Source organism: Populus nigra, chromosome 3, assembly GCF_951802175.1.
Source record: "Populus nigra chromosome 3, ddPopNigr1.1, whole genome shotgun sequence".
Lineage (NCBI taxonomy): Eukaryota > Viridiplantae > Streptophyta > Magnoliopsida > Malpighiales > Salicaceae > Populus > Populus nigra.
Genome location: NC_084854.1, coordinates 3279705 through 3348941, shown reverse-complemented (window position 1 = coordinate 3348941; position 69237 = coordinate 3279705). Strand labels below are relative to the sequence as shown.

The 69237-nt window shown below is 34.3% G+C and overlaps 10 protein-coding genes across 14 annotated transcripts; 5 read left to right on the top strand and 5 right to left on the bottom strand.

Annotated features, from left to right (window-relative positions):
• Positions 1-8546: 8546 nt before the first annotated feature.
• On the bottom strand, positions 8547-12232 carry LOC133688495 (uncharacterized). Its single transcript, XM_062107992.1, has 10 exons — positions 11886-12232; positions 11732-11776; positions 11563-11619; positions 10920-10989; positions 10537-10578; positions 10337-10410; positions 9642-9712; positions 9402-9487; positions 9193-9302; positions 8547-8773 (listed from the first exon to the last, which is right to left on the bottom strand). The coding sequence occupies exons 1-10, from the start codon at positions 12012-12014 to the stop codon at positions 8714-8716; spliced, it is 744 nt and encodes a 247-aa protein (XP_061963976.1). The 5' UTR covers positions 12015-12232; the 3' UTR covers positions 8547-8713.
• Positions 12233-18960: 6728 nt separating this feature from the next.
• Positions 18961-20739, top strand: LOC133688575 (GATA transcription factor 12-like). Its single transcript, XM_062108097.1, has 2 exons — positions 18961-19588; positions 19734-20739. Exons 1-2 carry the CDS (start codon positions 19226-19228, stop codon positions 20490-20492), a joined length of 1122 nt encoding a protein of 373 aa, XP_061964081.1. The 5' UTR covers positions 18961-19225; the 3' UTR covers positions 20493-20739.
• Positions 20740-25823: 5084 nt separating this feature from the next.
• LOC133688974 (protein NONRESPONDING TO OXYLIPINS 2, mitochondrial) lies at positions 25824-28425 on the bottom strand. 2 transcript variants are annotated; one of them, XM_062108655.1, is made up of 3 exons: positions 28165-28425; positions 27763-27943; positions 25824-26055 (listed from the first exon to the last, which is right to left on the bottom strand). In XM_062108655.1, the coding sequence occupies exons 1-2, from the start codon at positions 28293-28295 to the stop codon at positions 27793-27795; spliced, it is 282 nt and encodes a 93-aa protein (XP_061964639.1). In that variant the 5' UTR covers positions 28296-28425; the 3' UTR covers positions 25824-26055; positions 27763-27792. The 2 variants fall into 2 exon arrangements, with proteins under 2 accessions (XP_061964639.1, XP_061964640.1); XM_062108656.1 differs by having other exon boundaries at positions 27825-27943; positions 28165-28424.
• A 762-nt stretch (positions 28426-29187) lies between these two features.
• Positions 29188-32831, bottom strand: LOC133689352 (uncharacterized). Of its 2 annotated transcripts, XM_062109185.1 has the most exons (9): positions 32717-32811; positions 32127-32318; positions 31354-31414; positions 31196-31232; positions 30758-30835; positions 30567-30639; positions 30147-30186; positions 29619-29711; positions 29188-29421 (listed from the first exon to the last, which is right to left on the bottom strand). In XM_062109185.1, exons 1-8 carry the CDS (start codon positions 32756-32758, stop codon positions 29662-29664), a joined length of 573 nt encoding a protein of 190 aa, XP_061965169.1. In that variant the 5' UTR covers positions 32759-32811; the 3' UTR covers positions 29188-29421; positions 29619-29661. The 2 variants fall into 2 exon arrangements, with proteins under 2 accessions (XP_061965169.1, XP_061965168.1); XM_062109184.1 differs by having other exon boundaries at positions 29188-29711; positions 32717-32831.
• A 753-nt stretch (positions 32832-33584) lies between these two features.
• On the top strand, positions 33585-34560 carry LOC133687832 (uncharacterized). Its single transcript, XM_062107165.1, has one exon. It carries the CDS (start codon positions 33653-33655, stop codon positions 34376-34378), a length of 726 nt encoding a protein of 241 aa, XP_061963149.1. The 5' UTR covers positions 33585-33652; the 3' UTR covers positions 34379-34560.
• A 3051-nt stretch (positions 34561-37611) lies between these two features.
• Positions 37612-40587, top strand: LOC133689076 (nuclear pore complex protein NUP85-like). 3 transcript variants are annotated; one of them, XM_062108797.1, is made up of 7 exons: positions 37612-38085; positions 38159-38261; positions 38356-38457; positions 38559-38642; positions 39080-39151; positions 39249-39309; positions 40048-40587. In XM_062108797.1, the coding sequence occupies exons 1-7, from the start codon at positions 38036-38038 to the stop codon at positions 40098-40100; spliced, it is 525 nt and encodes a 174-aa protein (XP_061964781.1). In that variant the 5' UTR covers positions 37612-38035; the 3' UTR covers positions 40101-40587. The 3 variants fall into 3 exon arrangements, with proteins under 3 accessions (XP_061964781.1, XP_061964780.1, XP_061964782.1); XM_062108796.1 differs by having other exon boundaries at positions 37615-38085; positions 38347-38457; XM_062108798.1 differs by having other exon boundaries at positions 37617-38060; positions 38347-38457.
• Positions 40588-42805: 2218 nt separating this feature from the next.
• LOC133688604 (protein unc-13 homolog) lies at positions 42806-48234 on the bottom strand. The gene is made up of 5 exons (XM_062108144.1): positions 47640-48234; positions 46136-47002; positions 45033-45488; positions 44317-44506; positions 42806-44229 (listed from the first exon to the last, which is right to left on the bottom strand). Exons 1-5 carry the CDS (start codon positions 48180-48182, stop codon positions 43301-43303), a joined length of 2985 nt encoding a protein of 994 aa, XP_061964128.1. The 5' UTR covers positions 48183-48234; the 3' UTR covers positions 42806-43300.
• A 7930-nt stretch (positions 48235-56164) lies between these two features.
• On the top strand, positions 56165-58791 carry LOC133688736 (F-box/LRR-repeat protein 4-like). The gene is given in 3 exon segments (XM_062108332.1): positions 56165-56352; positions 56355-57372; positions 57650-58791. Coding segments are annotated over 2 exon segments (1068 nt in total). The 5' UTR covers positions 56165-56244; the 3' UTR covers positions 57315-57372; positions 57650-58791.
• Positions 58792-59270: 479 nt separating this feature from the next.
• On the top strand, positions 59271-63181 carry LOC133690352 (probable transcriptional regulatory protein At2g25830). The gene is made up of 7 exons (XM_062110617.1): positions 59271-59478; positions 59587-59774; positions 60129-60190; positions 60388-60544; positions 60678-60955; positions 62110-62230; positions 62506-63181. Exons 1-7 carry the CDS (start codon positions 59397-59399, stop codon positions 62596-62598), a joined length of 981 nt encoding a protein of 326 aa, XP_061966601.1. The 5' UTR covers positions 59271-59396; the 3' UTR covers positions 62599-63181.
• A 139-nt stretch (positions 63182-63320) lies between these two features.
• On the bottom strand, positions 63321-67512 carry LOC133690351 (carotenoid cleavage dioxygenase 8 homolog B, chloroplastic-like). Its single transcript, XM_062110616.1, has 6 exons — positions 67076-67512; positions 65492-66235; positions 65172-65365; positions 64669-64858; positions 64376-64478; positions 63321-63773 (listed from the first exon to the last, which is right to left on the bottom strand). Exons 1-6 carry the CDS (start codon positions 67370-67372, stop codon positions 63628-63630), a joined length of 1674 nt encoding a protein of 557 aa, XP_061966600.1. The 5' UTR covers positions 67373-67512; the 3' UTR covers positions 63321-63627.
• Between the last annotated feature and the right edge of the window lie 1725 nt (positions 67513-69237).

Sequence of the window (69237 nt, the reverse complement as noted above, 5' to 3'; positions counted from 1 at the left end):
AAACTGATTAGGAAGTACATGCACACATAATTCTCTTGACAAGAGCATGAATAATGAATTTGCTGGGCCATGCTACCCTCCCAATTGTAAATTAATGAGATATCATTAATTCACGTTAAATCACCTCATATAAACCTAATTATAATTTCACCACACAGGGATTTTCTTTCTTAGAAACTAGTAAAATAATATCTAGAATTAATTCGACAAATGAAATTTAGGGTTTCGGGATGGCAAGAGAGATGGGTTCGAAATCTTGAAGAATAAAGAGGATAGCTAGGTTCCGTGGACAGATTAATGAGGGTTATTCCATGCTGCCTTGACATTTCTAGTGCCATCCATCACCACCTTTCCTCTCTCATCATCATCATCAATTCTGATCTCTTGTATACATTTATCCAAACAGCATGTCCGCATGACACCCAAGATGCCTCGACTTTCTTTCGCATTTATTTCAATTATAGAGACATCCCCATTATATATATTTTTCGAAGAACAATACAGTGATTCAACTGTATATCTATTCTTGAATTAATTTATGTATTAGTTTAGATTAAATTCCTCTCAGAATGATATTGGAAACACACTTCCACCATCGATCTATCTATTTATCTAGACTATTTAATAGATTAGTTCAGGCTGGTCGATTCATTAATTACGTATTATTTGAGATCCTTGGAAATTAATTTGTTGAATGCAATATTGAGGTTGATTGGATGTACTAATTGTTTCCCAGCAAATAAATTTCAGAATTCAAAGGATGCGAAGAATACAAATAGGAAGAGGGCAGTATACATGAACCGTACGTCTGAAAGTAGAATAGCAATAGTGCATGGTGCAGAAGTATTTGTTGTAGAGAAGAAGAAAACCCTTTAAAAGGTGGAAGAGTGCTGCATGAGATGTTAGAATTTTGGGTTAAATACTTGACTTTTGATTTTTTCCAAGTCTTGCAGGATAGACAGTCAGCAAAAGATAACAGCATGACTAGAACTTGATGAATAATCCAATCTCTCAAGTCCTCCATTTCTGTGTATCTGGTCCATAGTATTGATTATCGATCGAGGTGGCAATTTCACTTCAAACTATTCCGGTCTAAATGACCTAACATGATTGGTTAAGTTGACCGTTTTTCTTGCTCCTAGTTAATCCAATTTTCAGACAAGACAACAGATCCTACTGTACATCGTGGGATCTAGAAAAGTATTATAACCTAGTTAATAGTTGATTCGAGTTAAAAGGGTTTGTCTTTGAGCTTGTTGGGGTGGTGATTTCTTATTTTAATTTAGTGTCCAAGAAGTTGTGGGATTTTTCTTTCTTCTTTATTAATATTTATAGGGTAAATAGCAAGTAAAGTTAAATTGATCTATAGCCAGACGTTTGGCTAGAATTGGTGGAGCCAAGTTTATCTATCGAGTGCATGCCTAGCGAGCGAGGACATAGAAGATAGGATTTTACAAGGTAAAAGTCGGCAATACCGTCTTTAGCATGACTGGACTGGCTAATCATAACGCATCTTGGCTTCCTGGTAAAGGAAAACACCTTTCTCTCTTTTGCCGTTCCTTTTTTAAAATCTGAACAAGTCAATACTATTTACCATGATACAAGCAAGTCAATCCAAGGTCGTCCCTTCCAATCCCACTACAAAACCAGCCTCAAATTTGGCAAACTTGAAAAAAACGAAAATCAAACTTTATCTACAAAGCAGATTGATTGGTTTAAAACCTAGCAATGGCAGACCAAGAGTAGTGGGGTTATTTTTCATCCTTCAATGTTCCGCATCCAAAGATGGACTCTAAAATAAATTCTTTCCCCTTCAAAGTAAAAGACTAGGCATACGCGTGTTTACCATCACATTAAACCAATGATCTTCTATATTTTTTTCTTATTTTGCGCCGACGTTGGCAAATTTTGCATCACGAATTAATTAGATAAATTCACTCAAACTGATCTGGATGGATTGAATGAATTTTCTTAAAAAATCAAAATAATCTAGTTTTGAAAAAAAAATTAAAAAATATCAACCAAGTCTGACTCGATTAACCTTAAATTTTTGTATCGACTTACATCACATCAATTATCTTTAATTTTTTTTTTATTGAAATTAAGCTCCGTCAAGCTCCAAACCACCAGAATCCCCAGTCAACTAGTAGGGTTAGATCTAATTTTAAAACAATGTTGTTAATGGCCTGATTAGATACTTACCGGTCATAATCCAGAGTTTAAAAGATAAGGGTGGACATCAAACTACAACATCAATTGTCTATCTCTAAAACGAAGAAAGTTAATTTGTGTCTAATTATTTATTTATTTATTTTCAATTAACAACATGTCAACGGCTGTGACGGTGGCCGAGGGCTGGTAAAAGTGGGAACATACCCCGCCACTCCCGCTAGGACCATGGAAATATGTGCCATTCATGAGAAGATATGTTATGTTGGAAATTTTTTAATTTTCAATTTGAGATAGATTTAAAATTAGTGTCTAATCTATATTGAAACTAACAAATCAGTCTACAACCTTCAATATTTTGCATTTCTCTCCCTGACCTTTCCAGGTTGTAACACATTCATCCCCTGTGGCATGGCTCGTTAGTAGAAAACTAAAATGTTTGATCGAAAATATTATAAATTAAAATTTAGCTATGGATACTTAAATTGATTTCTAAGAGGGTTGGTTTCTCCTGCAACCTCTCCAAGTTATGATTATAAAACAAGATATAGAAAAAAAATTATAAATACATCTATTCAAGATCTAATTCAAAGAAAAAAAATTGATGCGTAAACGACAATTTAAAAATAAGCATGTACATCATTAAATCCAAAAATAAATTTAAAACTCCAACTTTAATTGGTATGATTTGCATGCAAAACATGTTCTATCTTGGGATAGTATAAAAAACCCTAATTATAATTTTAAAAGAGAAATAATTTCATTTTAAAATTTCAAAATCCAAGGTTTTCTTCCTTTATTGTTAATTCATTTTATGTCTTTGTCTTAGTGAATTTTTAATTTTAATTTTATTTTATGATATACTCTTATATATAGCCGGTTTTATATGTTAGCATATATATATTATACATGCAACAACAATTCATTTTTGCACTTTAATTTGATGAGAAATTGGATTCCTTTTGATACACAAGTGGTAAGATTTATTATGAAAAAATAAAATTATTTTTCTATATGGAGCACGTAGCTTGGCAAGTGAATTGTTATTGATTTATGCTAGTGAAATATAGGCTGGACAGAAATTTGAAATGTTTTAAAGATTGGAGACTATTACGTAATTCCGATAAATCAGCAGGGACTGGTTTTAGCTGTCTCTTTCATCTGTATAGTTTTTGTACTGTTAGCCTATGAAGTTATGACATATGTCCACGTTGGTTGTAGCCTGTACTTGACGCCAGCAGACCGTATCTATGCTGTGGTGGTCCACACGTGTGGCCCCCGCACGCGTGATGACTCTCTCTTTAACTTTACAACGTGCTCCTCGCCAGCAGCCACCTCACTTCTGCGAGTATCATTTTGTTTTTCTTTTAATATAGGATTTTTATTTTGTAGATCTTTTCACTTTTTCTCCAAAAAATAATTCTTTGGATTCTTTTTCATTATTTCTTAAGTTAAAATTTAAATCGCATGCACTTGAAGCTATATATTTAAATTTTGTAGTTAAAAAGGTGTATGTTTGGTATTGTAGTGTAGAGTGTTTTTTTAAAAAAATTATATAAAAGTATTCTTTTAATATTTTTAAAAATATATAGAATATAATTTTAAAATGTATCCCAAAACAAAAATTAATATACTCATACACACACCGAGAAAATGCTCATATACGACTACATAGATATGGTCTGCTGGCGTCTAAGATTACAATCACATACGGTATTCACGAGATCGAGTTAATTATTAAATAGAGCCTATATATTTGTGTATAATTAATTTAAATTCTTGGTTTTTTATTTTTTGAAACTGGGTTTAATGGCAATTTTTCCTCCAAAATTGTTAGAGTTGTGACGTGTTAAAGCATGCATGCATTGCCAATTTAATCGATAATAATATTTGAGTAAATATTATCTCTCCGTTTGATTAATTTACCAGTTATTATTGAACAAAAAATCCCTTTAAGCAAAATTTCAACTTTTGATATTTTAAGCTGAGAATTTTCACTCACGGTAATGAAAATTCAATCTATTTTCAATTCAATTATAGAATAATAAAATATAGTTTTTTTTAATAATTTCGGGCAATTAAAACAAATGGAAAACAATATTTATCCAAACTATAATAATTTAACAACAAAATGGGCTAGATAAATAATATAAACCTTAACGAGTCACACCACCGATTAATGAACAAAAAATGCCATTAACCCGTTTGAACTGTGATTCAAGGACTGCCTTGGATTCGCTCAGCAGCAATTACAATATTTGACTTTCATTCTTTTTAATTAATGTTTTTGCTGCCATACACATGATTCTTGAACCTCGTTTAATGCATGCTCCTGCGATGAAGAATTCAAATTTTAGCACTCCTCCGAAGTTTATTGCTTGCCTGATATTGTTCTTTGTGATGATCCATTCAACGTAAGCACTGTTTTCTTCTTTAGAGAACGGAGTGCAAGACTCTGAATTTTTCTTGTTTCTCCACCAAATCTGCCTTGTAAACTGATGGATTTCTCCTGGAATTGCTGTCTCCGTGTGAATGCAATCCAGCTGCTCATCAAATGACCAGTATGTGGACAGGACAACATGTATTACTGTGAATTTTTTTTGTGTTTAGGGAGTAATTAACGGTACTCGGTTAGTTATTTTCCAGATTTATTTTGAAAAAATAAACAAACATGAAGGGAATAAAAAGAATAAAATTTACGACTTGGAAAATAACAAGAATATTTTTATGTAATTTCTCTTCATTATTTGTACCTATTAAATTTAATAAGTAAATAATAAAATATCACTGGTTATTCTCTTCACACCATAAAATATTTTTTTATATACGCTTCTTGTATACACAACCTGGTTTTCTAACAAAAAAAAAACCACCCGTAAAATTTCAAAATACTTATTTTTCAAATCCAATTGTCTATGTTCAAACAAAGAAAAACATGGTAAATTTTTGGAACATTGAATCTCATCACATGATATGAGAACATTATGTTACATTTGCAATTTTGACATTGGAATATTTGACTTACTATTATAGTCTACAGATACAAGCCAAAAAATTCTAACAAAGCAACTACGTACCAATAATTTCAACATACACGTACCAATAATTTCAACATACACGTGCCGATTTAATTTGTCCAAATACATCACTCATAAATGAATACACCAAAATTTATTTCTTATTTTTTAATTTTATTTTTAAAAAACCTAAATTCTTCTTCAAGCATGGGATATAAATTAATGCGAGGAAATGATAGGAGCAAATGTGGTAGCTCCAAAATATTTGGTCATGATGAAGTGAGGTTGGTAATAAATAAATAAAAAAAAAGGACCACTAGTGTGTTTCACAAAACCACCAGAAGTGGAAATGGGGACCACTAGAAACAGAACGCGTGTCGCCATCTTTCGGCGTGTCTCGCTTGCTTGTAATAAAAGACTTCGTGTTTCGTCAACGTGACGGACTTTCTTTTAGCTCTAGTCCTTCTTTGCTGTGACACGACGTCGCTCTGTCCCCTGCCCTTTCCTCGCTTTTACTCTTTGTTGTGAAAAGAGGTAAACAAAAGTGATAGTGGTAAAAAAGTAATAGCGATTGTACAAATCTTGTGTCTGTGTGTTCCCATGTTTTTTTTTTTTTTACCTAGGAATTTGTAATATATTTCTTTTAATTTTTAATTTTTAATTTCTTACCCGGGTGGGAGATAATATTTTATTTTATAACCAATATGCTGTCCCAAAATAAATTCATTAATTTTATTTTCATGAAAATCTTACTCGTCATCAACCCACTTACTATTTCAACTCTTGTGGGGACAAATCCTACTAACTACCAAGCCAGCCTTTACCTTCACATCTTTATACCAACTTTTTTTTTAAAAAAAAAATGAGTTAAAACGAAATAATCGCCACAAAGACAACGAATGCTTCTGTTCTTTTATCGAACTCTTAGGTAATTGACTTTTTTTGTCGCTTGTTCATGTTACTTTCGGTTTCAACTTGTTTTTTAATTTTTAATAAATTTTTATTATTTTTAGATTGTTTTTACATGGGGATGTTAAAAATAATTTTTTTAAAACATTATTATTTTAATATATTTTAAAATAAAAAAATACTATTAAAAATAATCTGTATTGCATTGAGATTCTACATTTACAGCAATGTAACATAATGTTCAAGAACTTGACGTGCAAGAACGAGAACATAAATGGAAAGTAGCAGCAAATTTTAAGAATAATAGTATGATTAAGTTGTTAAATCTAAGAACTAATGATCAAGAAACCATAGATGAATGTGAGAACGTGCTTGTTTGACACATCATTGGGGATTTAAATAATTTAAAAATATTCCATTCTTTATACCAAGAACGAATGTCCCAAGAGGTAGGCTTGCACATCCAAGGCAAAGGAAGGAGTAGTAAAATCCAATCTAGCAGGAGTGTACATAAAAAAGAGCAAGCATGACCCCTCCCCCCAGGCAGTTTCTATCCCTTTTTTTTTTGCCTCAAAATTCCAATTCCAAAGGCAAAGGTGACTACTGGCCCTTAAACAAAAGGCACGCCAAGCACAAGTTAATGGGGAGTGAGGAAAAAAGCGAGGGTGAGTGGGACGGCCTGAGCGTGGGCCGACAAGGAAATGGTGGGGGCCCACAAAGCGGCGAGGAAATAGAGAAGGACTGGACCCCATCCATCCTTGGTTGATAATGATTTGCGACTGTACTGTCACCTTCAAATCCTAATTTCTTTTCCTGTCCTTCGGAAAACTATTTAATTCTAGAGGAGAATATTCGGCGGCGCCACTTTATTGTGACGGAAATCTCGGTTCTCCCAACAAGTGTGTTTAATTTTAGCCTCTGGCGGGGCCCATTCTGTGCCGGGCGGTTCTCTTTAATCGCCTGGTCATGGGTGTGAGCACACGCCGTGGCTCTTGTTACCTCACTGAAAACCAAAAACGTCTCCCTAGCATATTAACTATCTCTGAGCTATCCTGGTAAAAGTTTATATGAGAAATAAATTATTTAAAATTTGATTCAAAGACAAGTTTTAAATTGAATTGAAATTAACTCGGTGTGTTAACTCACTCATGACCTAGTTGAGAGGTTTGTTAGGTGTACTGCTCCATGAGTTGATAATGATACACTTTGTTCATTAGCCCAATAAATCAAGTTTCCCGGTCCACTAAACCTAGCTCAGCCCTGCCAGAAACCTCTCCATGATCACGCCCTACTTGTTGGCTTCGCGCAGAGGGCCTGCTAAACACAATGAAAACTCACTAATCTTTAGAATAAAAACCATATCGAGGCCCATCACAAATTTCTTACTAAATATTGGATCTTTAGTGGAATAATTTGGATCATTAATCATGCAAAATACTTGGGAAGAATTACGAGCAGGCTGTTGTTTCCTTCTTTTTCAATAGTAGGATATAGTTTTGACGGTTTACAACTTGTTCATCGAAAAAAATACATTCTGCATAAATTGTTTCATGACGAGTGGTGGCTTGGACGAATGAGCAAGAAGCATTTTCTATTTAGGATCAGCTGAATGGGCTGGGTAGCTTTTATCACATCTTGATAAAAACCGCAAACCCCATTCTAATAAGATCAAGACCAGAATCTTCAGGTTAGGTTTGCAAGCTCTAACGATCAGGCTACAACATCCTTTGGACACGACAACGCCAGGAAGGATGACCAGGATCAACAAGTCAGCTTGTTGCAATGTATGGCAGGTTGAGTGTTTTTATGCGAAGCTACTTTGCAAGACAAGACGATCCTTCACTTCTTTGCATGACTTTCATGTAATGTGTAATCAGAAAGAACAACTTTCGCTTCAGGAAACAAATAGCTCATGATGTGCGAGAAAAATCTCATTTACTAATGGTTTCATACAGCGATGGGTTGATAGATGAATAGGAAACATGTCAAAATGATGATGAGCCTAGGATCCCTTCACTTTTAACCATGATCCGACCCGACAAATCAACCTAGAACCCAGACAAGCCAAGGCCTAGACATGAAGGAGTGATCTCGCCAGCTTTTTTTTTTACACAAAAAAAATCAAAACATCATCATTTTGATTATTTAAAAAAAAATATATATGTTGACTCTCCTGATTCATTACACGGGCCTTACCCGGTTGGTTTTAAAAATATGCTTTTGAAAGTCTTTCTTCATTAACATCTTGCAGAGCTATATGACTATATCAAATGAAAATGACCGGTCGTGTTAAATTGTGTAAATTGACAATTTTACACATTCCTGGTCAATTTTTTAAAAAATTGATCCTTCTAATTCATAACTCGCCCTAGGTTGAATTTTAAAAATATGCTTTTAGAAGTCTTTCTTCATAAACCTCTTGGAGAGCTAAATGACTATATCAAGAGAGAGTGAACGGTGTAAAAACCATGTTAAATTGTGTAAATTGACAGCTTTACACATTCCTGGTCAATTTTCTTTGTCAAAAGGAACAGAAAAGTGATCGAGATGACTTTTACCCCCTGATGTATTCTGAAATGACTGACGAATTGGAGCTTGTAAATTGACAAGTAAATAGCTCAGGATTTTACATATCCCAGAAGGTGCCGATCAAGTTCAAAGTGTCGTGAAAGAACTCTCTGCAAAGTAGATAGCCCAGGAATGAATAGAAATTCTTAGATATTCGATTCACATTGCACAAAATATATTCACAATGAGCAACATATGCAGCATCACTCGTAGTCAGTCCATGTATGATGTAAATTATTAGTAGGAGCAAGAAACTAATGTGATTTATCCATCTTATCATCAAGCATATGAGACTCATGCAACATGATATTTGAAATTAAATGCTTTATCCTAGGTTGGAAAAACCAAAGCATTCTACAAGAATTAACTAAATGTGTTCTTTCACAAGGCTGGCTCAAGGTTAATGATAAAACCATATTGGTGTTATCAATTGCCTCTTCTGTTCACATAGATGAAAGGATGCTTGCCAATAGAATAGAAAATAATTCAACATAAAAGAAAACTAAGAAATTTATGTTGACAGGAATACCTTAGTTACAGGAGGATGAGAAGCTTTTGCTTCATAATCCCACTCTGGAAACCGTGTAACCTCAGTTGCATTCTCAAACAAAATATATGTAGGAAGTTGGTCCATGCCACCTACATCAAGGCTACCGTTTCAGGACTAGCGTCCTCAAGAACAATTAAACAGAAGAATTGGAAAAATCACCTAGGATGGCTTATAACCATATTATTTACCACTTAGAGATATTCCAAATTTTTCTGCAGCATTTGGGAAGAGTCCAAGATCAACTATTCCAAATGATAAGTTCTTGTTCGAGTATCTGTTATAGGAACACAAGAGCATGAAACAGACATATGCACGCATGCACACGCAATTGATAGATGACATGAGTGATAAAATGAAAAACAAAGGAAACTTCTCTTCTGCTCTCCAAATATCCAAGCAACAATGGTAGCTGAATATGGGAAACTTACGTAATTGAGAGCTCTGGAAAGCACCGACTAGCATGTATGCAAGCAGAGGAGCACAAAGCACGGAATTCTACCTGCCAGAAGCAAGGTTTTCCCATAATCCAAAATGCAGGATTCCAAAAAATCACCAAAATCGCTACAGGAAAAATCATTGTTTTGCACAAGTCTTAAATAGGCAAGTTCAATATTTGTGAGAAATGATACATATTAATCTCCATGGAAAGCTTTCTCAGCTTCATCTAAGGCAAGTTAACCTGTAGTGCAGCCAATAGAAAGTAGAGGAGAGAAAAAAGGTGAAAGTTGTAATCAAGGGATTGGCATTGGTGAACTGTCATGTTGGCAAGAACAAACATAAGCCAGAATGTCTTTAGTCATTAAAATTTGTAATTTATAACCGATTTCCGCCTCCCTGATGTGGTTTTAATATCCACAGAAGAATATAGAGCTGCAGCTCATTCAACAAATTAGTCATCATGGATGAGATGAGATCCTGGATTGTTCTCCCTAAACTAAAACTGGTTCAAGGAGCATGTCTTTTAATGCTCAACGACTTCGATTCATGAAATAATGCACACGTTCCAATGCTCAACATGTCATGAAAAGTGAGATGCTAAACATTTGCATATATTGCCCTGAAGGAAGTCAACATACTGGACATTTTTTAAGATTAAAATTCTGAGAAAAGTGTGAGAACTAACCAACCAGAATCTTGATGTGTTCCCTTCTGTCAGCAAGGTCTCTAACTGCAGTGGTGTTAATTTACTTGACGTGCCTGGAAATCAAATCAGATAAAAGAAAAAAAAATAGAAAAGCAGTCTGAGATCCTAACATAGCAAGTCCTGTCTGTACTCCATGAAATGCATGGGATCAATGAGGGCAATCAAAATTCAGTCCATACCTAGTCCTTCAAAAGCAGGTGGTTGTGTTACAAGATATATCACTGCAAAATGAGTAAAGTACAAGACAAGTTATTTTTTCTCCGCAAAATCATTGAAGTCAATATCTACACATTTAGTTGTAAGATATTCAAATTTGGCATCCTTTTCTACCAAGATTGAATAAGTATCTTCATGGAAGAAGTAAACAAAAGCAATCAAGAGGGATATAATTTTAAGGTTTCTAGACAAAATTTACTTGGTAGGACTAGAAAGCCAAAAGCATGACATTTAAACATAAGAAAGTAAATCATATTACCAGGACAATATAATTCATAAACCCGCATCTTCTAATTTCCAGTAAAACTCTCCTAACAGATGTCATAATATAGAAAAAGAAACAAACCTGAAAACACCACCATGTACCAGAGAGCCAAGTGGTAATCCATTATCAAAGAAATGGCAACAAGAAAAATCTGAAAAAATAGCACGTAATTCAAGTCAGAACAGAATGAGAAAGTAACCCAGAGGAGAGGCATAAGAAACAAAAGCAGACCATAACATAGTACAAGTCTACAGTGACTCAGCCTAAGCCATGCCTTTTCCAAAGCTGGATATCAATATCATAATTTTATCATATCTGGTTGTATTCGACAGGATGCAACCCATATTCAGTCAAGTGCAGCTAAATTATAGGTACATTTTCATCAGATAGAGGGTCTACTCGGTCACAATTGCAGAATGGGGCGACAATTGCAATTCAGAAAAGGCATTATAGAACTAACCCAACAAAGACTTCGATATGCCAAGCATACATCGTTTACAATGACATCTATCAAAACAACTCTCAACTGGTTAACAACTGCGCAAATTCCCTTTGCACAATCAATGAAAATTCGGCATTCCAACGACACAAGCGCATTTAACAAGAGTGATTTCCCATATTGAATAAGCATGTACCATTGCAATCATGTTTGCTAATCAACAAAAAGAAACGTTAATTTCATAGCTTGAAGTTGGTAAAATTGCAGACTAAGAGGAGAGATAACCTTAGCGAAAAATAGCATATTGGAAATAAAAGCTTCCCATGTTTCATCTCTCACAATCTGTTGCACAAAATTAAAAAACCTACAATTTAGGCAACCAAATCACAAGATCTTTTTACTTGATAAAAAATATTGATAATAATAAAAATGAGAAGTAATTTCATTCGATTACCTTATAGGTAGCTAACAAGGCAAACGCCAAAACCGCTTGAATCTCCTATACACACAAATAAATAAATAAAAACAGTTAATTTCACTAAGCCAAAAGCTGCAATATAGTAAAAAAAAAATTAATAGTAGAGGGACAGGGAGATGGTGTAGAGTACTCGATAAAAGAGGCGGTGAATGAGGTGAGGAGAGAGGAGAGAGGTGGCGGAGGTGCGGGTGATGAGGTAAGAGAAGAAAGTGAGGAAATGGAGGAGGTAATATGGCTCCGATAGCGGATTTGGATTCATCACTACTCTTCGATTCTATTTCTTCTATCAGTAGATCAAAACCTTTGTTCTCTCCCTTGTACTGTATTGTGACACAGAGGAAGGGTGCCCGTGATTGGATTTAATTGAAGATCCAAGGAGAAGCAGAGGATTAATTGTTGTTGGCAGCACCCCCTTCACCTGCTATTGTGTTGTTAGAGAGTCGTGAAAATCTGGGTTAATTTTATTATTCTTCAATTTCATTACATTTTATAAAATATAAATGCTTGTTTTTATTTTTTTAACTCTTTTATTTATATCTTGTTCCTTCCTTCACTGCAAAAACAAATTACATCAAAATTCATTTTTTCTTCTTTTTCATTTTTTCCTTTTCTTTTCATTTCAATTTCATTTTTTTCTCAATTAAATCTAGATTTTTAATTATTTTCTTGGTTGTTTTTTAATTATCAAAATTAACCAAATGTATTTTTTAATCTTAAACCTAAAAACTCAAGATGGAAGATTTTTTATTATATCAATTTTATTCTCAAATATTTATTATTAGTTGATCGAATTGTTTTTACATCGACTAAGTTGATTGAATCACGTTGAGAAAATTTTTATTAAATTTAATTTTAAATTCAGGTTATAAAAAAAGTTAAAGAATTATTTTTCTTTATTAATTTGGTGCACCATAAGTGGCAAGTTAATTTTTTTTAAATAACAACAGTATAGGATATTTAGTTTTAAAATAATAAAGATTTAGGTTAGTAAGAGCTTTATTGCAAATAGGTTAACCATGCAATCTAAGCATAATAATAGCAAATCTAATCTCTTACAAAATGCTTCATTCATCCAATTCAAATGCTTGATTGTTCTCAATTTCTAAGAAAAATACTATAATTTACATAATATGTGATTTAATAATTTTATTAAAAAAATGACCTAATTGAAAAATGATAAGGATCTAAATGACACATAATTCAACTAATACACTATTATAAAATATTTCTTTTGCCCACATGGCTAAAATGGCCCAACGTGCAACAGTAGACCTACTCCGCCCAAAGCCCATTTGGACTCAAAATCCATCCACTGAAGCCCAACTGCATCTATTCTTCCTCGAATTCGATTAAACAGGAAGGTTAGGATGAAATGGTAGAGGAGGCATTAGGCTGCTCGTATTCTAGTGTTGCAGCTTGCAAGCATAATTATAAAACCCATATAGATAAATGACCTGATTTCCAAGTTCAATACGTAAATCTGATTAATCCAAATAAATAAATAAATAAAAACAATTTTATTTTGAATTTATTTTAAAAAATTAAACCATGACTCACTTAATTTTTAACCGGATCGTGGGTTGAGTTGTCAGGTCGATCAAGTTTAACTAGCTCAATTTTTCCATGAAACCCAACTTAAACCATCTCCTAAATCAACGGATTAGTGGGTTGATTGAGGCTGGGTTTAACTATTCTGCTTATAAGCAACTGAACAATTGCTTCAACTGAGCTGAAAATCAATTGCAATAATCTAGAAAATGTGGTTCCTGGGCTGGTATACGGGCACCGTGCCTTTTCCTTCAATAAAACTGTGGCTCGCTAAAAGCGAAAAAGAAAAGCGCGTGGGCTTGAAATAGAAGCCTGTCGGGCTATCCCGGACCCACTCCCACAACATTTGACCGAGCTTTTGGTTCCAAAGCTCTTGCCCTTATGCGAATACTCGTTCATGGCTTATGGAAAACATCGTGGAAGAGAGATTAGAAGGGAGGGGGGAATCAACTAGAAGGTACCATCATGAGATCAACTTCCCTCTTTCAATATTTCTTTACACTTATTATTTTTTGGTTGTTAAGAGATTCATTTGACCTTAAATAACTTATATAAATTAGGGATGATTTATTAATATACATAGAAACCATGTTCTCTTTTCATAAATTTCAGTTTTGAATTTCTTCCTAGCTAATTATAAAAAATAAACCTTTGAGATTATATTACTAATAATATATAATCGGGCTGCCTTGGATAAAAATGGTCCAAACCCATATAGAACCATTGGCTTTCGAGGAGAGGGAGAATTGAGGTTGCTTCCATGGATAAAAAGGTTTGTGAATTAGCTTAGCGTACAACATTGTATGACTTCACTTGTATTTGAAATTACTCTCGGAAAAGTCAAGTCAGCATGCCAGAAAAAAGGAAAAAAACCTTTGGTTTGCGAAGGATAAGGTTAATTTCCACAAGTAATGATTTTATTATGGAAATTTTAATATGATAATTATTACTTGTGGGATTTTGTAAATAATTCTATTTCGTTTCCACAGAGAAAAACTCTACAAGATACCATCAGCACTCCTTTTCAGTCCTAGATTTGTTTTTAATTAATTTCTCTAAGTTCTTGATATGTAATGAAATTATTATTTAAAAGTAAAAGATATACCAATTGCTCTATAATCTACAATTTTCTCTGCTAAAAAAAGTACGAAACAATTTAATTTATTTTCTCACGAGGAGTATGAATTTGAGGCGGGTGCTATTGAAATTTAATTAGCCCATTATTCCCTTTTCTTCTTTCTTACGTGATAAAGAGAGAAATCCTACAAGAAACCATCATTCTTTTTTCTGGGTATTGCAGATAGAAAAATTAGATTCTCTAAGTTTAATTATTGTTAATTATTACTTGGTATTAGGGAAAGTGACGTATTGATAAAGATTGTGGCCTAATAGTGGTGCTTATCGAGCTGCCATGGCACTTTACTTCGAAACTTTAGAAAGGTGGGAATTTGCGATTAATAATGCAAGTGATCACACAACTTTTCTCAGATTTTCACCTTTACCTAGGCTCTCTCCCTTCCATGATTATCCACCACAACTGTGCCTGTGGAGGCTTGACAGATTTCAAATATATGTTCCTTGCTTGCACAACAAATTAGGTCCTTGATTTCTCTCTACCCCCTCCCCTTTTTCTTAATCTTTTCATTAATTTGTTGATTTTTAAAACTGTTATGTAAAATTAAGAAGTTTTTGTTCTGATTTTATCTCTACTTAAAACATTTTATTATAAGATTAATGGAAGAGCAACTCCATCGGATGTACAATTGTAAAGTAATGAGCTAGATGCATAGCTAGTTTTAAACTTAGCGAGCCTATTAGCTAGCTCCAGCTTCAAAAAATAATAATTAATTAACTAGAAAGATTATATATATACAACTGTAGATGATCCAAACTAGCTACTGAATACCGTGATTTAATTTATCATAGCCAACTTATAGTTTTGAATAAAGTCCAACTAAACCAAGCATCTCCCTAGATAAGCCACTCTATATAACATGGTGCGTGCGCATGTGTTCGTCTATATTATATTGATTAAATATAAAGGAAAAAAAAATAGTAATTCAACAACCACAATTCGGACCAGATTAAATTAATTTCTTACATCCTTCATGAAAATGGAGCTTGGAAGGATCTTAGCAGTCACAAGGGACTGAAATAATATATATAGGAAGATTTGAATTTTAACTTCATGCCACTTTCTTCTTCTTAATCTTTTCTTTATATATATATATATATATATATATATATATATATATATAGACTCACACACATGCACGTTGTTGCATGAAGTGATCTTCCAATTAATTAAAGCTTAAATAAATGCTTTATTCCTAATCAAAATAGATTGCATTTGGTTAATGTTTCGTAGCAAGAGGGATAAGCAGGAAAAAAAAACATGTTTAATTTGATTAATAAAGATATATCCTTTTTGATTAGGATATAACATAAAACAAATATGTTTTAGAGTAATTTTAGAGTAAATTTCTATAAAGCAAAAACCATAATAAATATATCCTTTTTGTTTTCAATTCTTTTGTCTTGAAATATTAATTAAAAACTAATGCATATATTAGGTTTCAAAAACATGATTGGAGGAATGGAATTTTATCATTCAAATAATTATGATTATGCATGCTTAAATTATCCTAGTGAAAATCAAATTACGAAGACTCACCCCTTCCCACGTGACAGGTGACAAGAAGGAAGCAACACATGTGTATTACCCTCAACTCACGTGACCGTCCGGCACGTGCAATCACGTTAGCGTAAAACTATTAAAAGAACCTTGCATGGGCATGGTCGAAGCATCCATCAAAACAAAGGGAAGATACCGCGGATGACCGACACGTGTCATTGACCACCGTCAGTTTTGGCTTTTGAGTTTTGACAGGAGCCAAGCACTCACATGGTTCCTGACACCTCCGTCTACCTCTATCACGTGCATGTTGGACCCAATACATGCAATAAATACTTATAAAATACAGCAATATAATGAAAGTAAATGAGAAAAAATAAAAATAAAAATCTCTGATACATGAAACCCTCCACGCCAAGCAACGGCCCTGGTTCTCTCTCTCTTTTTCAGGCTTTCCTTTAAATCCAAGCATAAAAAAGTAAAAATAAAAAGAAAAAAATAAAAAAGAAAAAGAAAAATATTTCAACATATATAGCATTAAATAGGAGCTCTAAACCTTATCCATAGTTAGAAGCAGCTCCTATTGGGATCGATGACATCCACTATTATCTTGCCCACACTCCTCGATGTTTGCCACGTGGTACAGAAGCAGCCTTCATCAGTGTGTTTTGCTTTCACCTTTTTTATTTCAAAATTATTTTGGAAAATATTTTTATTAATGAGGTTATAATATTTCAAAATCCAAATGAATAATTAAAAAAGTTTCTGCTTGAAGGCTCTACATACCTCCCTAATGGGGATAACCCTAGAGATGGGAGCAGTTAATGGTTTGAAAAACGACATATTAGGCTTCAGTCGTGTCATATCTACTGTTAGTAGAATTTCCAACCTGCAGATTAATAAACAGCCAGTAAAATACCTCATTTATATATATATATATATATATATATATATAAAATAATGAATCTAACCATCATAAAAAAAACTAATCAATTTAAAACTAAAAACATAGTTATTAGACAAAATTCAATGTCTGAATCACGAATTTTGATATTATTTTAGTTTTTTAGTAAAATAATAAATTTATTGATAGAAATAAAAAAAACTTATTACAATTAATTTGATTATATTTTACTCAAGTTTCATCGAATTAATCTTTAAACCAGTTTGAATTTGGCTTGAATTATACTATAATTGTCTAGAGTAGACTGAAATTTAATAAATTCAAAGCAATAAAATATAATTTAGTTTAACAAGCAAATGGCACTCAGGTTTAAGAAGCTGAACAATAAAAAGAAATAATTTTACTTTACATTATTAATAGAGGAATATTCAAAAGTAAAAAAATCAAAGATATGTCTTTTCTTTTTATTAATTAACGAAATTTTCTTTAAAAAAATTCCAAGAACTTGAGTCATTTCACATACAATTTCTTCTTTAAAAAAAAAAGTAGGAATATTTAATATATCACTAATACATTAAGTGATAAACATGAAAATCCATGTAATTTTCTGAGGAAGAAAAGGGGGTCAAATTACGTTAGACAAAATCTTACATGATCTACCCATAACGACGGGTCTCAATTTTACCCTTTTTTCTGTTCTAGAAACTTTCTAATAAATAGCAACGTTTTTAGTTATGTTTAGACAACAAAGTAACAAATTAAGAACGTGTGCAAAATGAAATTACAACGTTAATAATGCAAGCCCATGTCTATTAGCTATAGACTCGTTCGTAGTCCTCTTACGTTGGGAAGATCATGATCTTCATCAAGTTTAGCTGTAATCACTGTGCTTAGAGACGGGGTTTGAATTAAAAAATGGTAAACTTGGAGGCTGCTGCTCAAGCTTAAGCGACAAACCTGCTGATTGGTTCTTAAGCGGTGGAACTTGAAACACTTGATTAATGACCGTCTGGTACTGACTTTTCACCTATTTTTTAGTTTGTTTTAAAATTTTGTTTATCTTGTAAAAAATATTAAATTAATAATTTTTTTTATGTTTTTTAAATAATTTTGATGAGTTAATGTAAAAATAAAAAAAATATTGTAATGAATTTTCAAGTAAAAAACACTTTAAAAAATATCACGCACCACAACACTAAACATGCACTGAGATGCCGTTTGGAATTGCATTCCAAATAATGTTTTATGAACATTTTAATTTTTTTATTTAAAATTAATTTTTTATGTTTCCAAATTTCCTTTCATGTGCTGATTAAAAAATATATATTTTTCAGTAAAAATTACTTAAAAAAACAATAATTAACACAGTCTCAAACACTAAATAACTCTAATTGTAATTATTTAATTTCTTAACCACCAGTTTACACCATCTATCTTTTTAATACTTTACAGTGATACCCTTTGAAGTGTTTGACATAATTGTCGTAGGGAGTGCCGTGGCAGTAGTTAGCTAGCTGGTATTCTAAGCAACGGTGCATGATGATTCATTGCGGTATGCCTTGTGATAAGTGTTGTACTAGTAGCGTACCACTACTTGATCATCATCGCTATGCACGTGCGGTTGATATCAGCACCATCATCTTACGTGGGCCATGGAACGGCTAAGATTGACCTTCTCTCTCCACCACAAAATCAATAAATCAATTTATATATGCCTTTTTATTTATTTTAAAATTCAATCATGAGTATTTCTTGTTCGAAAATGCAGACATGCATTGAGATTTTACATGCACGATTATTTGTCTGAATTTCTAAAAATAATTTTTTCATAAATATTTAATAATCCTCAAAATCAATCTTTAAATATTATATAAAGCTAAAATAATTAATAATCGTTGATAAGCTGTACGATAATGAATTTGTTTATAAACTTTTTATACTTTGAATAGGGTTTAATTTGCAAAATTAAAAGGGAGACAACCGGTAAATTAACTAGAAATAAAGGTATCAAAAAGCAAAAGGACACTAAAGTAAATTCATGGAGGATTTTCCTTTAACTAAATTAAAGTCTTTTTCTTTATAATTTTTTATTACCACTTATTTTTCACTTTTTCCTCCCCTCCTCCGCAACCAAAATCTTTGATTTTGTCCTCGTCAAAATCCTCAGTCCTCCATTTTAGCTGTCCCCTTCAAACGCAAATAAACCCCCTCTCTCTCATCAAAAACCACCACAACAACAACTCTCTCTGTCTCTCTACACAACACAAATTAACGTTTCCATTTCCCTTGCACAACTACTACACTCTAGCTCTTAACCTTAATTCCTGACCCCCTTTAATCTGTCTTAAACGACAAAGGATCGGAAGAGCCAGAATATTAGACCATGGAAGCACCGGAATTGTATGGGACAACTGGGTTTTGCAGCTCACAATTCACAAGTAATGAAAAGCACCACTCTCTGGACTCTAATAAGTCCATTGGTGGTGGTGACCATTTCATTGTTGAAGACCTTTTGGACTTCTCCAATGAAGATGAGGATGCCATGGTAACTGACCCTAGTAATAACAATATCGTCACTCCCGCCACCAACTCCACGGACTCTTCCACTGTGACTTTCGTTGATAGCTGCAATTCCTCCTCTTTCTCGGGCTGTGAGCCTTCAGGCTTTAACGGCGATATTGGGTCCCACTACACCAATAATTTCTCTCATCATGACGTTCATCTTGGCAGCGAGCTTTGCGTGCCGGTAATTCCTTACTTTCATGCACGAGCATGACGACATTGACTCTCCTTTTTTCTTCTTCCCTTTTGTTTTATTGAAGGAATTGTGCAAGAGGAGGGTAAAAGAATCCCATTAATTTGCTAATTATGGTTTCTATTCTTATGTTCAGTATGATGATTTAGCGGAGCTAGAATGGCTTTCGAATTTTGTGGAGGAATCCTTTTCCAGCGAAGACTTGCAAAGGCTTCAGCTTATTTCCGGCATGAAAGCTCGGCCTGACGAATCATCCGAGACTCGACACTTCCAAACTGATGACAATAACAATGGCAATGTCTCCAATATTTGTAACAACAACACAATGTTCAATCCTGAAATGGCAGTCCCAGCTAAGGCTCGGAGCAAACGGTCTCGGGCAGCACCAGGCAATTGGGCCTCACGGCTTCTCGTACTCTCGCCTACGACTTCATCATCCGAGCCTGAGATTATTCCTGGCTCGACCCAACATCCCAATTCTGGGAAAAAGACAATTAAGGGTGCGGCGGGGCTGAAGAAAAGAGACGGTGATGTTGAAGGTGGTGATGGTCGCAAGTGCCTGCATTGTGCGACGGATAAGACGCCGCAGTGGCGGACTGGACCCATGGGGCCTAAGACGCTTTGCAATGCGTGTGGTGTAAGGTACAAATCGGGGCGGCTTGTACCTGAGTACCGGCCAGCAGCTAGCCCAACGTTCATGCTTACGAAACACTCAAATTCGCACCGTAAGGTGCTTGAGCTAAGGCGACAGAAGGAGATGGTAAGGGCTGAGCAGCAACACCAGCACCAGCAATATCTTCATCACCATCAGAATATGGTGTTTGATGTATCCAACGGTGGTGACGATTACTTGATTCACCAACATGTGGGACCCGATTTTAGGCAGATGATCTAGCAGTAGGGGCGCAGTTTATGATCAGGTGGGGTCTTGAGAGTTTAATTAGTGGCGAAATTCATTAGTGAATTTCGTTATTTTTTTTCTTATTTGGTAGGGGCTAATTTTCCCTAACTCTTTTTTTTTCCCTTCAATTTCTTTAGTTAATTATATTTTGTTGGAGTTTTTCCTTTTCTTTGCTAAAATTGACAAAACTCTTGGGAAACTCAATTTTTCCATAATTCAAGTAATTTCTTTTTTAATTAAACTCGATCGTTACTTAGATTTTTCCTTTTTATCCATCGTTATAATTTCAATTCATCATAAGAGAATTTCCTGCTATAATTTTTAATTATCCAATTCTTATTCCATCTAAAAAAACCCCTTTTTTTCTCAACCATGCATCCCCTTTTTATTTTTTTTAAAAATTATAAGTCCTGGACTCGAATTTTCCCTCCATGTGAAAAAAATTAAAAAAGAAGAAGAAGAGATTACCACTATAAGGTATTCAATTTGGTCATTAATGTGTTCTTGCTTTGACTTGCTCCTTACAATTGATAATTAATCACCACACTTACACTAAGTCAGGACAGAATAATTAACCTTTAGCCCTCCAAAAGAAGAAGAAGAAAGAGTGAGTATGTAAAAGCAAGCAATCAAAGAATGGAGTGTTCGTAAATTCAAATGTTTTTTTTTTTTTAATTAATTATTCAAGATATGGACACCCATAAATGGTGCCACATTGCGTGGTGAACGTGAACATCCTTAATTGTTCCCTTAAAGAAAGGTAAATCAGGTTGTTACAATGGCATGTCATATGAAACAATTGATCGTCTTCTCTCGAACAATTTTTCTGAGATTATGACCTTCTTGACATGGATGTTCTCTTTGTTGGTAATGTGTCGTTTAGGAGCTTGCTAGCTAGCTAGCTATAGCTACCTCATTTTTTCAACCCTTTAATGCAAGAAATTCTTGAACAAGCACGTCTTTTGACATCTCCTTCCTCCATGGGGCAAGTGAGCATGCCAAAGACGAGAGAGATGTTGACCCTCGGAAAGGCTCCTCCTCTCTGCTGCTCAACCTGGCGTGACATTTCATGTTTTACGATACAAGGGCAACCACCACCGCAACCACCATTAAAGTAACTCGTGCCTAGATGTTTCAACTATGTATGTGCAACTTTATCATATGAACCCGTCGAATAAAGAGTGGAGATGTGGGGCGAGGTAAGGTAAGGTTTGCGATTGAAGCTGAATGGGCTAAAGAAACTCAAATTTGTGTGCTGTTTAAGAAAACTTGCAAACCATGTGACAACTCGAGTTATCATTTGACCTTTTCACTTTTGATTGACATCTTAACATCTCTCTAGGTGGTAGGTCTCCAACCTAGCCTTTTTACTTTGAACACAATATATATTAATGTAGTGCTCCTTTTTTATTACCCTATTTTTTATATATATATATATATTTCCACGATATATATATATATATATAAGAATGAGTCTCTTAGAAAAAAGAGCGAATTAATCAAGAGATATATGCATGTAAGCAAGCATGAATAATGTAGAGTTTGTGCAATCTTGGGATGAATTAAATCAAGTAAAATTCGTCTAGTGACTATTTGTCATAGTTGTAAGAATTATCGGTAACTGATTTAAGATAGGATGTAAGTTACGAGAATAAAGAGTTAATTCACGGATCATAATGTTAACTTGAATTAACTATTTTTAATAAAATAATATTTTTTGTTTGTAAAATAAGTTTCTTCATCGATGTTGACATGATTTATAATTTAATGGGGTTTGATCAATTTAACTGGGTTTTATTAAGTTAATATCTAAGTATATTTTAATTAAAAAAATCCAATTCTAAAGTGTGTTTGACATTACGTTTTGAAAGTTTTTTTTTTTAATTTTTAAAATTTTTTATTTTTTTAAATTAATATATTTTTGATGTTTTTAAATATTTTGATGTGTTAATGTTAAAAATAATTTTTAAAAAATAAAAAAAATATTATTTTAATATATTTAAAAATAAAAAACACTTTAAAAATTAATCAGTAAAATCTCCCCATCATGTTTTCCAATCTCATATTTCTTGTGTTAAACCGTTATGTCCTATCAATATTATTACTGTCAATATATTGAGCATGAATTTCAGTGAAAAATCTAGCTCGGTATAGCCAGTGGGTTGGGGATTAGCCAATTCCAGAGAATGTTAGAAAGCAAGGCAGATTCGTTAACAGATTTTTCACACCGTTTTTGGAAACTTGAAATCCAGCTGGCGATTTATTAATATTTTTTTGCATGAGTTTCCACAACTTAGAACTTCGAGAAATTTAAAACCACCAGTACGCACCTTTCAGGACCCATTCATTTAGCAGCGTCATCAAAAACCTCATTTTCTAGCACTATAAAATTTTGTTTGACTTTTATAATCCTAGATAGAAGAAGCTAGCTTTATTACATCTTCTTTGAAAGTGAGCCCGCCATGGTTTGCCCCCACATCCAGACTTTGAACTGTCTCTCTAATGGCTCACTGGATTATCCTGAACGTGCAAGCGACTAACTTGTTTGATATTAGCTGGGTCAGATTTGGGTTATGGAGGAAAAAGGGATTCTTATTCCAAGAAGGAAAAAAAAATTCAAACTAATAATTTTTTTCTGAGAATTCCTCGAGTTTTCTGTATGCTTTGGTGCAGGATGCTATTCACAAGAACAAATATTGTACATGTGAATGAAGATTGTGATGCAAAGAATAAAGCTACATATGATGCCAAGAAATACAAGAAAAAAGAGTATATATTAAGGGGTTAGTGAAATTAGTTGATGAGGCTCCAGTATTATATGCACGATCCTAGGCAGCACTGATCCATAGAGCTGTTGCTAAGATGATATGTTGTCTTCGATCAGATAACTATTAGTAAAATTAATTATTTCACTACGCTAGCTACCATGTCCACTTTAGTTTACTTCTTTTAATGAACAATTTGTCTTGTTTTCCAAAGAACGAAATTAAAATTGGGAAAAGACTAATATATTACTGTTTCAAGGGAAGCAATGTTTGCGGTGCTCACATGCTGTAGTCAGTAGTTTATGATGCCTTCACAAATCCAAACACACAGAGACCACTCTGTGCATCCTCACAGCCAGTTTTATTCTAAAAGCTGCCAAATTATATGTATAAATTACCATCTTTAGTGGGTTGCCTTGCAATACAAGGTTATCTGATTGTTGTAAGAGGAAGCCTTGACTGTTATAGCTTGGAATTTTATTTGATTACATATATAGAAACTTAACGGATCATATCAAGTACAATTTACATGCGTTTATCAGTCTTCAAATCCAGTACTGCTATGCTTGTCTTCCATTGAAGTAAATTGATGGTCCAAGGCTCAACACATAAAGCTTTGTAATGCTTATATACTTCTCTGCAGGGACAGCCTATTTCATGGTGTTTTAATATGAGATGTTCCCTTACAGAAAGCACGTGCACTTTGCAGAGGAGGATGATTCATGGATAACAAATGCATGATTATTTAGCAGGTGGAGCAGGTTTAGTAATGTTTTTAATGAATAAACGCCGTTCATCACAGGTAATCTTGCTGTTTAATAATAAGAATGAAGTCGTATTTTAGTCAAGGCTTCTGAGCATTCTCATGTGAGGATGCTGATTCTTATTCCTTCCGGGTGAGAGAAAAGAAATGATTATACTGTAAAAAGTCTGTCATAGCAGAGTATTGCTGAAAAATTTCTAATTTACGTTCTTGAATATATTATTTAGTCGCCATTAATGTAACTATGCTATTGAATTTGAATAAAGAACCAAAAATCCACAAATGATTCTGATGTGGGATAAAACTTCTCCTAAGACGAGTTATTTTTTCCCCTACATGGTACGTATATCTCAGTTATGGGAGACTTAAGTTGTGTTTGGTTAATATTGTTGGACAAAAATGTGTTTAGTTTGAGAAACAAAGGTAGTGTTTGGGATTATAATAGCTTTTATTTTTAGATGTTTTTTAAAAGTATGTTTCACATGAAAAAAAATTATTAAATTGATGTTTTTTTAGTGTTTTTTTGATAATTTTAATGTGTTTATATTAAAAATTAAAAAAATAATAGACGACAGGAAACGCCATCTAAAAACTTATCATTCAATATTATAGGGTAATAATGCGGGAAGAAACCCATTTAATACCTGAGCTAAGACTCGAATTATTCTCTTAAAAGAAGTGAAGATTGATTTATTAGCTAGCTAGATGTGTTTGATAAGTACTATGTTAATGAAAAAAATAAGTTTCAAATGTCTTCGAAGTTACTCAATGGAATGAAAAGCATCTTCACACTCTTAAATGACAATCAAGAAAGGTTCCACATCAGAACCTTTGAATAGACGGGCTACCATGCATGGGGGTTATTTTCATGTTCATTGTTAAAGGGTCTGTCTCCTTTGTATAACAATTTCTGACAATGACTTGGCATGCCTTTTAACATGATATAGTATTCCTCAGTTGCCCTAACATGTGAATCAACAACTCACCAATTTGTGCAAACATCACGTATCCTTGGTGGTTTTCATCATTTGTGCTCATCAAGTCATAGCAGAATTCATTCGTGAAGGAATAACCATGCTTGAATGAAGATTATTCAGATATAGAGTTTCCTCATATGAGAGGTAGAAACTCCGGAGAGATAAATAGTCCTCACTATGAATGCGAATGAATTTGGAAATTTAGTTCTATGCTATGATGAAAAACTTTGGAGAACAATCTCTCATATGGGAAGGTTATGCAGCACGCATAAAAGTATGGTTCTGTAGCATGCATGTGAGAGTGAACAGGAAAGGAAAGAGCAGATACAAAGGACTTCGTGAGGAAGAGAAAGGTCCAGCTAAAGATCCACATGCAAGTGTCTTAATATCAGGGAGACACAAGCTGCAGGGCCAAGGCTATTTTCAAAGAAATGGGAGACATTAGGACAATATCTCATCAACCTCCCCACTTTCTCACGTGCATTTCACGTTGCTTAATATATTGATAAGGATAGGGGATCTCTGAGAACTTGGTAGTATTGCTAGTGACATACTCACCTAAGTAACTGTCTGATTTTCAGATTATTCATGCATGTATGGGCATGGGTTTCCCTTCGCCATGATAGCTAGAACAAGTACAATAACAGGTTGGAAATTGGCAGTCGGAACTCAATAAGGTCAAGTAATTTTCCGTCAAATAGAGAGGAGGATATATATATATAAAGAGCGCATGAAACAGATCGCAATTTAAATGGTCAATATTAGAAATGCTCATTAAAAAACGATCAACAATTAGGAAGTGAGCAAATTAAGACACGAGTAAATGGCAAGATAATTTTATTCCTTAAATATAGCAACCGTATCAAATTAGCGCTTCAATCCATGAGATGATATAAGAAATCCAACAAAAATTTCAAAATCTTGCACCTATGACCCTTTCAGATTGAGTGTTTAGACATTGAAAAGGAAATAGCCAAAAGGAATGACTTCGATCCATCAGCTATTATCTTCTTGCAGCTCATATCCTTATCGAGGCACACTGAGACCTAGTTCTGAATAAAATGGCAAAGCAAACCTATTAGCATTAGCAAGCACTGGCAAACATATTAATTAAAGAATTGGTGAGTTGAACAACCTCATGGAATTGATTCAACATACAACAATTAACAAAGAAACATTCTATAATGCAGTCATTCATCATAATAAACATGGAAAGAGTGAGGTAGTTGCATTCCATAGGACAGGACAATTCACACCTGTGCAACATTATAATATCCTTCATTGACTGAGACTTTTTAGAAAATGGGAAGAATAGCATACCTAAATAGTAAACATATAATTAACAATGAGCTAAAAGAAATAGCTAATTACCAGAGAGACACGTAGAACAAATCCATTTGAGCTAAGAATGCACACGGGTTGGAAATTTTGAATTTCAAGTGTAAATCAACCTCAAGGCTCAGTGGTGGTGCTGATTATTTTAACAAATACACTTAAAATTTAAACCTTCACCGAAATACTTGAAATAGCATATGAAGAGAGAGCTACATAAAGCTTCAATACGCTGGATTCTACAAATTAAAAATAAAATGCCAATATTTCTATTTTACAGAAATGTAAAGCTTCTTATAGTGACAACTAGTAATACAATCTTGGAACACTTACAGCTCCAAAATCTAGGTACCACACCTATGGTTTGTTTTGACCCTAATATAAAGTTACTGGTTCTTTGTGCCTCTGCCACTAATCATGGAGACTCGCGATCATTTCATAGTTTCTAAGGAAAGTTAAAACTCCAAAAATAACACAAAAATATTAATCCTAGCTAAAATCATTGAGAGAAAAAAATGATGGGAAATTATCTAGAAAAGAAGCACAATCCATCAACATTTTTGGCCTTGACATTCCAAATGGCTATTTACTTTCATGTTTCACCAAGAAATATTTAATCTTTTCACAAGGAAAATAAAAAATCAGGAAAGTATACTATAGAATGCTTTCAGGCTAACACCCTTGGGGAATTTTTTTAGGGGATAAAAGAGGAAATATAATTCAAGGGAAGCATAAATAGATACAGCAAGGAGGATATAAGACATTGTCCTCAAGAAGAAAGAAAAGGTAGAAAAGGGAATTGGAATTGCAATCTTATTCAGCACCAACAACAGCAGGGATCCTTTGCTCCACAGGGAGGTTAAAGAAACAACCCTATCCCACAACAAATGCCTCGTACTGTTGGTGAATATGCTTATATTGTTGTGCCTAATGAAAACCTCTAACACCACAACATCACAAGCATAAAAAATCTACATGTCCGAGGACTTTACATATACAACACTTTACAAGGACAAGGAAAAATGATGCTTACAAAATGTATCACGTAGAATTACCACATATGTTGGGAAATTTCTTTGCAATGACAAAAAAAAATTTGATCTTCAAATTTTCATGAGATCAACAAGAGGTAACATTTACTGCATGAAATTGGAAACCTCAATTCAAAAAAAAAAAAAAAAAACCTCCACAAAATGTACTCGGTTGATGAGCTACAAACAACCAATTCTACAGAGTTACCAGTTGACACACTAGAGAAATAGCATTTATTGAGTTTTTCGCTTAGGAATGGTATGGTTAATAACAAAATCCAGAAGCCAAATAACATTTTAAAAGAAATGAAAGTAAGATAAAACAAACAAACAAAACCAGGCAACCCTATTCAAAATAGAGACATGAACTAATTGTAGAGTAAAAAAGTTGCTTACAGAAACTAAAACTAAAACATTCGGAGAATATCAAACTCCAGGGTTCGCACTGCAGAGCATACCCTGAGACAACGACCGTGAGCTCCTTGAATCAATGCTGAGGCATGACGTGAGCCTAGCTGAAGAGACAGCCGAGTGAAATGGAAGCAGAGATTGAATAGCACCCAATTGAGGAACTGGCCTGAAATTCAAAACCCAGCTGTCACAATTTAAGAAATTTTCAAATTTAAAGAGAGCCCATTTCAGAAAATAACCTAAATTGCAATCCCCAACAGTCAGTTTAAAATCTTGCTGATTTAAAGAAAATCCATTTGAGAAAAAGACCTAAATTGCAAGGCACAATAGTCAAGATTTGAACTTCTTGAACAAAATTGAAAAGGTGTTTTTAAAGGGATTGCTTACCTTGAAAATGTGAGAGAAGGGCGTGCAGGGAGAAGAGAAGGTGTGGATTTGGGTTGAAGGGTAGGTTTGTTGGTGGTGGATTTGAGAAGAGAGAAAGTTGGTTTTGAGAGAGACCTGTAGCGAGACGCCATTTTTTAGAAGACAAGAAATGTTGTGAGTACTTGGGTTTAGGGTTTTTGGAAATTCAATAGGGATTTCAGTTTTGGGGTTTAAAACTTTAAAGTGGGGTTTTAGTTTTCTTTTCAGTCTCTTTGTGTCTGAGGAGCGAGAACCATGTCGTTTCACATATTTAGCATTCACAAGAAAATATTGTGATTTTTCTAAGGAAAATATTGATTTTTTTTTTATGACCAGGTGTCATTGAGTCACCTTTCACTCTCTGTTTTTTTTTTTTTCCACAAATCATTTATATCCAAATTAATGCATTTTATAGAAAAAAAAAATTCTGATTTTAGAGTAATAATTTGCCTTTTATTCTCAAAATTAAAAAAATTAAAAAACAAAAAACAATCTTCTTTTGAATCCAATAAGAATCACTAAATCATTACTAGATACTTGACTTATACTTTGTTACAGGACATTTTTTTTAAATTAAAATATATATATATATTGTTTTTGACCTAAAACACCTTAAAAACTATGATAAATTTATCTATAACTTCATAAAAATCAAAAAATCATCTCAAAAATCAAAATTAACCAGAAATCAAAAACCACATAAATTTATATATGTTTTTTCATTAACTTTAAAGATAAAAAACATATAATATAAACTATAAATTTTTTTCATTAAATAGAATCATTTGATATAAATATCAGTATTTGATAGTCTAAATTGGTGTTTACAATATTTCGTGGTGATCTGAACTTGCATCTTGAGATGATGGTGGCAGAACCATTGCCGTAACAACTAGACACTCCTATATGGATATACAGCCTAGAGTGTTAGTAATTGCTCTGCTATCACCTACCCGGATTGGCTCATGTTCATGCATAATATGAATAGATAGCCCCTGAAGCAAGTTTAAGTCCCGGTAACTCTGGATTATTTGGTTATTAAGCAATGGGGAAAGACTACTTCTATTATGTAGCCCAAGACAAAAGTTATAAGGTGCAATGATTAGGAGTACAGAGTTGGCCATGAAGTTTACACCTACCATTTATATACATACAAAGGAAACAAAAAGATAACAGATCAGCTTTCCATTCCTCAATTTCTCCCAGCAAACAATCGGTCGATCTAGAAACCACCTGCTTCTGGAACAATATATTCAAGTATAAGCATTTTTCCTCCTGTTGAAAAAGGCTGGAAAAAGACATCTCAATAGGCAACTGCTTGCAGCATGGTCTATTCCATCTTGAACATTTCCGCAGGCAATCACGGAGGAAAAATTCTCTCCTTCGAGAATATGAAATGAGAAAGAAGTAGTTGCAAAGGCAATGGGTCAGTTCACCTCAGAGATTTGACCAGAGAGGCAATCTTTTATTTCCATGACATTAGAGGAGCCGCAGTTTTCCTGTAACCGAATCAACTGATTCTTTTGGCCCTGCTCAGGAATAAAAACATAATTACTGTCATTTTGTTGGGTGGAACCAGCTTTGCTCAAACTAAGTAGGGTCAGCTATTTTGTGACTTGAATGTTTCTTCTTTCTATATTTTGGTGGATGTTCATAGAACCAAGAAGAAAAAAGTCAAATGATTGAGCAACAACTCAGATTGGGAGTTCTTGATCACAGGTCTTGTTTTACAATCTAATCATCTGTAAGAAATTTTGGAAATCCCTTTAGTCAATTGGTTTGAGTATATAGGCAGTCGATCTATGACAACAAGTGAAAGGAAAGCAACTCGTTTTAAAATCTTACATAAGACATTTTGGAATTTGAATCTCTTAATTAGTTGAGAATGCAGGTACTAAATCTACGATACCAAGTGACAGAAAGGTAACAGCTAAACAAGTTTAGCAGCAAAAAGAAAATCATACCAGGTCCAACAGCAAGAACAGTCTTCGACCCAGCTGAAACCTGTGCAAAACAAAGGAACTTGGAAGTTAAATTACGCAAGTTAACTTCATCAAAATCAAATCACAGACTTAAATTTGTTTGCAAAATATTAGAGAGACAAGCACTATGCACTGAAGTTGAAACATATTTCCAAGTTTACCACTAGAAACAAAAGCTCTTTGTTCTCAAATTACATCAAACAATCATGTGGCTGCAAGATCAAGTTCTTGAATTGTGTCAATTCAAGTATAATTTCTTCAAAGCTTGATAAGTAAAGGCTATAATTTACCTAGATGAATCTTAATTGTAAGTTTTATTTGCTGCTTCTTCACTATTATTAATTGTATCCAGGCTACTTTAAGATGAATCTTAATCACAAACTATGTCATGCATAAGTTTACCTGTGTTCGTCCAGCATCAGCAACAGCAAAAGTTGGAAGGCCAATGTTCTCAGCTGCTTCTCTTATCTTGTTCCTGATGAGGAGTGAAATGGTGCTTCATGAGTTAGACAACGAAGAGCTTTTTAGCATAATAAATGAACGTTTGGCAACTCTGAAACAATTGCATTATTCAAATAAATTTGCCTACTTACATTTCTTGTTGATTTTTGCATGTAACAACTATTTTGGGCTGTCCAGATTGCTCCCATTGTCTCAAGAGAGTCCGGTGGCTGCAAAGCATACAGAAACAGCGTGACTTCAAATAATAATGGATAGTTAATAAAAATACATGGCGGGGCATCTATTAACCAGAGTTGATCACAAAGCAGTTATTTCATGATAATATACTCCTAAAAGATATTTTTGATGACCTTTGGGATTGAAAGGGCATGAAGCCTAATTAATTATCTATTTTAAGTGAAGCTCTTCAAGTCCTTTAAATGGTTCATTCAAGCCTTCATTTTTCTACTTCTGGTGAAGAAGTGCTCACATGCTCTAAAACAGCATAATAGAATACACATGGAAGAACAAATGAAAAACCTCTCAACGTATTAGAGTTACACAGATCCTCATTATCACAACCTGCATACCTATAAATCAGCTCTGCATACATGCCAGTGGCTGCATCTGCAAGTACAAAACCAGTTCAATCAGATAAATGATAAAGCAATTTGCAGGAAAGAGCAAAGGAAATTCTAAAGCCATAGGTCAAAACTTCATAAACTGAATCTTAATTGAAGTGTCTTACGTGCACACTGAGATGCAATTTTTCCAGCACCCATCTTCAGGTCTTGTCTGACTACAAAAACCTGCCATTAGCAATTCCACAGTTCATCAAATAACTATTTGACATCCAGAACAAATAAAAAAAACTGAATATATAAACCAGAACTAGTTATATGATCAATTGCATCTTCCCACTAAATGCAGGTATTGAACCAATAAGATCAAAACTAATGTAAGCTACTAGACGGTGGACACCATTATGGTAGACAAAAAAGACAAGCATCTGGGTTATCAGCTTGACATTTGGTGACTTGAAGCTATGGTTCACAACAATCTAAATCTATTTCGAAACAGGTTCAGGCTATCTACATAAAGTAGTCTGTTTTTAACACTATCAATTTGTATATCCCAAATTCTTGACCATGGCTTTAAAGTGACCAAATTAATTGGCAGGAACAAAAAAACATTAAAACGATTTGCAAAGAGCTTGATTGACCAAATTGAATGGCTTTTGACTCCACAACTTCCAGGTCAATAGGCATGCAACCATTGATGGTGATTGTTGCCGCCAGTACTTTCAAAACCACATTCATATAGCAATGGCGATCAGATTCAGCCAACACTAACTACATTTTCCTAAATATGTTGAAGAAATCAAACTAGAGCCACCTAAATGCCTTCCTTGGCATTGACTTTAAACCAAAACACCATCTGTTGCAGTAGAATTTCGTCCATTAATTATTTAAATAAGCTAACAAATACAGTGGAGAAAGCAATAGATACTTGAACACAAACCATTTTAAGCTCTTTGTCACCATCTTCCAGACATTGCTGCTGGGACTTTCCAGGCAAAAAATTCTTCTTCTTTATTTGATTTTTTGAAGGGTTCGACAAATCCAAAAACAAGCCAAAAATGAAACCAATGATAAGGCCCGGAATGAAGTTTTCTGGCCTAAAACTCTCTGCTAAACCTCCTTTTTCCTGCTTCTGATTATATACATTTAGCAAATTCAATTAATCAAACCAAGATAAAGAAAAAAAAAAACAGTCCTATCATACACCATTGAATTTAGTTAACTGCTAAAAAAAAAATAAAAAAATAGCTTCCACTTAAGTGAGCGGAGGACCATCATTTAGCCAAATTTTGATAAAATTTTGATTTTTTCAAGAAAGCAGAAGGTACCCAGTTGAGAGAAACGAGTATTAGCTCTATAAAACAATAATTAATTACAGATGATAAAGCTAAGAGAACAATTCAGCTTACAAAGAAAACAACTTTAGAACGTAAAGACATGAACTTTTCAAGCATTTGAAACTAAACCAGCATGAATTTGAAAAGAGGAGATGAAGGAAGGAAACTATGAAGGGTAAAGGTTTTCAAGTACCTTGTTTGAAAGCTGAGATGGGTTTTTCGACACACCCCACATAGTTAGCCTACTCTCCTAGGTAGAGATCGAGTGCTGTGCAGAGGTAAAACAATACAGCTGAAGAAGATAAAACAGACCTAAATTAAAGTTGATATAAGACTAAACAACGTCGTTTTAAACCTGTTGCCCTCCTGTAGGGCCCACCGAGTACTGAAACGCAGCGTTTGGACAAGTACCAATCCTCCTAGTCCTATCTCTTTTTTTCTTTTCAAAATCGACCCGCATGAATTCGCTATGCAAGAAATTCTCACTCACGCACACGTATACAATTATTAAAGACCGGGCTAGGTATTAAAAAAAATCAATCTAAAATTTATTTGATTTTGACTCAGCGGGTTAACCTCAGCTTCATTATAATCAATTTGATTTATTTTTTTAATTAATTAGAGTTAAATTTGAAAAGTTAAATTGTTTTAAAATAATTTTAAAAATATATCTCCTAAGTTAATATAAAGATAAACATCAATATATTCGGAGGTTTATATAACCTATTGTACCCTATCAAATCTTATTTTGAGTGAAAAGCGAGTAATTGTTTATCAGAATAATTCTTACGCAGTGGAAGCATATAATTAAGGCTTATTTGGAAGGTGATATATATATATATATATATATATATGAATCACGTGCCTTGAGAGGGCGGGAGAGAGGGTTAAATGGAGAAACACGATATGAGCAAGTCAAAGTTTGGAATTCCTTGGCTTTCACTATTTTCCTTCCTAGGCTCTCGCTATCCCTCACTTGCACTCCAAATCTAGACAAGGAATCTTAGCCACATTATATTGATTAAAATTCCTTTACATTACCCTGAACCCCTAACAAACAGTAATACCTTCCTTCCTTCACATTTTAATTTGCAACCCCGCCAATATCTTCCTTCCCTTAATTTCTCTTATGGAATCTGTTAGCTCTGAGAGTTCATCTACATCCTCACCTGACTCCAACTACCGCCACCGCAACCGTCTTCATCTACGGCTTAAGCCAAGCCAACCGGTGGCAGACCGCATTGTTCGAGCCATCCATGACCGTCTTCGCCTTCTCCATCGATCAGAAGCCAACTTTTTTATCTTGGGTGCCACAGGGAATGTCTACACCGTGACCTTAAGTGCTACCCCTACGTGCTCATGCCCTGATCGTACAACACCATGCAAGCATATATTATTTGTTTTGATTCGTGTATTGGGCGTCTCTCTTGATGATGCATGCCTTCGAAGGAGGAATCTTAGGACTTGCCAGCTTAATCACCTGCTTGGGACTCCTACCTTGCCAGAGGCGCTGGCAGGGTTTAGCATTCGTGAGAGATTCCATCAGTTGTTCTTTCAGACAAGGCATGGTGTTTTGAGACCTCGTGTTGAGGTTGAAGACGGGACAAAGTGTCCGATTTGTCTTGAAGAGATGGAGAAGGGAGAGAAGTTGGCGGCTTGTGGAACATGCAGGAATGTTATTCATGCAGAATGCTTGATGAAGTGGAAGAGGAGTAAGGGGAGGAGGGCAGCTAGCTGTGTGATTTGTCGAGCAAGGTGGAGAGACAGAAATGATGAAGAAAGGTATCTGAATTTGGCAGCTTATGTTGGGGAGGATGATATGGCTGAAGATGGTGTAGGTATTTGTGTCGGCTAAATGTCTTCATGGGCATTGATTAGCTAGCTAGGGTTTACCTTCATCGATCCTATACGTACGTACATTAAAGGAAGATCATTCGATTTGTAAATACAATCATAGGTTAATGTTGTTGTGACCAATATTGTCTCTATAACTACATTTAACTTGTTTGAATGCAATATAGTATAAGAAATTGAGTACTGCCACCTTTTACCGTCAAGGAGACGACAACAATACATATGCTAATCCATTAATTTACTCTAACTACATGGAAATCAAGATTACAATAATACAAAATGTGATAATCAATCAATAATATGGTATAGGGGCCCCGTATGGCGAATCAAAGTGCCCCAAAAACATTTTTAGTCCTCTGAGAGATAATTCAGGAAGTCATTGAAGAAGGCAAAGATAAGATACGTACGGTGACCTTGACTTTTTCTAGATTATGATGATTATTCATTAATTCTATGTTCCGTTTTATGAGAAATCTTATATTGATAGTTGTAACATCTGGTATTGAATGTGTGTACATTGTAGAGGCAGCTGGTTCTAGATTTTGTTTTCCTTCTGGGTCTTGGCTACTGTTTCTAATCATTAGTACCCTTTGTCTCTTGTTTCCTCAATATATCCTTCGTGGATGCTCTTTTTGATTACTGAAAGAAATCCTTCATGGAACAACACCCGAATAGGTCCAGCAGAATTAGGATCTAGCTAGCACATCTATTATACATATTTAATCCTCTTCCAAGTAAAAAGGAAAGAGATGGCAGATGATAAATAGATGATTGAATAAGATAAGAGGAGACAGGGGATAAAAGAGAGACACTCTTACGTTAAGGCCATGGAAATTGAAAAGCTTTTAGTGGTAGACAAGGGATAGATAAAAGGGTTAATAAAGATAATACCAGTTACTAGTTTGAAAGCAATGTCCCTAGAAAGCATTGTCTAAACATTATATATATAGCTACTAAATTGAATAGAAGGGATAGATAAAAGGGTTAAACCTATTGAGGGGTTGATGTATTTCTCATTGAATAGATCAGTATCCAACAAATTTTGTTTAGAGTTTGATTTTCGAATGCATTTGGAGGTGTTGACATCTTTAAACTGAGATTGTCAAGTGGATTCCCAGCTGAAAGTTTTGGTAAACTTCTCCTACAGATTTTTATCTTGCTAAAATTCTGTCTGTTCAGGTAGGCTTTTTTGGGGTAGATGCTTTGAACAAAATAATTGGCGTTGCTTAGGAAAATGTCAAGATTGCTGAGCTCTTAGGGAGATAGACGGACATGCCCTTAATTTATTGCGAGGAGTGCAGAAAAGTGTTTTTTGTGAACGGAGCTGCTGAAACACTGGAGTTTTTGTCATATTATATGGACTAGTAGCTAGTCTTCTGACAGATATTTTTAGAGACAAATAGTGTGTGTGTGTGTCATTGTGGCAAAAAGGGTGCCATGGATGAGAGCTTGATGATCTCACTTCCAACAGAAAACATTGCATTGCGGCAATAAAGCTTCAAATCATGGCCAGTAACCAGGACATGTCATTAGTGAAAGACTGATCAACAGACTACCAGTTTTGTACTGTATTGGTTGGTCCTTTCCAGCACTAGGACGTCGGTTTCGAAATATATAACAGTACTGGTGGTGCCTTCCACCATATCTCTGCTCGTTGTATCGGCTCCTGTTTCAGTCCTAAAGGCTGAGTTATGGCGTATCCTTGATGGTTTTAACGGTAGCTTGGTTGGATGAAGGATTCAAAAGAGGTTGGGCTCGAACCTGATTCTCATCTTGCAATCCACGACGTGATCAGAAGCTGTTTGATAGGCGATGGCATGTCATGTTCGACTGAGACACATTTATCATATGGCTTGCTGCGGTGCTGACGGACTGACTAGCAAGGTAACATATTTAATCTTGATATTGCCATTAGAACTTGACGATATATGTGGGATATCAATCCCTACAATGTGCTCTTTGTAAACTAGGGCTTGAGCCCACCTTTCAATAACAGCCATGATCAGTCTTTCAATTTGCTGTGCATTCTTTTTTCTTACTTTTTTAAGCTATAAAACATAGATTTGAGATGTTGTTTAGAGTCTAACTCGGAAAGATATCTCGGTTATTTATTAAAATAATATTATTATTTTTTAAAAAAAATTTATTGAACTACATCCAGTCAAGTTTAAACAAGATTCGATAAAGTTAAATAGATTATAATTAACTTGGTTAAATTAACTGAGTTTTATTAAATTAATATTTTTTCCAGTTTAACTTGAAATCCACCTCAAATCATGCTCTAAATTACAAGTTTCTTAAATTAACCTTCTATATAAGATGGAGTTTAACAACTATATTCTAAAATACTCATTATTACTATTAATCTTCATACTACATGAAAGTGTTTAAGGTAACATAAAATTAAAAGGTTGTTTTTTAAATTCAAAATGCCTTAATTATTTTTTTAATAATTATATTTGAACTAAAAATACATTAACAAAATTAAAGAAAGAATATTAGAAAAATAAGTTCAAATTTGAGCAAAATTAAATACGAATTTGATATTATTATTAACTATAATACTAAAATAACTAGGGTTTGGTTTACTATTCATACAAGCAGTAAAACACCTTAATATATTTTTGTAATTAATTCATAATAAATTCAAGTCACAACCGAGTCAATTGAGTTGCGTGTTGGAACACAAAGGTCATGAGTTAGAGTGCCATGTTGGATGCTTATCTTTTTTAATTGTGATAAACGATATGTTGTCTATTATTTTTTTAAAAAAAAATGCTAGGCGACGATAAAAAAATAAAATAAAGCAGGGTTAGGCTCTAGACTCGGCTCTTTACTATCTTTTTCTTTCTTATTCTTCTTCTTTTTTATCCTTTCTTCATTTTTTTTTGTCACTCTGCAAAAGAATTTACTATATTTACTTACTTTTCAACTTTAACACAATTCTTAATACTATTATAATTTTTTATTTGAATTTTACTAATTTTGTTTTCAATTATTATATATTTGATTTAAAAATAAAAATACTAATAATAGATGGTCTGTGAAATTTATTTACATTGAAAATTTTTTACCCCCCTCCCCATGTCGCAATGTAACTCGTGCATACAAACTAGTTTGTCTACTAAAACAATTATAGGTTTCGTACTCAATTGAGAATGGGTATAGAAAAAATTACGGTTAGAGTTGAAAACGCTGCGTTTTCATTATACATGAGAACCATCAAAACGGTCAATTAACATTCTCTGAGTCCTGCTTTCCTTCCGAAACCTCTTTAGAACCCAAGACCGTTACTTATCCATAAAAAGACCCTTCTCCGTCGAAATGCCTGGCGTCGCGGCGGACTCTACCACTTTCGCCAGCGGTGGCGCTTTAGTCCCATTCGTGCCAGACACCGAAATTGCCGTGGTGTACCCGCTTCACCACGGCCTAAAACCTCCAATCTCTCGCGTCTCAATCTCCTGGGCACGTGGAAACAATCTCCGCATCTCGTTACTCCGTAATCTACCTTCCGATTCCGACTCGGATGGATAATTTTGGGAAAAATTTGTGGAGGTGAATCTCGGCAGCGGAGCAGCCGATGTCAGAGACGCCGAGCATTGGCGCCGCATTCCCTACGGCTCCGTGACGCCTTTCGCGCTCCTTCAAAGCCGCAAGAATGCAGTTTCGAGTTTTTATAACCAGTCCCTCTCCATATCACCTTGACTGGCAAGTTTTGAATTCTTTTTTCTCTGAGAATTTTTATTTATTTATTAAAAATGTGGTAAATTAATTTCTTTAGGTGGGAGTATGTAATGGAGTATAGCAAGGACATAAATGCACTACTTGGGAATCCAAAGTCAAATGATAGTTCTTTAATTGAAGACCCTAAAGAAGTTTCGAAGGTGAATTTTCTTTGGTTCAGTTGGTTTGTTTTGGTAGCTTAGAGTTAGCGGTTGATTATTTAATTAAGTGAATCATTTTCTGTAGAAATTTCAGGAACCAACGAGTTTAAAGGCAGCATGGGAGTTGATGGAAATGTTTTATGTAGACAAATTATGTCAAAGCTGGTTACCGGAACGCCTTGTCGATTGGTTGGCGGTAATGATCATTTATGCTCTCTTTCATTTGATTTTTTGGGGTTGTATTTGATTGAACCCTTTTGTCAATTTTTCTGCTCTTATTGTTGCTGGTTGTGCCAGGATTATGATAGTCTATTATCAGGTGATCAGCTGACTGTTCATTCGAAACTTGTGGAGTTTCAAGGGAAACTAGTTACCTTACAGGTTTGATTATATTCTGGATATATTTTATTAAAGTTCTATTTAATGCCCTAATTTTTTTTCTTTGCTTAGCTAAGTTTGTGGTGAAATTGCTAGCATAACTGTTAAACTTGTGCTTTGTATATGTGTTTTTGCAATGTCATTGATGGAAAAAGTGGCAGGCAACGTCGCTAAATGTAATCCTGTTAGTATATAAACTTTTATCGTCCATGATCAATTTATGTCTGCTACCTATGGGAATGTTGGATGTTTGGCAAGCTTGTCCAGCTTAAAATGTTATTATGTAATGAAATTTGGCTGGACATGTTATAGGGAATCAATTCTTAGATTGATATTTTGTTCAACTTTTATGACATGTTTTATATGCTGGGTCAAGATCTTTGTGAACTCTTTCCTTTTTCTCTTATGAATGTGGGACCTTCTATGATTGCTTTATGCAGGTCATCGAGGATGATCCTAAATATTGGGAGGTGATGTTGTCTGCACTAGCAGTTGGTTGGCTAGAGATTGTGGTAAAGTGTCGAGTCTTTCCCTCTGTTTGTTGATTGGTATAGTGTATGATGAAGAGACGGATGTTTTAATGCAGAAGTAAATGTTTTTCTCTTGTAGGTGAAACATTTGCTCTTGCATGGATCTCATCAACTAGATCAACTTGGCTATAGAGAGGCTGGTAAGAACTCAATGATTGATTGAGTATGCACATACCATTGAACTTATTTTTCTGCAACCATTAATATGTACATCCCGGTTTAAAATGAAATTTTAAATTGTTGGCTTTTGATACCATTTGACACAACATGAACATTATTTGTATACTTAGGGTCGTCACATACCGATATTTATGTATCGTAATATTCTTATTCAACATCATCCTCTTCATCTTCATTGAATTTTGATGGTTGATTCTCATCCATAAAGGATCTAGAATCATAAAAAGAATTTCAGCTTCAACATCATTTTCCTGCTGTTGAATTTCTCTTGTATATCCCGATCAAAAGGTTGTCTCCTCTAATCATACCTTTGAAACGGGTTCTTAAAACTAATGATGGATCCACAATCACTCTTCTTATGATCTTTTAAATTTTTCTCCTTCATCTCCGCCAATTGACCAGATAACTCTATAACCTGCCTCTGCAATTTTGATGCATGATTGTTTCGTCAAACACACAGCATTATGATAGTGGGTATAACGTTCAATCTGATAGTAGGATTGGGCTGCAATTCAGCCAGGAGGTTTTACAAATCTAGTTCTATAGAGTGTTCGGGGAGGAGCCCTCAAATTTGACCCGGAAGCTATTGTTTTGACAACTAATGCATGAATAAACAAAATATCGTGCTTTAATGTGCATGATTATTTAAGCAGTCATGCTTGCCAGTCTAATTGCTAGTTGATGATTCTTTGTTGTAGTGGACACTGCTCTTCCGGGAAAATGTCTCTCAAACGAACATTTTGTTGAATAAACTGCAAGAATTGTCCATGGCAAGTGTTCGTCCAGGCTTTGTCACCGCTGACTTGCCAACTGAGGCACTAAACTCTGTTAGGCTGGCTCTTGCCACAACTCTTGGGCGTGCCATCTTAGAGGAACAATGATGCCTTGTTTTTTACGTTCTTGAAGCTATTAATGCACTCCCTGGTGACCAGGCATTCAAGCCACATGATCACCATCATATCGAAGAAATGTTGACGGTGAATTTGGGATTCACTACATGCTTGTTTAAAGTTCTGCATAGCCAATGTTCCACAAGAGAAACCACTGCTCCTCTACTTGCTAGAAGTATTAATTAGGCCCTGTTTGTTTCTTGAAAAGTAGTTTTATTTTGGAAAGTGAATTATTTTCCGATATTTGATAGTGTTATGGAAAATAAGTTGGAAAACATTTTCCAGTATCTGGTTATGTCATGGAAAATGAGCTGAAAAATAATTTATTAATGTTTTATTTTTTTTCAAGTTTATTAAAATAATATTAATAAATCTTACAAATTAAAAAGTTGAATGAGAATAAAATTGAAAAAAAAATATAATTTCATAAATTATCTCAAATAAAATAAATAATAATCAAAATAATAGATATCAAATCTAACAGATAAAAAAGTTAAAAGATGATGAAATTAAAATAATAATAATTATAATTTCATAAATTATTTCAAATAAAATAAATAACAATCAAAAGAATGAGGATCAAATTTGATAAATAAAAAATTTTAATTAAAAAAAATAATAAGAGAAAAGCTAATAACAATAAAAAAGATAAGGACTAAAGTTAATATAAAAATCAAATTTTAAGGGATGAAATTGATAAAAAAAATTCAAAATAAAATATATATATAGCAATTAAAAGTTTGATAACTAAATTTGATATAATCAACAAATAATATAATATTTTTAAATTTTTCACAACTTCTAGAAAGTGTTTTCCATCCAAAATAAAAGGGAAACACTTTCCTGGAAACCAAGCAAAATTTTTTTTGACTGGAAATTGTTTTCTATTAACAAACTTTTCTAATGACAAATAAATAAATAAAAATTTAAAAGTGGTTTTTAGAAAATCATTTTCTATTTAGGCCCCGTTTGTTTGCAAGAAAGTAGTTTCCTTTTGGAAAGTGAATTCCGGAAAAGTATTTTCCGATGTTTGATAGTGTAATGAAAAATAAGTTGGAAAACATTTTCCAGTGTTTGGTTATGTTATGGAAAATGAGCTGGAAAATAACTTATTAATGTTTTATTTTTTCAAGTTTATTAAAATAATGAGGAATAAATCTTACAAATTAAAAGGTTGAATGAGAATGAAATTGAAAAAAAATATAATTTCATAAACTATCTCAAATAAAATAAATAATAATTAAAATAATAGAGATCAAATCTAAAAAATTAAAAAAAATGAAAGGTGAAGAAATTAAAATAATAATAATTAACATTTCATAAATTATTTCAAATAAAATAAGTAAAAATCAAAAGAATGAGAACCAAATTTGATAGATAAAAAATTTCAATAAAAAAATAATAAGAAAAAAGCAAATAGCAATTATAAAAATAAGGACCAAAATTAATATAAAAATTAAATTTTAAGAGATGAAATTGAAAAATAAATATTCAAAACAAATTATATATAGCAATCAAAAGTTTGAGAATCAAATTTGATATAATCAGCAAATAATGACATTTCTAAATTTTTCACAACTTCCGGAAAGTGTTTTCCGCCCAAATTTTTCAGGAAAACACTTTCCTGAAAACCAAGCCAAATTTTCCTTTGACTGGAAAGTGTTTTCCATTGACCAACTTTTCCATTGGCAAACAAACACAGGAAAGTTTGAAAACTGGTTTCCTGGAAACCACTTTCCAAAAAACAAACACAGCCAAAAGAAAAAACACTTTTCTAGAAACCAAATCAAATTTTTCTTTGACTGGAAAGTGTTTTCCGTTGACCGAAAAGTGTTTCTGTTGATCGGAAAGTGTTTTCCGTTGACCAACTTTCCCAATGACAAACAAACACAAGAAAGTTTGGAAAGTGGTTTCCCGAAAAATGAATTCCGGAAAACAAACATGGCCTAAACAAACATGTAGGAGTTCTGCAGATATCGAATCAGATCTTGTTACAATCATGTTTGACGTTGTTGTAGAACTACATCACAATTCACAAGTCTCTGGTTAGCAGAAAACGAGATGCCTTTGGAAGGATTTAGAAAATATAGACTATGCCTCGATGATAACACATTTTGCTATTGAAATTTTCATCTGAGTTGTATCAACGATGGGCTGTTATGGAAAACTCTCAGCTTTTGTTGTATATTGGTGTATTCAAAGAAATGTTAATGACCTTGTGTTTAAACCTAATTTTTCCTGCTACTAATCAAGGATTCAATTCTGCTGTAGTTTTTGTGTTCCTCGTCTCGACATATTGGTGTTCCTCCTCGTTCTGAACAAATGCATGCTGTCCCATGCTCAGCATTACCGCACTCCCTTTTTCTAGTGTAAAAACTTGCGAGCGCTCAATTGGGACCGTTTTAAGTGACTTCTGAAGCTTACACTGCTGAAAACAAGTGGGGGTCATGAGGGCCAGCCAGTAGGAGGATCAAGAACGGCTGGGATGTGCAGTTAGAGTTGACATATAGACGAGTCCCATATAAAGGAAAGAATCAGGGGGAGAACAAACAGAAACAGGGAAACAAATCAAACAATCAAGAGAAGGCTGCCTTTATAATACAAAGCTAACAGAAGAAAAAAAAAATACAAGCACTACAATCAACATGATGATGCTATACCAGGCCTGCACCATTTAATAAAGAAATACATCTCACTAGCATGGAATTTATCGATAAAAGAAAAAAGAACCTCGGAAAGGTACAAAAAATATGCAGTAGGGAATAGACAGAAATCTGGAGAGCTGTGAATATAATCAAATAAATAATGTTGGATCTTCTACCACTTCAGTCAACAAACAAGCTTGGCAATGGCAAGACTCATGCCCTATCAATTTTCTTCACTCGGGATTGCTGGTCCTGGTAAAGAGCCAGAGGCACTTTCAGTGTACTATACAAGTTGACTGCGACTTCCTAAGGCGGCCCAGCTTATCCAAGCATGCCATAGGCAGTATTTTGCTTGGTTCATCTTGGCTGCAGACAAGTAGAACCAGCCTTGTTACCGTGTGCAGCACTTCAGTGTATTACAGTTTCTTGGGCAAATTGTAAGTCTTCTTAAGATACCTCGATGCTGCTTCATCGTTCCGATAACACAACATACGAAGAAGTGTGTTTGGGTCAGTAGGATTCCACTGTCCTGAAGTTGGAGGTAATGGAAGTTTAGACCTGGCAGAAGAGCCATATGTCTCCAACGTCACACGTCTGTAACGCTCAATGAGACTCTCTGTATCTGTTCGGAAAAGGGGAAGGATACTTCTGACTGTAGTTGAAAACTTATCTATCAATTCAGTAGGCAGGCCATCCCCGTTGGCCCAAAATAGATCTTTAAGGGATTTGAAATCATCCTCTATTATCTGAGAGTCCTGACACATGAAAGCACGAGAAGGGCCTCCCGCAAGCAGAACAAGCAAAAATCCATCAAAGGAAGCTCTCATTATGTCAGTAACAACACGTGGACGAACTCTTTCATGTATGATGTTTGAAATGATCAGCAAATTCCGCTCAACCTCCTGGATAAAAGGTTCAATCCTAGAAGATGATGGCTCTCCAACATACAAACCATCCCAGAAAACATGACTCAAGTCATGGAAAACGATTTTGTAAGCAACTGCCTCGCTGAGTGCTTGAACTCCTTCTATACATGCAGCTGGTGTCAATTCAAACTTCTTTGCCAAACCATTTGAAAAGTCTTCTGCATGTGCAGATTCTGAGTTCCTCAAATGGGTTATTATTCTCTTCTCTAAAACATCCAACTCTGATCGGATTCTGTGCAAAGTATTTATACGAACACATAACTGAGGAACCCCAAAAGAATTGTCCCCATTCATTGTTGCAACCTGAGAATTCCTCTTTTGAGTGTTTGCTGACTTCTCTTTCTTCTTCCATGCAAACTTTGATTCCATAGTACATCTGGTCAATGCTGGCATAGTTGGAACATATGTATTCCGTGATCCTATACATATCAGATTGAATGATTTCAGTTGTTAGAAACTCAAAAACATGAAGCCACGGACAGTATTTAAGCTTTGCAAACATTTACCGCAGCCAGATTTTGCCTTAGTTGCATAATACTGAAGACATCTGTCAAGGCCAGTCATCAAATCAGGTAGCAACATGGGATGCATTGGTATTGGCAGCTGAAAATATGCATCCAAAGTTTCATCAATAATCCGCAAAACTTCAACAGCAGAGGGAGCATATCCTTCTTGATTTGCCTGCGGATTCCAGACCTACACATTGCAGCAAGCTGGTTAACTCAGGGGTAAGGTAAAAACAAATGAAAATGCATCAAGAAAAGAAAGGACAATCAAGACTGTGACAGTTACTGAGAAATTCAACAGATCAGTGCATATGATAGCATGAATGGATAGGAAAATGATTGCACAATCTATCTCAAGTTTGCAAACTATCATAAATGTCATAACAGAACCACATCAATGGCCAACTGCCCAATCATACACTATCTGGTTGCAGTATAGCCAACATTCAACTCTAGCCTCCTCGAGGTATGTCTCCTTCAGAGGTCAGCTCTTTTTACAGAACAAGATTGCAATCGCATAGTGGATTTAACTTTTAAGAAGTCTTGTAACATTGTGATAGCCAATAGTAACTGAAACATGTCAATGTTGCCATAGTTACCAAATTCCATAGAATAAATCTGACAAGATGTGCAGTGGTGGATGTAATGATAGCAAAATATAGCAAAATCCAGACAGAAACAGCAGTACAAACAAGTTAAAAATAAAGAGCAAGTACCTCTTGTTGCAAATTCCTGTCGATCCATTCCTTGAGCCTGTCTAGTCTTGCTTTGATCCATGCTTTTACCAGATCAGCAATTGCAGCTTCAGCTTCATAAGGAGGCATTTCACGGATTATTGCCTTCCCACCATCATCGCTGTCCACTGAATCTTCTACAGCAATCTGCACAAGATCTTTCTCCAGCTTATCTGCAGCTCTAAGCACTTGTACGGCATCTGGTGTTAATTCCACTATACCAGATATGAATTGTTTTATCTCATTTCCATAGCAAGCATGAAGCGTGGCCACAGCAACACCAGCTGAGAAAGGATGCCATCTTTTCAGTATCGGACTAAATACTTGCTTCTCGTTAACTGCCAACTCACCAACATCCTTTGCAAGGATTGCAAGAACAGGAAGAGGATTTGGCTGGTTTTTGGATGCTCTCCGGCTTGAGTCTGCTTTCTCCATTCTCTATTTTATGCCAAATCAAACAGAGTCATCTAACCAGCCAAAAACAAATGATATAAACACAGAAGCATCTCTCTCTCTCCCAATACAATTAGAATGTTCATAAAGCAGCTTGCCAAAAGTCAAAAAATTACTAGAAGCTTGGTTTTATTTATAAGGTCGCACTTAATCTGAGCTTGAACTGAGCTAATCACAGGTAGCACTAGGTTGACCTCTTGACAGCTATCTTAACCCTATTTGAATAACCATTGCTTATATAAATGTAAAACATATAAGAAATATTGCATCCACTCATCTTGAAATTAATAGAAAATCTAAAGCCAGCAAAAGAAATTGTTTTTCGATCTGATGGATAGTAAAACTCTGGATTGTTTTTTTTAGAGGAAGCCTCCTTTTGTCACACACTTTACACTATTGAGCAAATCTTCAAAGAAAAGTGATGTGACACGTGCCTCAATCCTTTATAAGAACTAACTATTACAATATGCTGACGAAGTACACAACACTTTAGCTTGTACTGCATTCTGAATCCCATTCCTATAGGTTCATGAAGCATAGAAATAACAAGTGTTCTCATACTATAAATAAGAGCAAGGACAGTGAGAAGAATTATGGCTCTTGAATCTATCAAATAGGTTGCAAAGACTTACTTGAGCAAAAGCGGTGCGCAGTGAGGATCTGATATATGTGTCAATCCTGGCGCGAACCACATCCACTTCACCTTTTCTCTTTCTGCGATACTCATTAGATATATCCTCGACCAAAATCTTGGCTGCCGACACCCCCAGAGAAACAATCCCCTGCATGGTCTCAACATTCCCGCTGTCAAAAGTGTCGTGATATGCGAGAAGCCTTTTCTCAGCCCATCCCAAAATTGAACTCAATGTAGAACTCAAAATCTTGGAGTATTGTGGATCCTTTGTTGTCTTAGCATCTCTCGCAACTTCTGCTAGCTGACCATCAGCTGCATCCAGCAGATCCGTTTCTGCTTGGCCAGTTGCAACAAAGCGGTGAAATAAAACCCATGTGAAGCAAAGATTGTGGAGCATTTGATTCATTCCAAGGATTGTCCAAGTCTTCTTTATGTGTTCCATAAGTTCATCAATTTCATCAATTACAGATGTTTCATCATTAACATCAAAGCAGGCTTGTAAAAGCATTTCATAGAGTCGAAGGTTCAATGGAATCCCATCAGCCCAGTGGCATATCTCTGAGAGTGACCCATCAGATCTACTAGCTAAGGACATAACAGCACTGCGAAGCACTTGCATAGACTCATTGTTCTTTCCAGTCTCTATAGGCCTATCCATAGCTCCTTGAATAATTTGCCGCAGCCGCTGTGAAGTAGGATTTGACTTATCAAGTGGCACATGAGGATGCAGAAGTAGTCCAGCCTCAAGAACTTTCATGGTTCTCTTCTGCCACACTTCATATTCTTGTTGATCAGTAAAATCCGAAAGCTTGAGCTGCTGCAGTAGCTCCAGCGGAAGAACAACTGACTCAATTCGCCTTCCAACCTGTAACAAGCACATTAATAGGGGTCCAAAACAGCCATGAACGTGAGAGTGCTACCTCAGCTGAGCAAACTATAAAAAGACTCAACAGACAAGCATAAAAGAAAGAGGCCATCAAATGCATAATTATCCAAGAGTTTACAGCAATTAGTAAAATGGTATTTCAGCTTTAACAATAATAAAGATAAAATACACACCATGAGCAAAGGAAACCACGCTTGGATAATAATTCATATGGATCAAAGTATTAAATTCAGAAAAACAATACAAAAAAAAGAAAATATCTTTATTGTTCTAGACATATAATCCCATTGTAGCACATTGACAACTGAAACATTCTAGAACTCTTCAGCTCCAAACTTTCAACAATTAACAGCAGAAATATATAAAAGAAAAGGGAAAAACTTACCTTTCTTTTTAGTTAAAAAAAAATTATAATAAAACTACATTATTAATTCTCATTTTTTAACTAACCATAGTTTTGAGCTTAGAGTTTTTCCCTTTACCATAAAACCAATCATGATCCACATTATTTATCCAACAAAGCATCAAACTTTACCAAATCAAACTTCAAAAAAAAAAAAACAGAAAAAACCCATCAAAGGAAAATCAAGATTGAACAAAATAAAATAAAGCCAACCTGACCAGCAGCAATCCTCAGTAAAGCCCTTCTAATCCTAGAATCCACAGTCTCACTGACCCGCATTTGAGCCCGCATCAACTCACCAACAGTCAAAGCTCTCCTCGCCTTCCCCTGACCCGACCCAGAACTCGAACCCGACCCGGGACTCTTCTTGGAGCCCGAACCAGGAGACTTCAGCCCTAAAGCTTTCTTCATCTTGCTAGCAGCAGCAGAGGTGAGTGAGCGTTGTAAAGCAGGCGAGTTAGGGGAGTGATTCGAGTGGTTCGTGGTTGAGTCAGAATTGGACGGGTTGGGGGTGTAACTTAAGGGCTTTCCCGAGGAAGTACGGCAAGCGGCGACGAAGATCTCGTAAGCGGTGGATCGGAGGTCGGGATCGGTGAGTTGGGTAGCGAGTTGACCCAGTGGCGAGTCGAGATCAGTGGTGGTGATAGTGGGTTTAGAGGGCATTATGGATAATTGCTGTAGTTTTAGCGGTGGTTTTAGCGGTGGTGACTCTCTCTTCGAGTGGCCTAATGAGAGGTCTCTAAAGAGAGAAGCCATTTTTTCTTCTTTTTTTTTTTTCTCGAGAGAGGGAGAGAGAGAGAGACCCTTCATATACAAACTACCACTATTATAGGTATACAATTTAAAAAAAAAAAAGTAAGAAATGGGAAAATCATTTATTTGTTTGGTTTTTTTTCTTTTAGTTTTTTTTTTAAAAAAAAAAATGCTGCTGCGCGACTGATATGGTGCAGTGTTTTACTGTATGCCTCACCTACGTGGGACCATTTGCCTTGCTTAAAAATAATTTATATTTTAAACACTGAAATTACACGGCAGCGTGCAGTTTGGCTCAAGGCTCGACCGACCCGGTCTTGTTCCAGGTAAGGTTTAAAACAAAATCAATCTTGAAAATTGAAATGACCCGGTCAATCTGTGAGATAACCTGCGACCCTGTTAGTCTAATGAAGACCCGGTTTTATAAATAAAAAATCAAAATAAATATTATTTTAAATTGATTTAGTTTTATTCTCGTTGATAACTAATTGAATACATTCTTGTAATGTTCAAAGTTGTGAAGGCAAATTGAATGATATGCTTTAGCCTTTAAGAGTAGTAGCTGTGTGGTGTGATAATGATAATATGTAGAAGCATTAATCTCCAACTCCTCCATCGAATGTCTTAGATATTCCCATCTCTTAATCTTAACGACGTGGAAAACATTTTGGTTAATTTTGAGACCAAAGCAGTAATCTGAATTTGATATTTGTAATGATTTAAAGTATTTTTTATTTAAAAATATATTAAAATAATATTATTTTTTTATTAATATCAACACATCAAAACGATCTGAAAATATAAAAATAAATTTTATTTTAAGAAAAAAATCAAAACTTAAAAAAAAATGATTTACATTGTGTTTTTAAACACACCCTCAAGCTTGGCTAGCTTAATGCTGATAAAGGGTGAAAAAGAAATGAGGGTGAGATGTTGTTTTGCAACTGTTTTTGTGTTTGCGGTATAACAAACACAGCAAGTTATTTGATAATAAACTAACCTGCGTTTTGTACTGTGGGACCCGCTAAAAATTAAGTTTGAAATGCAATTTTTGAGAATTTGTTTTTACATGCTTTTTTAACCGAGTTTCGTGAAACTCTGTTTATTTTTGCATTTCAAAAACGTTTTTGAAAAAATTTGAAATTTTTTTTTCTTTACTTCAAATTAATATTTTTTTGTATTTCAGATTGTTTTGATGCGTTGATATCAAAAATAATTTTTTAAAAATAAAAGAAATTATTTTGATATATTTTTATATAAAAATCACTTTAAAAAGCAACCACAACCACATTTCCAAACACAATTATCAAATATTTTATACATGTTTTTTGCTACGTATAAATCTCAATCATAATTTTTACCAAACAAGTATTTAAATCCAACTAATCACTCATAACTATATTTTTAAAAAAACTTATTTTTTTAAAATTATAACCATAAAAATTATCTTAAAAACAAACACATTTAAGTAGTTTGGTTGACATGGAAGGAAAAGTGCTGGAGTTGGGTTGGATGTGTTAAGTTTGGATGATGATGATGGTGCGAAGGTGGCAATTACAGCTCACATCGAGTATATATTATAATTATTTTTATAAAAAGAATGAAAGCCATGAGAAAACAAGTAAAAAAAAACGAACTTGCTCTTGAAGTAATCTAGTCTTTTTAACACGAGTCGTTTGTCACTGTGCAATTAATGGACGATAATTTCGTCTCTTGACCCTTTTAAAGGCAACACTATATTACTCTTACAAGTAGATTTACCTAAAAGGATTTACGGGATTAATTTGGTTTTTTCTATTTTTAAGGAACGACTTCCATGTCCATGAAAGCAAAATAATTAAAACCTATACCAGGAGTATTTACGTATTAATTAAAAGAAGTTATTGGTGTGTGTGATGTTGTTCCATATCCGAACATAGTCTTCTAAAATGGAGTTGGAAGCGGCTCAACTTGGTTTTTCTAGCAGTGTGCATGGTTGATAGAGTAGTAGTTGAGTTTTGGTGGATTTTTTATTTTTTTTTTCTTTTATTTTTTTTTTCTTGTTGTCAAAAATTAAATTTATCTTTTTATTTATTTTTTTATTCAATATGATTGTTATTTTTTAATTATTATTTATTTTATTGATTTATTTTTTAATATCATCATTTACTATTTAATTTTTATATCAGATTTGATCTTTTATTCTTTTAATTGCTATTTGTTTTTTTATTTTTAATTTCACTCCTCACCATTTAATTTTAAATTATTTTTATTTTCATCTTTATTCTTTTTATAATTATAATTAAATTATAAATTTAATATTCTAACTCGTAAATGTTCTAGTTGTTCAATTTATTTATTTTCCCTCGGAAAAAATTGTATCTGCCCACATCATAGCGCGGGGGCTACGGAGCATAAGCCGTGTTGCCATGCCATCAAACTTTGATCAGAGACACGGAAAAGAATGTGAAAACAAGGCAAGCTGGGATATCAAGGCATCAGGTTGGATTTAAAGTGTTTTAATCCTTGCTTGGTGGGGACAGCAGGTGGGGAGGATCATCACGCAAGAGGTTTCTCTTTCTTCATTGAAAAAGGTTGGCAGACACTTTAATTAAACATTATGTAATTTAATAATATAGCTGTAGTCATATTCACTAATTAATTAATTAATTAACATAATTACAGTGACCAGTAATTGCAGAGGAGGGCTTCTGGCAGGGGCTTATTCACACGGTTAATTTGACTGAATCCCCGAACTTCGAAGAAATTATGGATATGGCACTGGCACGGCCCTATAATTAAATGATTTCGGTAGAGAAAATTAGTAAAAGAAAAGGGTCAAACCTCAGATTAGTCCCCAATCTATCAATAGATTCTCAATGTAGTCCCAAACCTTAAACCTATAAGACTGGTCCCCAATTCTATTATATCAAGTTAAAATAATAGAGATAATGACACCTCCTTTATTTACTTTTTCAACCATAAGTTGCTATTGATTTAATTGGTGGTTGTTACTTAATTATTCCCCCAGCTAATATTGAGAATGACCAAGAACAAGCGGTGAACGACAAAATTTATTTACAAGGATACGCAATGATGAAGGGAGGGTGGAAATGTAGTAAGGATTGTTTTTTAATTAAAATAATATATTTTTAAAAAAACTATGTTTTGATATCAATATAATAAAATAATAGAAAAAACATTTAAGAAATTAATTTGAAGTAAAAAAATTTTAATTTTTTTTAAAATATTTTTAAAAAGCAAAAACAAACTGGCTCGTAATCCCAATATAAATATCAAGTTTTTAATATATTTTTATTAACTTCAAGTGTTTAAGGGTATTGTGATAATTTTTGAAGTTTAAAAAAAAATCTTAAAAAAACTATAAATTATAGTGTGTTTTTTAACTAATATTTTAAAAGAGAGTTTTTAATAGGATTTATGTAAAATTATAATTATAATTGGAAAAAAAAAACAATTTCAATCACGCATCACCACACCACCAAAGAGAAATTGAGTTCATGGAATTTAAATTTCTCTCTCTTTTATTATAGAAAATGATGAATGGTAATCTAAGAAATCTCTATTATGTTATCCAGAAAGTAAGATTAGCACCACTTTTGCTTCGATGTAAATTGATTATCATTGAAAGATCCACTGATTTTTAGGTGGTAATTTCTCAATAAAATATTGTCCCACATTGAATTCTTAAGAACATACCCGTATCCATAGGAAGAGGGGATACCTAGGACATGAAACAAGAGCAAAATCCGCCTCATCACAGAGACAAGTCCCTCAAACTTGTTTGAGCCATGGTGAGTGGATTCCGGAGTATTGCCAGGTGAATCAGGTTTCACAGCTCTGCTAGCTCGAGAGGAAGTGAAAGGAAGCAGCCAGGTTGGAGCCCACGATTACTGAGAATGTGCTTCCATTACATTAATGCATGCTGTTCTGGATTTCTCGTAGAAATAGCCTCTCTCTTGCTTTAAATTTTCTTATTTCTACTCTGCTTGTCAGAAAGAAATTGTAAATTGAACAGCCAATTTGTCTACTGGATATTCTCGAGGAATAAGCGTTCGGGGCTGCATCACAAGCTTGTAATAATCAAGCCCAGCATGGACGTGGCAATTTTTTATTTGTGAAATGAGGTTGTTCGACACCAAACATGACGAAGTTGTAACTCGATTTTTGCTTCTTTTTTTTTCTTCCAACCAGTAGACTCTAGCACCACATCTGAGTGAAATGAACAATGTCGGAAGTTCGAACATAGGCTTTTGAGTCTTAATTAATGTTGATGTTACAAAAGATTTCTTCCCAATTCGCTTCTCAAGAAAATTCAAAATTAAATTTATTAAATACATACTACCATAATTAACTCATTTTTATCAAGGTTAAAGTTTACAAAATCAAACAAAGAAAATACATCATAACAATCAAAATAGATTATCGATCCATGTATAAATTATAATTGTAAAACCTGATTTAGAACATGATTTAGATTTATCTAGATTAATCTTTTATTTTTATTTTTAAAAATATTAGAATGATATAGTTTTAATTTTTTTTTATTTTTTTAATGGAGTTTTAACTAGATTGCAAGTTAATATATATTTTAATCTATATTTTTTTTTCCATTCATACCATTCCGTATCTTAAGTTGGCCAAGCCAAGCCGAGACAAGTTCAAGATTGGCAACTATGGCTTTTACGTTGATTGGTTATAAATGTATCAACGGAGGAAAAAAAATCACAATACCAAAAGAATACTGAAATTCTCACATCGACCCACCAACTAGAGTTAGACGCAATTACAAGGAATCTTCGCTGCAGATGGTTCTAAACAGTTGGATAAAAAATAGCTAAAGTGCTGGATTTATGATTATGATTGGGACCCTTAATTAGCTAAAGTGATAAAGCTGCTTCTCTTACCTGTTGATGGCAAAGATTATGACCAGCCGATGATATGGTGGCCATTGTTCAGACAATGAAAAAAAGAAAAAATATTCAACAAGAACAGTTTAGTGGTGGTATTTAGCATCTTTAACAAGGAAAATCTTTGTTAATAGTAATAACAATAATAATAATTCCATTTTCTGTGAATTATTTCTCCATTGATTTGCTCGTATATCATACGTACTGTCATGGGAATTCTTGTTCTGATTTTTTTCAGTGAATGAAAATGTTTCACTCCCCTTGGAACTGAATCCATGTTAGAAAGAAAAGAGAAAAAAAATCTGTTCTGTGACGATGATGCTGACTTCGGTGTTTTTAAAAGAGAGAAAATGGTGGCCATAGACAACATCACATGCTTTTGATCATGCAATGTGCCAACTGCCAACTGCTAATCCAATAATGCCAATACAAAGTCCAAATTGCTCTTGTCATTCCTCGATGCTAAATTCACTTAGAAAATTATTAATTTCTTTTTTGGGCGGCCTGTTCTTCTTCACCAGGCGCCTAAGATATGGGGGCAACTATATTTTGTGTCCCTAGACTTTGTCTGTGCTCACAATTGGATCCTTGTACAATAGGTGTTTACATGCTTTTCCCAATTGAATCATCATAAAAAAAAAAACAAAAAAAAACTCAATTGTGCTCTAATACCTTCATCAAAATATAGGCATCAAGAGGGATGGGTGGTGGTTGTAGAAATTAGGCTTTCCGCTATGGTACCAAGAAATCTAAGTTTGTGCTCCTTCTTTTATCGATGGAGTTGGTTTGGACAAAATCCCGACCCAGTCTAATCTCTAAGCTGATGATTTAATGGCCCGAAAAGGCATGTAATTACAACCCAGTCTCTGATTTCTATTTTTTATAAAAATTATCTGTTTTTTTTTCAAGGAATATTTCTAAATTGACGGCTAAACAAGACTAAAAGACTAACGATATCGATGGATTTGAAGAGTCCATTTAGAATTATGATAGCGATTGCTTTTTAAAATACTTTTTGGTTATAAATGCGTCAAAATATTTTTTTTATAAAATATTTTTGACATTAACACATCAAAATGATTAGAAAACACAAAAAAATTAATTTAGAGCAAAGAAAAAAATATAAAATATATTTTTTTTTTCAAAAACACTTTTGAAATATAAAAATAAACGGGCTAAAATATGGGAATTAGATTAAGAGACCATTAGTTTGTGCACTGTAGAAAGAAAAGCAAAAAAAAACACACGAAGAATAATAATTTTCTAATTAATCAAATGTGAAAGGACTAAATTAATATTTTTTTAATTAAAAATCAAATATTGAAGGATCTTATTTGACAACAAAGTAAAAATAAAGCAAGAATGTAATAATATCATAAAAAGCAAAATAAAAAAATAAAAAATAATTTATAACAAAAAAATAAAAAAATTGAAAGATAAAATAAAAAAAAAACTATAATTAAAAAAAAGTCAGAAAAACATGATGCCGACTTTTCTTTTCTTCTCAACTTCTCTTTTGTCTTCTCATTTTTTGCACTTGATTTCTTCTTTTCTTCTCTTCAGGGACAAAAAGGGTTAATATTTTTTTCCCAAAGTTTCAAATATAATCCCTTTATTTTCAATATCCTGGAAAACAAAAAATTTGGAATATTTTTTTGCAAAATCAAGTACTAACCTAATGATAAGAATTTTTTTTACCATGCAGGAAACCAAAAAAAAAGCCTGTTGAAACAAGCTATGAAGGTGGATCTAGAATAAAATGAATATAGAGTGATCAAATTAAAAAAAAAACTGTAAGACTGAAAAAATTATAAAACAAATTGCACCTTATGAATATGGTGTGTTACAGTAGATGACATAGTAAAATGCTTAGCTCTTTTGTTTTCTTTTTTTGGTAAATTATATTTAAGTTTGAACTCATTTATAAATAATTTTTCTTTGGGTTTGACTTATAAACACATTATCTATGTGATCCATTTTTATTTTAATAATTATAAGATATGATATAACCTAATAAATTAACTTGATGACTTATTAAATTATAGCTTGACTTTGATTGATTTAGCAAAATAAAACTGTTTTTTACCACGATATTATAGTTGGGATCAACTTGAATCAATCCGAACTTGAAATTCAAATAAAATTTTATAATTATATATTTTTTTGTTTTTTTTTACAATGTTATGTTCCAATATTCACAGTATTCACACTACAATGACAAACACTTTAATTAAAGACACATCGATACGCATCTTAATCTAGGAAAAAATAAAATTTTTATTAAAGCATAACTATATTTTGATCGATGTGCATCTTAATTTAGGAAAAAAATGAAATTTTTATGAAAACATAGTTATATTTTGATGTGTTGATATCAAAAATAATTTTTTTAAAAAAATAATATTATTTTGATACATTCATAAGTAAAAGATATTTTAAAAAACAACTGTAACCATACTTCCAAACACAATACCTCCATTCAACCGGACAATAACTAAAAAACTAATAGAAAAAAACAAAAAAATTCCTCGGATGCAAATTAACTATTTTTTTTGTTTTTTCTACCGTGCTGACAAATATGAAAAAATAGCTTTATCCTATTCAATCTGAAAATAAATAATGGATTATAAGAAAAAAACTATTTCCTCTAGAAAAAAGGTTGAACGATTTTTCTTGGAATAACAAAATGATGGACAAGGATCAATATCTTGATATACAATAAAAAAAACTGAATTCTTCTAATTTTGTGATAATAAATAAAAATACAGAGGTCTTCGAGCTAATGCCCGCATTTACCATTGCCCTTCGATCTTGAGCCACGCACGAGATTGACCACTCTATTCTAGTGGGCTAATTTTGCGATATTCTCTTGTATCTAACTATATATTGTTAAATTTATCATTGTAGGTGTTAATTATTAAGTAGGAGTAGTATGCAGGGACTAAATATGATTACGAATTGAAAGCGTGAGGGCTGTCGAGCCCAAGATTAAAGGTCAGGGATTGATCTAAGTAGTTTTAAGAAACTCGAGGGACCCCGCGCAAGAATTGTGTAGCACAACAGAAGGAGTGCGTACATCAACACCAGATCAGACAGGCAAGCTTCTAAAATCTCAACTCCCTGTGGTACCCCGAATAGTTTCATTCAATAAAACCATGTCAAAACTAGGTGATGATGAGTTAGCCTTAATTATCAGCTGGGTTATTGATCAGAATGACAGACTATCATTCTCTCTAGTATGCAAGCAATGGCTTAATGTAGAAGAGGCCAAACCCGTTTATCAATTCGCGTTTTTGAACCCGAACTACTCCAAAAATTCTTGCCCAGATTCTCAAATTTGTTAACTTTTGAGTCTTCAAAACGAATCACCAACAACCACCTTGAATTCATAGCCAATACATGTCCTAAACTTGAGTTTCTCAATCTCAAGCAACAATCAGTTGAAAGCCAAAAACTTGATGGGTTTGATGACTTATTAGATTTTGATGATGTTGGTGTTTTAGCTATTGCGAATGGCTGTTGCAGATTGTGTAAAGTGTTGTTTAGAAGGAGAAGGAGGGTTGGGAATGTTGGGGTTATTAGTCTTGTCAAGAGTGCACAAAGTTTGAGTGTTTTAGATTCGATAAACGATTCATCACTTGAAGCAATTGGGTGTATGAATTCGATTCGGGCTTTGAATTTAGAAGGTTGTTCTTTAGTTACTGATAAAGGTTTGACCTTTTTGGCAACCGGGTCTTCTTCAAGGACATTAAAGAGGTTGGTTCTTGCAGAATGTGATAGACTTACTGATTTCGGGGTGTCATTGTTGCAGGGAATGTGTTGTTTGGAGGAGTTGAATTTGGCTGAATGTGGGCCAAAAGTGACAGATAATGGAGGTATGGCAGTTGCCTCGATTGCTAGTCTTAAAAGAATGAATCTTTCATGGTTGATCAATGTGTCAGATATTACGCTTGTTGCAATAGCTGGGAATTGTAGTAATTTGGTAGCTCTTGATTTAACTGGGTGTGAGATGATTACTGGAGCTGGCATTCGTGCCCTTGGTTATCATGAGTGTTTGGAATCATTAGTGTTGGCTTCCTGTTACAACATTTGTGGGGATGATGTGGATATGGTGTTGAAATGCAAGTCATTGAGGTCTATAGTGCTTGATAAAGGACTGAAGATGTGGATACCAATGAGGATGCAGGAAAACATTAGCAGGTTTTGTCAGCTGCATTGGAGATAACGATGATGGATAAAAAGAGGGCAAAAAATGTTTATGCTGGATACCTGGGATTATACAGGTCAGTGAAATAGTATATTTCATGCTCCTTTTGATTGCTGAACGATTTTCATTATGTTCGCCATTTCTATGTTTGAATGTTAACAAAATTTCCTTGCTTGTTAATTTCTGTGGAGACCAGAGAAGGAAAAAAAAAAGTTTCTGTATTTCCGTAGGTAGAGAGATTCTTTAACCTGCAATAGTGTTTATTTCGTCTTCTATAGTAACTTTTTTACATTTATGAAATTTATCTCTGCTTCATTAGTTATTAATAGTTGGTTTCCTATTAATCCGTGCAGTCAAATTTGACGGGCGAAATCAAGGTTGAGCTAGAAAGTTGTTCAGGGCATGCAAATAGTAGTACTAAGATGTTGATGATCATCATTACTCTATCTGGGAAGATAAGAATTAATGTCGGTGTGTCAAGTTTTTATCCCATAAGTTTAAGGACCTCTTTATCCTTTATCATCAGAGGCAGAAGATCTCTTGTTTTACATTCCGCATAAAAACTGGTGTCCTTCCCAATGCTGCCTTGTTCTAACTGAACAAATGGCTGCTTATATTCTTTTCAAACTACCAAATGGGTACATTGATATGGATTTTGGCTCACCACGCTGCCTAAGGAAGACAATGCATCAGCCCTCTACGAGGTCATTTTCTATGAAACTGGAACTGTTCTAGATGAGACGGAAAAGAATCTCAAGGTAGTTCCTGCTGCTCGTGATTCACTTTATTTGCTGTGTGACTTGTAGGGATTCCTGCAAAGTGATTCTCTTACAATCATCATTAATTTTTAAGGCTTCGGATGACTCCATTCAACTATACAAAGACAAGAAGAATTAGTTGATCTCTATTTACTATGTGAAGCTCATCAACAGAGTAATAGAGCTTCATACATATGTATTGTGAAGTTTGTTTGTTGAATGCGTGGAGGATTGTCGAAATTATGGATAGAAGGGTTGTGAACTTTGTGATTGATCTAGATAATGGAAAAATGTACACCAGAGACTTCTTGGCTGTCAAATTTGCATTCTGATCACTATCTGGGTATTCTTTTCTTTCAAGTAAACCATGAGCAGGTTTACTTGTACATAACATCCACTTCTTTCATGTGCAGAGCAATACGCGAAGGAGAAGCTAAGCAACAGTTGAACTGAAGCTCCAAGGGCAATGAATACGTGGTTTCTGCACTGAGTTTACAAACTTCTTTGCTAGATAGTTTCAGACAGTAAATATGGTCACTACATATCTGTGTTTGTTAATCGCTCTTTTAAATTGCTCTAGTGTCGGCTTTTTTGTTCCATAGGAGCAATCCGAGGGTAGTCAAGTGTCTCGGATTGAGAGTCAATGATTCTGAAAACCATTCGATTTGGCCTATGATGCAAGTGCAGGAATCAAATCCTGCAATAAAAAGTAACATTTGAAAGCTCTTGTTCAAACAGGGAAATTTTGTTGTTTTTGTGTCTTTTTAGGCTAAAAAAAACAGCAGTTATACAGGTTGTTTCAATATGTTTTTTTACTGGCAAATATGAATCAATTGACCTTCAATTAAGTCATAAAGGATGAAATCGCCCAAAGAAAAATTGATGACAAAAAAGAAAGAAGAAAATTTTACACAATAAAACGTTTCTTTGTACACAATGCAAAAGTTAACATATTTATGCCACTCATTTTAAAATTTCTTATAATTTGAGAACAATAAATCTTACCTAAAATTAATATCAAAACCAATCAGATACCTTTTTAATGATTACTAAGGACTAAAATGTGGAGCTTTAGAAATTGGAATGCTCAGCTTCAGATCCCCCATCATCAAAATTAAAAAAGAATAAATCTGTTGGTATATTAGACCCAAAAGAATCTGGGCCTCAGAACCTGAGCAGGGGGACACAGGTCTAGTCCATTACTTTACTAATGGATGGACAGACAGATAAAGCTCTAAAACAATTCCGGGATTTTCAAGGGACACATGGGCATTGCATCTTTGCAAAGACAAGATTTTGTAGCTGCAACTGCTAAGTAGTATTTCAATAAAAACAAAATCAAATGAGAGGAGTAGGTGCGATTCTCCACAGGTTCTCAAATGGGTTCTCTTTAAAATGTCCAACACGTTCACTTTCAATTCAAAGTACGTCCATTTAAACGAATAAATAAGTATATATTCTCATTTATTTCAATCATATTTCATGCTTTAAGTGATTCCTAATAAAGGGTTGGTGTTATTGGTGTGATTCAGGGAGTGTTTTTCTTGGAAGCATGGATGCATTATTATCATCAAATAGTAGCAATTCCTCTAGTTTGTTATTGCTATATGAAGAGAAACACAGAGATAGTAGTGGCTGTCAGGTCAATAATGTTAGAAAGATATGGACTTTCCCTCCTGTTTGTATGGGCAGGCGTTCTTGCAAAATTGCTGGCAGAAAGGTCCCTCCTTTTCTCTCCGTGTTGGGTTTTAGAGGGTTTCAATAGCAAGTGCGTTATTAAATTGATTGAATATCACATGTTTGATGAAAAGCCTAAAACAGATTCTAATAGTATTAGTTTGATCTTTAAATTCTCAATCTTTTTCTTTTTAATTGTTACTTTAAAGTTTAAACCTCCGAAAATCCAATTTCACGGTATGACTATGAATGATATATGCTAGTAAAGTTTTTGTTCCTTCATCATTGGATGCGGCAATATCAATTAGGAAGGATCATTAACCGGTGAAAATGCAAAGTTACAAGGGGATTTTTGTTGTATTCTACCTTTAAGTTTATGAATGTGCCTCAAATGCAGGGAGCTCAAGATGCAAAGAAGGCAAAATTGTATTGTAGGATTGGGAAGGAAGTTGTATCTGCGTAAGTTGGTTGCTTCTAAATAGGCTGTGAATAAAACTTTACTTCAGAATATTTTCTGTGGTTTGTGGTCATCGGGATTTGACCCAATTCTTATAATTATAGCCACCGCATTTCTTGCTTTCAGGGTGATGAAAAAAATAAGAAGTTGTTTTATTTCTGTTTCTTGAAATGGATTTTAATTCTATTGAGTGATGCAGTGTAAAGAAAGGCGGTCCAAATCCAGAATCAAATACAGCTCTGGCTGCTTTAATTGATAAATTCAAGGAGCTTGATGTACCCAAGGAAATTTTGGAGCGCAATATCAAGAGGGCTTCTGAGAAGGGACAAGAGGCTTTCATTGAGAAAATTTATGAGGTTGGTATGATTATCATCAATCCTTTTATCAGGGGCTGCTAAGATTCAAAACATGTAGGAGGATTCTTTTAAGCCGGTCCTATTAGTTATTTCAATCTGATTTTCTTCAAATAAACTGCTTCTTCCACATTAGGTATATGGTCTCGGTGGAGTTAGTATTGTAGTGGAGGTCTCGACAGATAAAATAAAAAGATCCGTGGCAGTTATCAGAGAGGTGGTCAAGGACTATGGAGGAAAGATGGCAGATCCAGGATCTGTATTGTTCAAGTTTAGACGTGCCAGGGTTGTGAATATTAAAGTCACAGATGCTGATAGAGATCAGCTCCTTGGCATTGCATTAGATGCTGGTGCTGAGGATGTTATTGAACCTCCAACATATGAAGATGATTCTGACGAGGATAGGTCAGAAAGGTAATGCTCCAATCCTCCAATTTCATATAAAGATGCTTTTGAATCGGTAGATAGTTTCACAAATTCTTGCCCCATCCTCCATAACTTCGATGTTTGATACTTTGTGCTGGAACTTGTTCCGGTAGTGGTTCTTAGTTGACCCTTTTCTGATATAGAGCTTTAAAGATGATTGCTTCAGAGTTAGATTAAATGTTAAAACATCATACGAGTTTCACAAATCTTTCAATTTCTAGATTATTGGTACAAATGTGCAAATATTCTATGACTTGTTGATTTCAAAGCCTTTAACAAAAAGAAGAAACAAGTTATTGATTCGTAGATGATCACTTGGTGCATTGTAGACAAGTTGTAAGAAGTCCTTGCGTAAGTGAAATGGATTTTTGAGCATGTGATATGGATGATATGATGAAGTAGCCTTTCACACTATTAAGTGAACTGGTCAAGCTCCTCCTCATGGACTTTCAAGGGAATCAAAGTTTGCTTCCTCTTGATTCCTAGCACTACCTATGAAATCAGACCATGCAAGGCAAGTTACAAATAAGTATTTGCATGGTGATGGCTTTGAGCTTATGATGAGCCATCTTTTGCACTTCACAGATGTGTGGCTGGGTGAAAATAAGCTGTAGGCTAGCAATGAAAGGAACTGTTAAGACATCATGTAGGAAGCTTTATGAAAAGTTTGGCATAAAATGTATGTAAGCTAAACTAGCACCAGCTCTTCCTTATCCAAGATTTCATAAGGGGGCAGTTCTTCTAGATTCCTAGATCTACCAAGGAAAGTCCATCCTCAAATGTATATTTATTAAAATGAACCTCTAATTTTCAGTTCGGAAAGTCTATGAACAAAAAAAGAGAAGAAAAGAGAGAAGAAAACAAATGCTTTGCTTGATGCGTGTTCAAAATTCCTGTTCTAGAAGCAGAAAATAAAATATCATGTGAGGAGAACCCAATAATTACTTATTTCTTTGTAATAGATACAAGATGCATTGCAAAAAGCCACAATTAAGTTAAACCATTCGATGTCTTTCACATTTATCTGGTGTACACAAAATCTGATTGTGATGGTGTTCACCAGGCTAATTAGTTCTTTTAATAAACTATGTTTCTCAGGATATGCAAAGCCCTAATCATTTTCTATTTTTCCTTTCTGATAGCTACTATAAAGTTGTCAGTCCAGCAGAGAACTATGCAGCAATATTGTCAAAACTACGCGAGGAAGGAATAAGTTTTGAGACTGATAATGGCTCTGAGCTACTTCCCATTACAACTATCGAGGTATGTCCACAGTGCTGAAATGTTTTTTTTTCTCTTCACCTCTCTGATTTTCCGTTCTTGGTGTCTTTTCATTCACTTTATGATTCAATGAATTGCCTAATGAGCATTTGATTATTTTTATGGTGCCAAAGCTTGTGAAACATGCTAGCAGCATAGCGATGGAATTCTTATCTTTATTTGTTTTTTAAGGTTTTTTGTGCCTGTTCAATGCAAGCCTAATCTTTACTTGCATTTTTTAATTAAATAAGTGATATTAGTGTTTGAATGGGTTTCAGGTAGATGATGAGGCAGTAGAGTTGAACAAAGTACTCATGTCTAAATTACTTGAACTTGATGATGTCGATGCTGTTTACACGGACCAGAAGTAATGAAATCCCTCACTGGGTTGTTTTCTCAGTTTTTCATTTGAAGTCTTAGTAGTGCAGGACAGCCTTTATGGATCTGGTCCACTCACATGATACAAGTCTTATTTTGTCCATCAACTCCATGGAAAGGTTGTAGCTGTTGCAGGAGAGTGGCAGGTTTTATACATTGATTTACATCTTATAGATTATTTGATTACTAAATTTTGTAGAACAGCAGTCCCACATTTGTTTCCCCACGCTCAATCTTTCTGCAATAACAATGTAAAGCATATTCTGTGATGTGACCGTAAGCCTGGTTTTGGGAACCCGGCAATAACAGCTGTTTTGTCAACCCCAGTTTCTAGAATCAGGTCCGTTCCCTCTACGGTTGAGCCGAGCAACTTGTGCCAAAGGCTAAACTAAGAAAACTTTGTCATGTCTACTAGTTTCATACATGATGATTTGCTAGTTCCATGTTTTAATTTCCTGACATGAATCCTCAGAACTCAGATATTCCTGTCACTGGATTGTACCAAAACATACCCTCTCTTGAGAGAGAACCATTTCCTTCTCATCCTTTTCTATCTAATTGTTCAATTCGGCTCTATTTAAATGTGATTCTATGCTCTTTTCCTTCCTATTTCGCAGTATGTTTAAAGGAGCTGTTTTCATTCCTAGATTTCCTTACGGAGAAAGCATTCTCTGATGCATATGTTTGTACAAAAGAACTGTTGGCAATGCTAAGGTAACATTTCAACATGGGATGTAATTTTAATTTTACAGACAAATCAAGATACATGTTATTTATAAAACATGGACAAGCCAACAAAAAATCATACCCGAATGCCAACAACAACAACACAACTGCAACAACAAGAGACAAGGAGCACCATATGCAACACAAACCAGCGATATTCGATCATGGGTTAGTTATCTATTAATCCTTGCATGTGTATTAACATTCTGCTGGTGCAAATCTTTAAGCAGCGTTGAACTGGTGATAAATCATGAGGCATGATAGCTAAATCACACAACCCCAATTGATTAATGATTTTATTTCTTTGGCACCCAGCATCCATGTAATCCATATGGTAGACCGTAAGGGAACTTTCCTCTTGCAATCTCTTCAAATGTTGATCCATCTAATAACAGTGCATATCCATCTCCATTTTTCTCACTGATCATGGAGATCACCACACCTGCGACCCATTTACATATAATTAGTATGTACTTTGTAATTAAATGCTTGTTTGGGGTTATTTCAAATAAAATTTTTTAATTTTTTTAAATTGTTTAACGTGTTGATGTCAAAAATAAATTTTAAAAAATAAAATAAAAATTATTTTAATGTATTTTTAAGTAAAAAATAATTTGAATAACAATCACTACCACTCTCTTAAACACTCTAAACACCCCTAAGAAGAAGATACGGTCATGAAGTCATCGGAAAGTTAATTAATTATCAATAGATAATTAATGTTATGTTAACAAAAATCAACTTAAAAAAGGCAAATTCAGAAGTGATAAATAATATTGTAATTAGGGTTATAGGAAAAACAATTGCAATTAGCTTGACTGAAGAAGAGTCTAACTACTTGTAAAATCAATACATTTCTTAATATGGCATAAAGAAAACAAGTTTTCAGTTAGGGTTTTGAATGGTTTAGTTTAGCCAATTATGGAACTCATATTTCAGATCTCTCTCTCTCTTTCTCTCTTTGAGAAAGAGTACGTACATACTCATAGTAACTAAAACGATTGGTAATTAAGAAAAAAAAAGAATTAAATAATATCTACTCACCATCATCCTCTTCTGTAGCACCTGGGCGAGCCACAAAAAACGGTTCCGAGGGCACAGCACCCTCTTCATACCAATTCTTTGCCTTCTTCTCGAGCAAGTCAATCTACAATATGACGAAGATTAACGTTAAAACTTTCAAAGAAATTGTCCACTATAACCATTTACAAGAAATTGAAAACCATTTTTTAATAACCAATTGGTACGTAGAAATTGAAAAGTCAAAGGCAATATATATGCTGGGTAAACTGTGGCATGCATAGTAATTAATTAATATCAGTGGTCAAGACTTTTACCTTAGTGAGGGTGTTGGGGAAGTTACAAGGGCGTTGTGCTCCACAAGCATAAGCATATCTGTATTTTTTGCCTAAATATGCAGGGTTAATGCTGCACATGTCCATTCCTTTCCCATGCTCTTCTGGGTCCAATGCTGCCTCCAATTTCCCATATGGACTCCCGTCCAAAGGAATTATGAACCTCCCGACCCTACGTGTATATATATATAGTATTCAAAAACAGCATTTTGATTTTTAAACAATGTTTATAGTTCCTAAACGTCATGCATGAGATGATCTTCCAAATTGAGAGCTGTGAAAAAAGGCATAATTGTGGAGCAACATGAGCTTGGTTAGCTATCACAGATTCACAAGTGGATGATCCAGAAGAGGAAAGACTAAACGAAGATATTGTTGTTTTTGATTTTGAAGAACATGTCTTGTGTACAATAATTAAGCATAATAAACATCATTGACAAAGAACTTAATTAATGATAAAAAAGGGAGATTAATTAATTACGTACCTAGCATCTGGTAGGACATCTTCACCCATGAAAGACCGTAGATTTTGCAGACTGAGCTTCTCTAAGATAGTCGTGTCCGAATTATGCTCACAACAATCGGCAATGACGGCAGTCACCCTCCCATCTTCATCTTTCTCTTCATAAGCATTGATGAAATGGAATGTTACAAATAGAGGCACTTCCACACTTGCCACCTTAAAAAATTCGAAACAAACAAAACCAAATCCACCCATAAATTAAATTACAATGTAATTAGTCCTAATCCTAATAATTAATAATGATGATGATGATGTAAGAGAGGAAATATCAAGTGGACTTACAATCTTGCCACTAGCTTTACACATAACATGCATAAACCCTTTGGAATCCGGGTGCCACTCAAACTTGTACAAAGGTGTGGGCTCAGCTCTTAGCAAATTTTGTGCACAGTATCTCAACGGCATTTCTGGCACTATCACATAGTGTTCAGTAACCGGAAACGAGTGGACCCATCCCGGAGCAGGACCTCCACGACAATCCACCCGTCCGATTACTTTCCTCTCGTTACTTCCAGGCTCCATCCTCACCACCAAGTATCCGAGCCTGAACAAATCAGGCAACAAAGTTAAGAACTCAGTGTCCGTCACTATTGGATGTGCAGAATGTATTAGACCCCCTAGTGAATCGCTGTATTCAAATTTCCCTAACGTGTCCAAGGTGTTTGGATCAACAACTATTGACCCTTTCTGTGTTTCAGTTAGGCAAACAACACGTCCATCACCGAGCTTGACCACGCCAGTGTTAGCGTTATCGGTCAATGATGCTCCGGAGAAGAGGTTAGCTAATTCCCCTACGTAGGACAGGAAATTGTCAGGCTTTGGGACCTCAGAAAATTCACGGTAACATAATTTGTTATTCTTCTTTGCCGCCTTGTAAGCCTCTGATTCGATTTGGCGGTGGGCGGCGATTAATCGACCATTTTCAAAGTGGAGTCTGACTAATGTGGCATAGCCATCGAAAAGGTGCCGGAAGTTGTAGTCCCCTACGTGCCACATGCCCGGACCATTTCTAAGATACGTTCCACTCTGCATGAAATCAAACTCAGGTGATTAACCAACACCAATTAAATCAAAAATCTATTTTTTTTTTCTAAAACAGTACTTTGTATGCTGTAGAATATTGATGTATTATTCACTTAATTTATAATATTTGAAATATGCTATATGGATGCGTACTAGCCAGATCTTACATCTGATTATGGCACAAGGAATATTTCAGAACCATACTATATAAATAAAACAATTATTATGAAACGAATAAAACAAGGAATATGCTTTGTTCTTTCCTCCCAAATCCTGGACCCCTGACATGATAAAACTATATGCAGCTCTTCAAACTATGCGGAAAAATGAACAAAATAATCACAACCTAACAAAAGCATTCAATGTTTTCGTGTCATGTAATTGAAAGTACAAACATGTAAGACATAATAAGAAAGGATGAAAAAATAAATGGAAATTCTGTTGGATCTTTCTATGTACTCTTTCATCAACTTTCAAACTTTCTGCAACTTCAAAACATAAATTAATCCGCATCAGAATCAAGTTCATAAAGATACCTAAACAAACCATTTCTTGTCTTTAATTTGTTATGGATATTGCCTAAATAGCCATGTTTTTAATAAAATCAAAGATTATATATAAAAAAAGATACCTAAACAAATTAGGATGAAAAAAAGAAGTGTGAACCTAGATAATTGTAAGAAAAAAAACTATAAGAATACCCTTAAATTTATTTATTTTATTATTTTTTGGATGAATACTCTAACCACACATGAATATCGTATATCCCTTCATAAGGCGGTGTACAAATTAAGTAGTTAATCTCTACTAGAGCATGGAAAATAAGTGCAATATTTTACATACCAACCACCGTGGAATTTCTCCTTGAACAGCAAGCTCTCCTTCGTATCTTTCTTGCCGGACACTTGTCCATGCAACATGATTCCGGTCACCAGCAAGTTCCTTCTCCAGTGATGGAAACACAGTTGGTGCTTGGGTTGCAACTTTCGGGACCATTGAGTCCCGAGGGTCACGTTTTCTTGCAAAAGTACCCTTGCCTAGGGAAGACCCTTCTCTTCTGCTCTCAAATTTATCAGAAACCATTGCATTTGATGGTGAAATAGAGCGACCAATACTAGCGGAAAATGCCAAGGAAGCCATGAAACTAGTTAAGCAATATGAAGAGAGTGAATGATTTAATGTGGTAAGATGATTCTTGAGAGAGCTAGAGCTCTAGAATGACATGTATTTATAGTAACACACTAGTGAGGGACATACGAAGTTGGAGAGACATGGAGAATTCATATTGGAATCTTATCAGTGGAATTTCTCCCCACTATAGGACATTGCTTACGTTATTTGTACTTTTAATTAAGAGAAATTAATCTTGTGTGAGCATGCTCCATGTTCAGGAAAAAAAGATGCTCATGGCATGTATGTCCAAGCTCGGTGATTGCTTCAACATATGTTCAAATCTTCTCAATTGAAGCGGCGCACACTTTGTTATTGTGATTTTCTTCTTCTTCTTTCCATTTTTTCTTGATATATGGAAAGGTTGAACGACTTTTGAACTGTTCAATAAGTAAAGCCTTTTTTTACACTTGAATTTCCATTTCAGGGTTCGAATTTTAAAAAATTTCTAAGTGAAAAATTCAAATCTTGATCATTGAATATCTTCTTGGAGAACAATTAACCATTTCTGTTTTTGATCCACATTGTGAGCACGATTTTGTTTGGAGTAAACTAATTAGAAATGATGTTAAAATCAAATCACATGGATCTGATTAAGGATTGATGTATTTTCTAGCACATGGTTCTTTGCATATTTTTGTACCTAACATGTTTAGGTACTAAGCTTGGTTTGTTTGTTTGCTGATGCTTTTCTGTGGCTCTTTGTTATCCTTTTTCCATGTTGTGCATTATGGCATCATGATGCTAGCTTATTTATAATATTTTTTTTTTGGTAATCGATGGTATTATTAATATTAAAATATATATATATATATATATTATGTTAGCCACTTAGAAAATGAACATAAAAAACTGATAATTTTTACAATATGAGATCATTAACAGAGTGAAAAAATAAAAAAGTGCTGTCCTAAGAAAATAAATGTCTGCAAAAAATGTTCCTATATCACCCACTAACAATTATCTATGCCTTTTGTTATTTGTCCATTTACGAATATGCGTCCACACATCAGTTTTTGAGATTTTACAACTCTGAAGATACCTGGTAATGAAAAAAAAAAAACGCCCATCATCACCAAAAACGCAAGGGGATTGCTTTTGCCACATCCTCTCTGTCTGTTGGCACGACATTCTTCTTCCTTTTTCTTTTTTTTTTCCTGAGTTGAATACCTAATTTATCCTTACTTAATCCACCAGTAGTTTATATTATTTCTAAGTCATCGTTGTGATAGTTAAATAAACCTCCACCGGTCCTCCACTGCATGAACAGTAATTTAGAAATGGATATTGTTGTTATAAAAAGAAATTCTTAACCTTGAGTTATTAAATAAGATTTTAATGATAATTTTATATTACTCTTAACACACTCTTAAAATTAAAGTTCTTTGAACTTGAAACTTGTACAAATTCACCTTACATTGTACTTAATTTTTATTAATTAGAATGAAGGTAGTGAAATTTGAACTTATAACTAATTGATCAACAAACTCTAATACCTTGTCAAAGAACTATCTCAACTCAAAAGGAATATGTAACAACTCACCTGCCAAATCAACTAGCCCAAAAAAATAAATGACGCTGAAGCGCACAACTTTTACCTAGCCATCGAGGAAAGCGTCAAGCCTAAATGAGTAGGAGGTTGCTGTAAAACTCGGGGCACGAGCTCAGATTTAGTGAACATCGGTGCGGATCTTGGTGGTAGTAACAAATATTTAAATGAGAACTTTGAAGGTCAAAAAGGAAAAATGTTACATGTGAATGACACTTGCACATGGTCTAGTAGATCTTAAGATACGGGGAAACCCGTTTGACAGCTCGTTTTATGCGCGAGTTTC

Excerpts from the sequence above, each read along its gene's own strand:
- LOC133688495 (XM_062107992.1), bottom strand. The coding sequence starts at position 12,014 with ATGAATCCAAATCCGCTATCGGAGCCATATTACCTCCTCCATTTCCTC. Across the intron at positions 10,579-10,919 it reads GTACATGGTGGTGTTTTCAG|TGATATATCTTGTAACACAA; the intron begins GTTTGTTTCTTT and ends CTCATTTTGCAG. Across the intron at positions 9,488-9,641 it reads TTTCCAGAGCTCTCAATTAC|ATACTCGAACAAGAACTTAT; the intron begins GTAAGTTTCCCA and ends TTCCTATAACAG.
- LOC133688575 (XM_062108097.1), top strand. The coding sequence starts at position 19,226 with ATGGAAGCACCGGAATTGTATGGGACAACTGGGTTTTGCAGCTCACAA. Across the intron at positions 19,589-19,733 it reads GCAGCGAGCTTTGCGTGCCG|TATGATGATTTAGCGGAGCT; the intron begins GTAATTCCTTAC and ends TCTTATGTTCAG.
- LOC133688974 (XM_062108655.1), bottom strand. The coding sequence starts at position 28,295 with ATGGCGTCTCGCTACAGGTCTCTCTCAAAACCAACTTTCTCTCTTCTC. Across the intron at positions 27,944-28,164 it reads CCTTCTCTCACATTTTCAAG|GCCAGTTCCTCAATTGGGTG; the intron begins GTAAGCAATCCC and ends TTTGAATTTCAG.
- LOC133689352 (XM_062109184.1), bottom strand. The coding sequence starts at position 32,758 with ATGTGGGGTGTGTCGAAAAACCCATCTCAGCTTTCAAACAAG. Across the intron at positions 32,319-32,716 it reads CATCTCAGCTTTCAAACAAG|AAGCAGGAAAAAGGAGGTTT; the intron begins GTACTTGAAAAC and ends GTATATAATCAG. Across the intron at positions 30,836-31,195 it reads TATGCAGAGCTGATTTATAG|CCACCGGACTCTCTTGAGAC; the intron begins GTATGCAGGTTG and ends TATGCTTTGCAG.
- LOC133687832 (XM_062107165.1), top strand. The coding sequence starts at position 33,653 with ATGGAATCTGTTAGCTCTGAGAGTTCATCTACATCCTCACCTGACTCC.
- LOC133689076 (XM_062108796.1), top strand. The coding sequence starts at position 38,036 with ATGCAGTTTCGAGTTTTTATAACCAGTCCCTCTCCATATCACCTTGAC. Across the intron at positions 38,086-38,158 it reads TCTCCATATCACCTTGACTG|GTGGGAGTATGTAATGGAGT; the intron begins GCAAGTTTTGAA and ends TAATTTCTTTAG. Across the intron at positions 38,643-39,079 it reads GGAAACTAGTTACCTTACAG|GTCATCGAGGATGATCCTAA; the intron begins GTTTGATTATAT and ends TGCTTTATGCAG.
- LOC133688604 (XM_062108144.1), bottom strand. The coding sequence starts at position 48,182 with ATGGCTTCTCTCTTTAGAGACCTCTCATTAGGCCACTCGAAGAGAGAG. Across the intron at positions 45,489-46,135 it reads TGCGCACCGCTTTTGCTCAA|AGAATGGAGAAAGCAGACTC; the intron begins GTAAGTCTTTGC and ends GGCATAAAATAG. Across the intron at positions 44,507-45,032 it reads ACAGGAATTTGCAACAAGAG|GTCTGGAATCCGCAGGCAAA; the intron begins GTACTTGCTCTT and ends TGCAATGTGTAG.
- LOC133690352 (XM_062110617.1), top strand. The coding sequence starts at position 59,397 with ATGAGAGGAGTAGGTGCGATTCTCCACAGGTTCTCAAATGGGTTCTCT. Across the intron at positions 59,479-59,586 it reads ACGTTCACTTTCAATTCAAA|GGAGTGTTTTTCTTGGAAGC; the intron begins GTACGTCCATTT and ends GGTGTGATTCAG. Across the intron at positions 60,191-60,387 it reads GGGAAGGAAGTTGTATCTGC|TGTAAAGAAAGGCGGTCCAA; the intron begins GTAAGTTGGTTG and ends TGAGTGATGCAG.
- LOC133690351 (XM_062110616.1), bottom strand. The coding sequence starts at position 67,372 with ATGGCTTCCTTGGCATTTTCCGCTAGTATTGGTCGCTCTATTTCACCA. Across the intron at positions 64,479-64,668 it reads TCCCCAACACCCTCACTAAG|ATTGACTTGCTCGAGAAGAA; the intron begins GTAAAAGTCTTG and ends GTCATATTGTAG. Across the intron at positions 63,774-64,375 it reads TGCTACAGAAGAGGATGATG|GTGTGGTGATCTCCATGATC; the intron begins GTGAGTAGATAT and ends AATGGGTCGCAG.